This window comes from Staurois parvus, unplaced genomic scaffold (assembly GCF_062004578.1).
Source record: "Staurois parvus isolate SC_StPar_1 unplaced genomic scaffold, SC_StPar_1.0 ptg002237l, whole genome shotgun sequence".
NCBI classification, from domain to species: domain Eukaryota; kingdom Metazoa; phylum Chordata; class Amphibia; order Anura; family Ranidae; genus Staurois; species Staurois parvus.
This window is the reverse complement of record NW_028320033.1, coordinates 2,855-74,943: the sequence shown is the minus strand read 5'-3', so window position 1 is coordinate 74,943 and position 72,089 is coordinate 2,855. Positions and strand designations below refer to the sequence as shown.

The window sequence follows — 72,089 nt, the reverse complement described above, 5'->3', positions numbered from 1 at the left end:
GATATGATCACCATGTATAATACATAAGGGGGGGATATGATCTCCATGTATAATACATAAGGGGGGATATGATCTCCATGTATAATACATAAGGGGGGATATGATCTCCATGTATAAATACATCAGTGGTTCATATAGTGAACTCGGTATAGAGTTATTCCCCCTGAGGTCATCACAGAGGACAAGGGGACACTCTTTACGTCTGGAGGAAAAGAGAATTAATTTCCAAATACGGAAAGGTTTCTTCACAGTAAGAGCTGTGAAAATGTGGAATAGACTCCCTGAAGAGTTGGTTCTGGCCAGCTCAGTGGATTGCTGTAGGAAAGTCCTGGATTCTTTCTTGGATACGCAGAATATAACTGGATATAACATTTATAGGTAAAGTTGATCCAGGGAATATCTGATTGCCTCTCGGGGGATAAGGAAGGAATTTTTTCCCATGCAGGAGCTTATTGGATCATGCTTTGCTGGGGTTTTTTTTTGCCTTCCTCTGGATCAACTGTGGGTGTAGGATTATAACTTTTTTTTTGGTTGAACTGGATGGACTTTTTTCTTTTTTCAGCCAGACTAACTATGTAACTATGTCATGGGTCCTTGGTGCAGTCCCTATTCCTTATCAGTACTGCTCATAATGTGTAATGAAACACTCCAAAGGAGTGTGTCCATGACAGCCTGGGTCCACAGGAAGTGAGTTAGACGACGCTGGCTGTCATTCTACCTGGAAGATGAGCGGTACTGGACCTCGGAGGGGAATTTCTGCACTGAAGAGGTGAGTGTTATGAGAGCTACATTTTTTTTAAACATGCTTACCCACTGTATATGATTTTTTATTTGAACTGGAGTTCTCCTTTAAGTGGTTTACCTGATCTATAACACAGTAATATTATTTTGGGGCATTTTTACATATTTAGAGGTGAGCTTGGTCTGCTGTTCTGGACAGATTCTCACTCCAACCCCCAAATCCCCCCCCCCCCCCCCCGGGTGGTGGTGTATTAAGTCCGTTTCCATGTTTGTAGTGATGTGTCGATGTGACTGGGAGCACACCCCCCTCTCACAAGCGTTTTCTATCTATATACCCTGACATGTAAATAATCCTCCGTGACTGGCATACACACATTCCATATCCTGTCCTGCATTTACCTCCTGATTCCTGATTAGGTCAGCACAGATCGGTTTTCTGGAGGGGAAATATCATGGGTAGCTTCCAGAGAGCATTACTTTTCTCTATTTCACCGCTGTTCTTCAATGAACATGAACAGCAAACAACAAGAATATAATACATAAATGACAGTGATCCATTCAGTTACTGTATATATTAATTAAAAAAAAAAAGTGGTAATAAATCCAAAAGCAAACATTTATTATATTAAAGCTCACCAATTCTTAGATGGCTGCATTACGTTTTTAAGGCTTTCTTTTCCTTAATTTTCATCTGGTGATCTGGGCAGTAAGTCTGTTGTTTTTAAACAGAACACGCTATCCTGCAGATGTAACAGTTACAGGGTAGAGACAAACCATTTCCTACTGACAGGGGTGCGTACAATGATCAGCTTTTATTTATTTATGTAAAAGCTTGATCCCAAAAGGAAAAACAATGTTCGTGCTGTAACTGATGATAAGTGGTAACTGGAGTTCAGCTTTAGTTTGTTAGTGTATCTAAATCTGCTAGTGCCTCTAACACTCCCCTCCCCCCAGATTAACAGTGCTACTGTCCAAAGGTGCCCCTGTGCTTCTTCATCCAGAGTGGTGGCGCTCTAATACAGGATGCATGTTACTGGCCAGATTACCAGTTGAAAACAGAGGGAAAAATCCTAAGAAAAGAAAACTAATGCAGCCACCACATCTAGTGACTGGTAAACTGTAATATAACACATTTTTGGGTTTAAAGGAGAAGTTTAGGATTTTTTAAAAAATTATTTTTACCTGGGTGGATGCAGCATCGATTCTATACTCAATCTGTCCCCCACCGCCTCGAAGTGTGAGAGCTGAGCGTGATCAGACACCGCTGATCGCTGAGTTCTCACAACTGCTCTGAGCAAAGAGAGTGACTGTCACCATTGTCTGCTCTGCCCCCTGCCAGGGCACACTGGTTCCTGGTTTCCCTACTCTCTGCCATGCCTGGCTCTAGGGGGGTGCTGGGGTCCGGATTTCGGTTGTTCAGTTGTTCCCCCAGGCCGATGTTTCCATGGATGCTGAGCCTGATCGCTGTGTACAGCCCAATCAAAGAGCGATCCTGTATCACCTCCTGTATGGAGGATTGCTCCTCTGACAGGAGAGAGAGCACAACCAGCACCTCTACCTGATTTTCCACCTGGAAGTTCGGGGGGGGGGGGGGGATTGTTGCAGGCTGGGGAAACTGTATACAAGGAAAGGGGGGGGGTAGCAATCATTTGTACTGAGGTGAGAGGTTTGTACAGGAGGGGGGATGGGGGCTATTTGTGCTGGGAAGGGTACGTTGCAATGATGGGGGTGGATTTGTACTAGAAGAAGGAATAGGGGGACATGGGCTGGGAGAAGAAAGAAGGTTTGGGGGGGTTGAGTGGGATTTATGCTAAAAGGGGGGGGGGAATTTAGGTAAGGTGGGAGGATTTTATGCTGGGAAGGGTAATTTGGAGGGGTTTTAGCTAGAGGAGGGATTTGGGGTAATTCATCCTAGGTGGGGGGATTGAAGGAAGAGGATTGGTACTGGGAGGGGAGATTTGTGTCAGCAGGGGGGATTGGGGGGGATTTGTACTAGGAGGGGTTATTTGGGGAGGTTGTGCTAGGTGGGAGGATTGGGGTGGAATTTGGGTTAGGAGGGGGGATTGGGAGGTTATGCTAGGAGCAGGGGATTGGGGGAAATTTGTGTTAGGAGGGGGTTTGGGGGGGATTGTGGTAGCAGGGAGGGGTTGTGCTACGAGAGGGATTTGTGCTAGAAGGGGGATTTGTGCTAGGAGGGGGGATTTGGGTAAGGAGGACGGATTAGTGCTGGGAAGGGTAATTTGGAGGGGGTTGTGCTAGGAGGAGGGAGATTTAGAGGGATTTGTGCTAGAAGGTGGGATTGGGGGGGAGAATTTGTGCTAGGGTGCAAATTTTGAGGGGAAAGTGGATGTATGCTAGGAAGGGTGAAGTAGAACTACAGGGGAAGTTTTATTATTTGTTCACAGGTACTTATATAGGGCTGTCAATATACGCAGCACTTTACATATACATTGTACATTCACATCAGTCCCTAACCCTCAAGGGGCGTACAATCTAAGGTCCCTAACCCTCAAGGGGCGTACAATCTAAGGTCCCTAACTCACATTCATATACTAGGGCCAATTTAGAGACAAGTCAATTAACCTACCAGCATGTCTTTGGAGTGTGAGAGGAAACCGGAGTACCCGGAGGAAACCCACGCAGGCACAGGGAGAACATGCAAACTCCAGGCAGGTGGTGTCGTGGTTGGGATTCGAAGCAACAACCCTAGTACTCTACATAGTCATCTGCAACTAGGCAGCCTCCAGTGGCACCAGTCCAGCCCTGTCTTCCACCCAAACTTGAGTTCATCCCTAGTCATAAATCCTTCTGCCTGCCTCCCTGTCAGATTTTCTTTACTTTACACTGAGCCACGCATGTGCAGCGCAGTGCAGTGTACATAACCTGCAGGATTCTATGCAAGGACAAAGTAACTCTACAATTTACATCATCAACCTGGCTGAAGACTCCAGACCCAGAAGACCAGGTAAAGATGAAAGTTCCCATGACATGGGGGGGGGGGGGGGGTTGCTGGAGAAAGGCATTTACAAGGGAAGCATGCCATGATATACAGATATGCTAAGCATGCTTTACAGCAAATAGTCCGGGAGGCCCCAGCCTTCCTAAGTAGTTTAGTTCTGCTTTATTGCTACATTTTCCACCTTTATGGTGCCAATGTCACATCCTGACCTGTTGTCACCTGATGTACTATCTTTTCACGTCATCTGGACCATTGACCAGCTATTGACATTGGAGCCACTTCAGATATGGCCACTCTACTTGGCATTATGCTCTGTGTGGCTGACGCAGACAGCTTCCACCCCTGTTGTAATCTCTGCTGCAATACGGGGGGGGGGGGCATTTCATCAAATCGCTGTTGTTCAATTCGCTTTATTAATGCCGGAGAATCGGGCTGAGCTAGCAGTAAATCAGACTATGCTGGGCAGTGTTTCTGAACTGCATTAACCTATCTACCAGGGGCGGACTGACCATTTGGAAACTCGGGCACTGCCTGAGGGCCCAAGGTCAGTAGGGGGCCCCATGAGATGCCCCTGGTACCTTTTTCATAGGCTTTTTTGAGTTTGGGCAAGGATACAGGGGCCCCATGATCCCCTATTGCCCGGGGGCCCCATGAGTTGTCAGTCCGCCCCTGCTATCTACTCTGCATTCCAAGCCGATATTTACCCTGTACCCCCTTGGCATGGGTCACATTGGCTCAGGTACCACTAACTCTAAACCAATCACTAAAATCTCATATTTAAAGGATAAGTTCACCTTTTGTAACATTTTACATCCATATTCAGGGAGTGACATGTTATGAAGGAATCAGCCCCCGCACCCCCACCCCCAATCCCCCATTGTGACAGCTAGTGGGGGATCTTCTCCTCTCGCTAGCTGTCAAATGGTTGTGCAGGGTTCCACCCATCTGACCACGTCACCCATTTACAGTATTCTGTGAATGAAAAAACTACAAGTCCCCGCATCCTTTGCCTCTGTCGGCTTGTAGTTCTCAATGTACTATCACAGGGCTGTGAGCACCATGGTAGTTCATTATTATTATACAGAATTTATATAGCGCCAACAGTTTGCTCAGCGCTTTACAATATAAAGGGAGACAATACAGCAACAATACAGTTCGATACAAGAGGGTTAGGAGGGCCCTGATCCTGGGAGCTTACAATCTAAGAGGGAGGGGCTGGTGGTACAATAGGTAATAACTGTGGGGGATGGACTGGTAGGAGTCTTCCTGTCAGTAAGTATCGGATTCCCCGTATGAGGTAAGAAGAAATTACACTGACAGTTCTGCAGGAGACCTGCATGGCACCAGCAATCTGCTGATCACTGTTGCAATGCTTTCCAGGCTCCCAAAACAAACATTAATAAATGCACATTTTTTTTACCTGCAAAAACCTACCTTTTTACCTTACCTTTTACCAGCATGTGCATTTATTATTTTTTGTTGAAAGGTGAATTTATCCTTTAACAGGTTAATGTAATTTTAATAAGTTATTTTCAAGAGGTCTCAGAAATTTGCTCCTGCGTTGTCATCCAGGCTTCTGATGTAGACGATAAGTGGCCATTTTCAAACACAGTACACAGGTGTGTTCCACTGTTGTCACCGTCAGGAAACCTGTCCTTAGAAATGCTATGCAGCTATTGCGAAAGGGCATTTATACCAGAAGTGGCTGCAAAAAGACTGCAAGAGATCAGCAGCACTGACAAAGGAACATCAAAAGGTGAAAACAAATTTTGTATTAGAAAAGGGCAATAGTTAAAGTGTTACTAAACCCCGGACCCCGCAGTCACTATATCCGGTCTCCCCGGACCCTGCATTCACTATATCTGGTCTCCCCGCACCCTGCATTCACTATATCTGGTCTCCCAGGACCCTGAATTCACTATATCTGGTCTCCCAGGACCCTGCATTCACTATATCCGGTCTCCCGGGACCCCGCATTCACTATATCTGGTCTCCCGGGACCCCACATTCACTATATCCGGTCTCCCCGGACCCTGCATTCACTATATCCGGTCACCCCGGACCCTGCATTCACTATATCTGGTCTCCCCGGACCTGGCATTCAATATATCTGGTCTCCCCGGACCCTGCATTCACTATATCCGGTCTCCCAGGACCCTACATTCATTATATTCGGTCTCCCCGGACCCTGCATTCACTATATCCGGTCTCCTAGGACCCTGCATTCACTATATCTGGCTTCCCCGGACCCTGCATTCACTATATCCGCTCTCCCTGGACCCTGCATTCGCTATATCTGGTCTCCCCGGACCCTGCATTCACTATATCTGGTCTCCCAGGACCCCGCATTCACTATATCCGGTCTCCTAGGACCCTGCATTCACTATATCTGGCTTCCCCGGACCCTGCATTCACTATATCCGCTCTCCCTGGACCCTGCATTCACTATATCTGGTCTCCCCGGACCCTGCATTCACTATATCTGGTCTCCCCGGACCCTGCATTCACTATATCTGGTCTCCCAGGACCCTGCATTCACTATATCCGCTCTCCCCGGACCCTGCATTCACTATATCCGCTCTCCCCGGACCCTGCATTCACTATATCCACTCTCCCTGGAGCCTGCATTCACTATATCTGGTCTCCCACAGTACACACAACATGGAAATGCAATTATTTTAGTAAATATAAACTGCTAAATACCTTTTCTCATCAGCAGTTAGGGCGGTCTTGTGACTTCTATCAGTGTTCAGCAGAGCACTGGTTAATGCATGTAAGAGGAGATTTCATTCTCCCCTGATTGTCCTATGAGGCTGCATAACCCCTGACCTCTGTCTGGACCGTGCTGGTTGGCCCTGTGCTGATCACATGCACTCTCCCAACAAAAAAAAAACCTTTCTAGCAATACACACTAAGCTGAGCATGTGCAGAATGGCTACGGCTCAGTCTGTCTTATCAGGAGACAAGACGTAGACATTTCAAAAAGAGGAAGAGCAGAGAAGACAGGATCAAACAGCCTTTTTACACAATGCGGAGGAATAACCCATTAGGTTCCACAGTGAGTATAACAAGCATGCTTTACTGCAGATACAGACTGATTGTACTGTTGTGGGTTTAGTAACACTTTAATGATCTCCTCTGCCTTAGCAAACTGGAAAGGATGAATTTTGGGGAGCATAGAACTTCCACCCTAATGCTGGCCCCTACTGCCTGCTTCCTCGCTGTAATTGCAGGCTTATAAGAAATGCTGGATCTTGTGTAATAATGGTGACAAATTCACATGAAAAAAGGAGAAACGTAAATTCCACAAATGTCATGAGGCCCAATCTCTGCTGGCTTTGGGGAAGTGGTACGTAACACGACGTGCACCAGGAGTTTCAGCTGAAGGGAGGAATATTCTGTGAATTTTTATTTAGATCCCAGATGTGGTTTATCTTTACTGCAGGAATACAGGCAGAGCTGAGGGTGTCAAAGCAGAGCCGCACTAACTGCCTGTATATAATAAAAGGCTTTCATAGGAAAACCTGCCATGACACTCCAGTGACTTCATCCTGCTGCAGGATTATCACAGCTATGACTTTATGTGACAGTTCACACAGGTCAGAGGTATTATGAAACAATTATAATAAATGAGAGCACCGGTAATATATACCACAGGCCTGCCCAGGTCTAAACTGCAGGCCAACTCTCAGCAAGACTCTACAGTGTCCATCACACCTTCACAGCCACATGCTAGAACAGCATTCTCTACTAGGCTTCCTTCAGAGATTGCTAGAGGTTCCTCCAGCAAGAACAATTTCTCAGGTATGTGACCATTGACACCAATAATATTTTTCACTGATCACCAATTTAAAGGACATTCTTCACACTGATCACCAATGTAAGTAGAATTTTTCCCACTGACCACCAATATAACAGATATTCTTCCCACTAACCACCAATAGAAGGAGCATTCTTCCCACTGACCACCAATGTAAGAGACATTCTTCTAACTGATTGTCAATGTGAGGAGTATTGTTCCAACTTGTCCTTAATGTACGGAAAATTCTTCCTATTGATCACCAATGTAAGGAGCATTCTTCCCACTGACCACCAATGTAAGGGGCATTCTTCCCACTGATCACCAATGTAAGGGGCATTCTTCCCACTGACCACCAATGTAAGGGGCATTCTTCCCACTGATCACCAATGTAAGGGGCATTCTTCCCACTGACCACCAATGTAAGGGACATTCTTCCCACTGATCACCAATGTAAGGGGCATTCTTCCCACTGAGCACCAATGTAAGGGGCATTCTTCCCACTGACCACCAATGCAAGGAACATTCTTGCCACTGACCACCAATGCAAGGAGCATTCTTCCCACTGACCACCAATGTAAGGGGCATTCTTCCCACTGAGCACCAATGTAAGGGGCATTCTTCCCACTGAGCACCAATGTAAGGGGCATTCTTCCCACTGACCACCAATGCAAGGAACATTCTTTCCACTGACCACCAATGCAAGGAGCATTCTTCCCACTGACCACCAAAGTAATGTGCATTCTTCCCACTGACCACCAAAGTAATGTGCATTCTTCCCACTGACCACCAATGCAAGGAACATTCTTCCCATTGACCACCAATGCAAGGAACATTCTTCCAATTGACCACCAATGCAAGGAACATTCTTCCCAAAGACCACCAATGCAAGGAGCATTCTTCCCACTGACCACCAAAGTAATGTGCATTCTTCCTACTGACCACCAATGCAAGGAGCATTCTTCCCACTGACCACCAATGCAAGGAACATTCTTGCCACTGACCACCAATGCAAGGAGCATTCTTCCCACTGACCACTAATGTAATGTGCATTCTTCCCACTGATCACCAATGTAGGGAGCATTCTTCCCACTGACCACCAATGCAAGGAGCATTCTTCCCATTGACCACCAATGCTAGGAGCATTCTTCCCACTGACCACCAATGCAAGGAACATTCTTGCCACTGACCACCAATGTAAGAAGCATTCTTCCCACTGACAACCAATGTAAGAAGCATTCTTTCCACTGACCACCAATGTAATGAACATTCTTCTCACTGACCACCAATGTAATGAACATTCTTCTCACTGACCACCAATGTAAGAAGCCTTTTTCCCACTGACCACCAGTGTAAGGTGTATTCTTCCCACTGATCACCAATGTAAGGGGCATTCTTCCCACTGACCACCAATGTAAGAAGCATTCTTCTCACTGACCACCAATGTAAAGAACATTCTTCCTGTGACCACCAATGACGTCTTCACTATCTATAACTCAAAAACAGAAGACTAGGCTGGTGTTTACCCTAATACTCATATAGGAGGCCTTCTCATTCTCCATGCTCTGGCTTTTTTCGTCCCAAAAAATAATGTAATACAATCGGTCCTCTCCAACCCAAACCCCCTCATCCATTCCTTTGTGAGTCAGTGTGTAAAGCAGCCTGCACTCTTATCTTCTAACACATAGCAAATCTATTTGTCAGAACTGTGCTGATCAGCAGTTTCTCGAAATAACCCTTCAGGGTGGAGCAGTCTGTAGATTTCGTGTCTCGGGATAATGTCACATGCAGGCGGATGGCTTTTTAGTGACATGTTGTCATGTATAAAATTAAAGTGCACACTTACCTACAACATACTGGAAATGTATTGGAAAATTAGGACATGCTCATTTTGACTGCCTCTCCTATGAAGAGTACAATTCAAATTTTATTGAACAAACCTCCTAATGATAACAGGATTTTTGTTCCAAATTATTCCGCACAGTAAGTTTCAAAAAACTTTATAGGTTGCAAAGAGCTGAAAATTGTCATTTGTTGTGTTTTCAGCATATTTACTGAAATCAAAAGCGATTTCAATCAAACTTTAACAACATTTTAACTTTTTAAACATTTTAACAGGTCACGTTACATTGTAGCATAGGACCCCTTATTTGATAGCAGCTTCACAAGTCTTGCATCCATTGAACTTGTGAGTTTTTGGACAGTTTCTGCTTGAATTTGTTCGCAAGATGTCAGAATAGCCTCCCAGAGCTGCTGTTTGGATGTAAACTGCCTCCCACCCTCATAGATCTTTTTCTTGAGGATGCTCCAAAGGTTCTCAATAGGATTGAGGTCAGGGGAGGATGGAGGCCACACCATGACTTTCTCTCCTTTTATCCCCATAGCAGCCATTGATGCAGAGGTATTCTTTGCAGCATGAGATGGTGCATTGTCATGCATGAAGATGATTTTATTACGGAAAGCATAGTTCTTCCTTCTGTACCAGGGAAGAAAGTGGTCAGTCATAAACTCCACATACTTTGCAGAGGTCATCTTTACACCTTCGGGGACCCTAAAGGGGCCGACCAGCTCTGTTCCCATGATTCCGGCCCAAAACATGACTCCACCACCGCCTTGCTGACATCGCAGCCTTGTTGGAACAGGGTGGCCGTCCACCAACCATCCACTACTCCATCCATCTGAACCATCCAGGGTTGCACGGCACTCATCAGTGAACAGGACTGTTTGAAAATTAGTCTTCATGTATTTTTCTGTCCAATGCAGCCGTTTCTGCTTGTGAGCATTGGTTAGTGGTGCCGAATAGAAGGTTTATGCACAGTTGCAAGACTCTGGAGGACTCTACACCTTGATGTCCGTGGGACTCCAGAGGCACCAGCAGCTTCAAATATCTGTTTGCTGCTATGTAATGGTATTTTAGCAGCTGCTCACTTGATCCGATGCATGGATCCGGCGGAAATCTTCCTCAATGTGCCTTTATCTGCACGGACCCGTCCGTGCTCTGAATCAGCCACAAATCTCTTAATAGTGCGATGATCACGCTTAAGTTTTCGTGAAATATGGAATGTTTTTATACCTCGTCCAAGGCATCGAACTATTTCACTCTTTTCGGCAGCAGAGAGATCCTTTTTCTTCCCCATATTGCTTGAAAATGGTGCTCTGCTTAATAATGTGGAACACCCTCCTTTAGTAGTTTTTCCTTAAATTGGGCTCCCCGGCCAATCTAATTGTCACAGGTGTGAGATTGTTTTCAGTGATCAAAAGAGCCCTGACACACAATGCCATCCATGAGTTACACTGAAAAACAAAATATTTAATCTTTGTGACACTTGAATAGAATTTGCATAATAATTTGGAATGCGGTGTACAGGTATCATTAGAGGGAACAAGAGGTATGAATTGGGTTTGATAGAAATGCTGCTCTACAGCTACAAGTCCCAAAAGTGCTATGCCAGGCCTGCTGAGATTAGTAGTTCACTAACACCTGGATGATCATTATCCATATCTGCAAAAGGAAGCCCAACTGGTGTGACTTGCTGGGATTTGTAGTTCCTCAATGTCCAATACAGGGCTTTTTTCAGCGGGAACGCGGGAGAATGCAGTACTGGCTCCTCCAGCACTGAATGCATGCAATGGCAATGGGTGCTGAGGTGTGCTGGAGGATCTATTGTTTCTGGGAGGGAGTCAGTTGTTGCTGGGAGGGATCTACTGTTGAAGGAGGGGTCGACTGTTGTTTGCAGCTGGATGGTCTATCTATGCTGGTTGCTGGGAGATCTATTGTTGCTGATGGGAGCAGAGGCGGACAGACAACTCATGTGGCCCATAGGCAATAGGGGATCATGGGGCCCCTGTGTCCTTGCCCACACTCAAACCACACCCAAAAAAGCCTATGAAAGGTACCAGGGGCATCTCATGGGGCCCCCTACTGACCCCAGGCCATCGGGCAGTGCCCGAGTTCTCGAATAGTCAGTCTGCCCCTGGACGGGAGTCTATTGCTGGGGTGGATCTATTTTTGCTGTGGGGCATTTTGATGTGGTGAGGGTCTACTGTTGCTGGGGAGACAATTGTTGAAAGGGGGTTGAAAGGGGGATCTATTATCATTAACAAATTACTTAGCATCACAAAATGATACTTGGTCCTGTATTCTCTAAAAGGGGTGGTTCTGGAAGGTGGGTAGGGGGTGCAACCAAGGGATGGTGCTTGGTTGTGGGTAGGGGGCAGAGACAAGGGGTGACGAAAAAGGGAGTGTTCCGGCACCTATTCTCTGAGAAAAAAAACCTTGGTCCAATATACCTTAAAGGTTAGTTCACCTTTGCCAAAAAAACTGGCTATGCAGATAGGCAAAGCCTGACTAGAATACTTCTAGGACGTTGTTAGGACTTCACATCCACCATCACCCGAGGGACATCTTTCTCTGATTAAAACCCCCTCACATGCTCTTTTTCTCCCCTGAAGCAGTAGCTCTGAGCTCAGAATTTGAGAGCTCACTCCTGTAATGGTGAAGATGAGCAGAAAACACTAGGCTTCACCTAGCAACGTCCTAGCAACGTCCTGGGAGTATTCCAGTCAGACTTCAGGAGGTACTTAAATGGCCTAAACCTATAGCGAGGGCATTATTCAACTTTAAATAGGAAGTCTTTTGGTAGAGGTGAACTAACCCTTTAAATGTTTTGCTCTGCCTCAATAGGTAAGCTGTACAAATGTGCCCATGTAAGCAGAGCCCCCTGCAACTAGAGCACTGCTGGGGGCATCAATGTAATATTAGGAAAAGATAATGAAATGACTGCAGTAACTAGACACAATTATTGTATTTCTACCAGAAATGGAGATGTGAGGAGCAACTCTGTGCTTACATTTTATTACATTGTTTTATTACTATAACACTTTATTAATTCATAATTACATTGTAACTATAACTTATTTATTTATTTATCGAGTTTATATAGCGCCAAAGGGTTTGCTCAGCGCTGTATAATAGAGGGGGGGACAATACATGAAACAGAACAGTAACATCAAACAGTACACAAGGGGTAAGAGGGCCCTACTCTTTCGAGCTTACAATCTAGGATGGAGGGGGTAGAGGCACAGGAGGAAACGGCTGTGGGGGATGGAGTGGTAGGAGGAGGAAAGGGCTAACTTCATAATAACTTCATAATTATTCATAGCTACATTGCATCATGTCGTTTAAATGTCCCCCAAACGGAGATGTTCTGCTTTAAGTCCTCCTGCCCCCTCCTCTACCACATTTGGCATAGTCATTTTCTGGGTGGGGAGCAGGCACCTAGTTTTAACAGGCACTCGCTCCCACTTCCGATGGGATCATCTAGGCCAGTGGTGGGCAACCTTTTTTTTCAACTGAGCCAAATCTCGCCAAAACCACGATTGAAATTTATTTTGAGAGCCACATTTTTAAAACTGAAAATACATCCCCCATATAGTAATTCATCCCCCACAGTAATTCATCCCCCATATAGTAATTCATCCCCCATAGTAATTCATCCCCCATATAGTAATTCATCCCCCATATAGTAATTCATCCCCCATAGTAATTCATCCCCCATATAGTAATTCATCCCCCATAGTAATTCATTCCCCATATTGTGTCAATTCACTTACCTTTGCTCCGCGCATTCCTCTCGCCATGTTCTCGCGCCGTTCCGGTCTTCAGGGCGGACTGTGAGAGGAGAGGAGTTTGTCACGCTGCCCCGCCTACATCCTGGCTGCCCCGCCTACATCCTGGCAGCCAATGTTTGCCACGCTCCGCGGGCTGGATTAAAAGGTCCGCGGGCCGCCCGAGAGGAGGGAGGGGAGCGGGCGCCCGGCACACAGAAGAGCCGCATTGAAGTGTGTAAAGAGCCGCATGTGGCTCGCGAGCCGCGGCTTGCCGACCACTGATCTAGGCAAACCGGGAGAAAGTTCGCCCCCCCTTTGCTGTTCATTGTGAATGGTCCGGCAGCCAGACCTTTGATGTGTCCCAGAAAGCTGTGGGGCCATTCACAAAGTACAGAGTGGCTCATGCATGCGCAGTAGGAAGCCAGCTGCCAAGCTGCAAGCTGTCACAGCTGACTTTCCACACTCAGCCCGGTTCACACTGATGCGGTGCGGAATTCACAGCGTTTACGGTGCAAATCCCGCACCACAACAGAATCGCACCCTGTCCATGCGAACCTCTGCGGGTGTGTATGTTAACAACACCCCAAAAGCGGTCAGCAAAACGCGGTGCGATGTGTAGAATCGGATCACATAGATCTGATTCTAGTGCGGGCACAAAAAAGGGTCCTGCACATTTTTGCTGCGGGTTTGGTGCAATTAGAGCCATACAAAATGTATGGCTCCAATCGCACCGCATACAAATCGCATGTGATTTTCACAGGAATGCGGTGCGGTTCCTGTGCGAATCACATGCAATATCCCGCACCGCATACAAGTGAACCCGGGCTCAAGATGCCGGAGACCCAAAGATCAGCAAAGAACTTTTCATTAAAGGCAGCAGATACAGGATTTGTATCTGCTGAACACCTGATGGGCCAAAGGTATTTGTGGGATCTCATCAATGATGATACAGGATTAGAATAGAATAGAATAATAATAATAGTGTTTTGTTACATGACACAATATACAAAAATAATACACAACATACATAATATAATGTAATACACAATGGACATAATATTGTATAATATACAGTGTATATAATATGATATATAATACTCAATATACATAAAATATAACACACAGTATAAAAAATATGATATAACATAGGATGGGCAGCACAGTGGCTAAAGGGTTAGCACTTCTGCCTGGCAGTACTAGGGTCGTTGGTTCAAATCCCAGCCACAGCACCACCTGCCTGGAGTTTGCATGTTCTCCCTGTGCCTGTGTGGGTTTCCTCCAGGTACTCCAAAGACATGCCAGTAGGTAAATTGTCTCCTGTCTAAATTGTCCCTAGTATGTGTATGTATGAATGTAAGTTAGGGACCTTAGATTGTACACCCCTTGAGGGTTAGGGACTGATGTGAATGTACAATATATGTAAAGTGCTGCGTAAATTGATGGCGCTATATAAGCACCTGAAATAACACTCAGTATATATAATATAATACACAATGTCAGGGGCGGACTGACCATTTGTAAACTTGTGCACTGCCCGAGGGCCCGGGGTCAGTAGGGGGCCCCATGAGATGCCCCTGGTACCTTTTTCATAGGCTTTTTTTAGTTTGGGCAAGGATACAGGGGCCCCATGATCCCTTATTGCCCGGGGACCCCATGAGTTGTCTGTCCTCCCCTGTCACAATGTACATAATATAACACACAATGGACATAATATGGTATAATACACAGTATACATAATATGATATATATTATCAGGGGCGGACTGACAACTCATGGGGCCCCCGGGCAATAGGGGATCATGGGGCCCCTGTGTCCTTGCCCAAACTCAAAAAAGCCAATGAAAAAGGTACCAGGGGCATCTCATGGGGCCCCCTACTGACCCCGAGCCCTCAGGCAGTGCCCGAGTTTCCAAATGGTCAGTCTGCCCCTGTATATTATACAATATAACACACAGTAGACATAATATGAATATAACACCCAAGTATATATACTGTACATAATGTGATCTATATTACACAGTATACATAATATAATCCACAATGTACAATACAGTATATAACACTCAGTATATATAATATGACATACAATGTACATAATATGATATTTGATTTTATATACAGTATACATAACATGCAATATGCATAATATGGTATAACACTCAGTATATACAGGCGTACCTCGGTTTACGAATTTAATGCATTCTCCGGGATGTTTCGTATTGCAAAAAATTCATAAACCGAAATGCGGTTTCCTATAGAAATGCATTGAAAACCAATTAATCTGTTCCGGAGGTCAGAAAAACATTTAAAAAAAGTCTTTTATCTGTTCAAAACTCTTTATAAAATGCACTTTAAAGGCATAAATACTGTACAGGGACATGATTAAAAATTTCCAGAATGGGTCCAAGACTTGACGCAAAAAAAGCTCCATCACCTCCACACTCAACGCCACGTGCTACCCACAGACTCCAGCATGTATGGAGGTGGCACTATAAACCTCCCAGGCGCAATTCATCCTGGGGAAACTTGCTTCGTATTGTGAAAAAAATTTGTAAATGTATTGGAAACCAATTAATCCGATCCGGAGGTCAGAAAAAAGTAACAAAAAAAGTGTTATCTGTTCAGAACTCTTTATAAAGTGCACTTTAAAGGCCCGGGGCCGGCGCTATAAACCTCTCAGGCACAATGCATGCTGGGGAAACTTGCTTTGTATTGTAAAAAAAAATTAACCGAGGCGTTCGTAAACCGAGGTATGCCTGTATACATATATATATATAATGTAAATATGATGATATATAGTACACAATATATACCACACAGTATACATAACATGGTATATAATATAACCTGCAGTATACATAATATAACACGCAATGTACATAGTATGACATATAACACACAGATAATATAATAGAACATAACACACAATGCACATAGTATGACATATAACACACAATGTACATAGTATGACACATAACACGCAATGTACATAGTATGACACATAACACGCAATGTACATAGTATGACACATAACATGCAATGTACATAGTATGACATATAACACGCAGTGTACAGAATATGACACATAACAAGCAATGTACATAGTATGACATATAGCACACAATGTACAGAATATGACATATAACATGCAATGTACATAGTATGACATATAACACGCAATGCACATAATATGACATATAACACGCAATGTACAGAATATGACATATAACACGCAATGCACATAATATGACATATAACACGCAATGTACAGAATATGACATATAACACACAATGCACATAGTATGTCATATAACAAACAATGCACATAGTATGACACATAACACACAATGTACAGAATATGACATACAACACGCAATGTACATAGTATGACCAGGGGCGGACTGACAACTCATGGGGCCCCCGGGCAATAGGGGATCATGGGGCTCCTGTGTCCTTGCCCAAACTCAAAAAAGCCTATGAAAAAGGTACCAGGGGCATGTCATGGGGCCCCCTACTGACCCCGGGCCCTCGGGCAGTGCCTGAGTTTCCAAATGGTCAGCCCACCCCTGAGTATGACACATAACACGCAATGTACAGAATATGACACATAACACGCAATGTACATAGTATGACACATAACACGCAATGCACAGAATATGACACATAACACGCAATGCACATAGTATAACACATAACACGCAATGCACATAGTATGACATGTAACACACAATGCATAGTATGACATATAACACAGATAATATAATAGAACATAACACACAATGCACAGAATATGACATATAACACGCAATGTACAGAGTATGACATATAACACGCAATGTACAGAGTATGACATAAAACACGCAATGCACAGAATATGACATATAACACACAATGTACATAGTATGACATATAACACACATACTAGGATGAGGATAGAGGAATACAATGTATGGGGTGTATACAGTAGATGGATATGGCAGGCAGTGGCTCCTTCTATGACAGTGACATGTGACCACCCCTCCCCCCTCCCCCATCCTCTGACTGTAATTGGACCCCACACCTTGCAACCTCGCGCAACTTTCAGTAAGCCCGGCCCTGACGTCACGGACAACGCCCCCACCGCGCCCCCCTCTCTTCTCTATGGCTCGGCCCGCCAGTACCCCCTTTGGCCCCGCCCCTCCAGAGCTGTCACGGCAAGCACACCCCCTCCCGGCTCGGATGACGCGAGATCACCAGCCGGCTGCGGAGAGAAAACCGGCTTCTGCCGGCCAGAGGAGAGACAGCGCGGGGAGCGAAGAGAGCATGAGCGCCTGAGAGAGACATCCGTCCAGGAGAGCGGCCGGGGACATGGCACCGAGCAAGGACACCCTGATACACCTCCTGGCTGGAGGGTAAGAGGACCGGCGTGACCGTTATCACCGGACTGTGTCCTTCCTACACCCCGCGTCCTGTCCGTGTATATACACCACACTGCGGGGCGCACGATCTCCTCTGCCGGTCACAGAGGATTACCCGCGACTACCCGCATCATTCACCCTGCGATCACTTCCATCTATTCATACATTGTGTCCCGGTGCTTCGTCACTATCGCCGCCATTCATTCATAACTACATTGTAACATTGTTTTATTACTATCACCGCTATTCATTCATAGTCCCACCCTAACACGCCCGTGTATTGCGGGGAGCATTCCGGTTTACGGTGTACCCCCTGGATTTACTGCTACTACTTCCATGGAGTCAGAGTTCCCTTGTAACACATTGTTTTATCACTACTATTGATCCATGGTTACATTGTATTTCTAGGATTCCTTACTATACCCTCTATTGATTCATGGTTACATTGTATTTCTAGGATTCCTTACTATACCCTCTATTGATTCATGGTTACATTGTATTTCCAGGATTCCTTACCATAACCCCTATTGATTCATGGTTACATTGTATTTCTAGGATTCCTTACCATAACCCCTATTGATCCATGGTTACATTGTATTTCTAGGATTCCTTACTATACCCTCTATTGATTCATGGTTACATTGTATTTCTAGGATTCCTTACTATACCCTCTATTGATTCATGGTTACATTGTATTTCCAGGATTCCTTACCATAACCCCTATTGATTCATGGTTACATTGTATTTCCAGGATTCCTTACCATAACCCCTATTGATTCATGGTTACATTGTATTTCCAGGATTCCTTACCATAACCCCTATTGATTCATGGTTACATTGTATTTCTAGGATTCCTTACCATAACCCCTATTGATCCATGGTTACATTGTATTTCCAGGATTCCTTACTATACCCTCTATTGATACATGGTTACATTGTATTTCTAGGATTCCTTACTAAGCTCCTATTGATCCATGGTTACATTGTATTTCTAGGATTCCTTACTATACCCTCTATTGATTCATGGTTACATTGTATTTCCAGGATTCCTTACTATTGATCCATGGTTACATTGTATTTCCAGGATTCCGTATTATTGATTCATGGTTACATTGTATTTCTAGGATTCCTTACTATAACCCCTGTTGATTCATGGTTACATTGTATTTCCAGAATTCCTTACTATAACCCCTGTTGATTCATGGTTACATTGTATTTCCAGAATTCCTTACTATAACCCCTGTTGATTCATGGTTACATTGTATTTCCAGGATTGCTTGCTACAACCCCTGTTGATTCATGGTTACATTGTACTTTCAGGATTCCTTACTATAACCCCTGTTGATTCATGGTTACATTGTATTTCCAGGATTTTTTTTTACTGTAACCCCTGTTGATTTATGGTTACATTGAACTTCCAGGATTCCTTACTGTAACCCCTGTTGATTCATGGTTACATTGTATTTCCAGGATTTTTTACTACACCTCCTATTAATTAATTATGGAAATACCATATAACTCCTATTGGTTCATAGTTACATTGTGTTTCCATGATTGCTTACTGTAACTATGAATTAATAGGAGTTCTAGTAAGGAATGATGGAAATACAATGTAGCCATGGATCAATAGAGGGTATAGTAAGAAATCCTGGAAATACAATGTAACCATGAACCAATAAGAGTTATAGTAAGGAATCCTGGAAATACAATGTAACCATGGACCAATAGGGGGTATAGTAAGGAATCCTGGAAATACAATGTGACCATGAGTTATTATTTATTATACAGGATTTGTATCGTGCCAACAGTTTACACAGTACACCGTGAGGGCAAACCGTACAGTTTTAATACAGGAGAAGTGAGAGGACCCTGCTCATTAGAGCTTACAATCTAAAAGGGGAGGGTCAAGTGATACAAAGGGTAATAACTGTGGGGGCTGAGCTGATGGAGAAAGCACATGCACAGTTGTTAGCTGAGGCTGGATAGGCTTCTCTGAAGAGAAAATTATTCAGGGATCGCCTAAAAGTGGACAGAGTAGGAGATGGTTAGATTGGGGTAGGGAATATCATAGGATGGGGGAAGCTTGGGAGAAGGCCTGTTAGCATGGGAGGAAGTAAGGAATCATGGAAATACCATATCTTGCCTGTTGGTCCATAGTTACATTGTATTGCCATAATTCCTTACTGTAATTTATTAATTCACGGTTACATTGTTTTTATACCATAACTTCTCATACTTTATAGTTCTATTATATTGTGTTTTTATACTGTAGCTACTTATTACATTTATATCTATTATCTATTCATAGTTACATTGTATCATATTGTATACCTCCTTCATAATGATATTGTATTACAGTACAGCTGGTAGCCTGGTATTAGCAGAGGTGAAGAACTACAAGTAGCAGAATGCCATTAAGTCTATAACGACCTCTAAGCCTTTGGCTTTGTCATGGCTTGCTGTGACTTGTAGTACCACTGTATTGTAGAGTGTAGACATTGGTATGGTATTCTGAGATCTATAGTTCTGGGTGTGATGGGACCTGCATTGTCACATCAGTGGAGAAGGCAGTAGTGTTCTCCCCATTTTGTTTCTGAGACTTGTAGTCCTACATTGTATAAAGCTCTTCGTTTTTCAGTATGTCAGGGATTTCAGCATGCTGATCTTTGTAGTTCTACATTGGCTGATACTTTGCCATCCTGAACCACATTTCATGTAATTGTATACTGGGTGTTGTGATTCTATAACACAAGACAGACCTCTAGATTGCTGCACCTTTAATTTTTTGGGTTGCTGGTACTTGCAGTGTTGCAGCAACTGAGAATCACCTAGATGAGGGTATAGTCACTTCAATGAGGTACTGGGATCGCCTAGATGGGGGTATGGTCACTTCAATGAGTTACTGGGATCACCTAGATGAGGGTATAGTCCCTTTATGGTATACTGGGATCACCTAGATGGGGGTATAGTCCCTTTATACTGGGATCACCTAGATGGGGGTATAGTCCCTTTATACTGGGATCACCTAGATGGGGGTATGGTCACTTCAATGAGTTACTGGGATCACCTAGATGAGGGTATAGTCCCTTTATGGTATACTGGGATCACCTAGATGGGTGTATAGTCCCTTTATACTGGGATCACCTAGATGGGGGTATAGTCACTTCAATGAGGTATTGGGATCACCTAGATGGGGGGTATAATTCATTTTATGGTATACTGTGATCGCCTAGATGAGGGTATAGTCCCTGTATGGTATACTGGGATCACCTAGATGGGGGTATAATCCCTTTATGGTATACTGGGATCACCTAGATGAGGGTATAGTCCCTGTATGGTATACTGGGATCACCTATATTGGGGTATAGTCCCTTTTATGGTATACTGGGATCACCTAGATGAGGGTATAGTCCCTTTATGGTATACTGGGATCACCTAGATGGGGGTATAGTCCCTTTATGGTATACTGGGATCACCTAGATGGGGGTATAGTCCCTTTTATGGTATATTGGGATCACCTAGATGGGGGGTATAGTCCCTTTAATGGTATATTGGGATCACCTAGATGGGGGGTATAGTCCCTTTAATGGTATATTGGGATCACCTAGATGGGGGTATAGTCCCTCTATGGTATACTGGGATCACCTAGATGGGGGGTATAGTCCCTTTTATGGTATATTGGGATCACCTAGATGGGGGTATGGTATACTGGGATCACCTAGATGGGGGTATAGTCCCTTTATGGTATACTGGGATCACCTAGATGGGGGTATAGTCCCTTTATGGTATACTGGGATCACCTAGATGGGGGTATAGTCCCTGTATGGTATACTGGGATCACCTAGATGAGGCTATAGTCCCTTTTATAGCATGCTGGGACTTGTAGTTCTTGGAGACTAAAGCATGCCCAGTGTTATGTTATTATGGGCAGGGAGGCAGCCATGTGATCTGGTAGCACCGCAGTCCTGGGATCAGATTTTCCTCCTCTCTGTGTGTCTATGTTGAATTCCTTCCACAATTCACAGGCAGACCAGCCCTACGGTGTATGTCTGCAGGACTGTATTGAGCCTATAGATTGTAAGCTCCTTTGGTCTAGGGCCAAGGGGTACTTGTTAGAAGGACTATGCTGGTTCTTTGTAAACAGGAAATCAAAGTAAAAACCAATCCAGTGGAAGCCCCCGATGGAACATTGGCAGAACATGTTATTTGTGTGATCATCTGTTTAGTAAATCGCGTGCACACCATCCCTCCTGACGTGTCACCCGGCTGTGGCAGGTGCTGGGCCATCATTTCTATGTATATGTCATGACCTACACCGGATACACCGCACCATGCATTGGGGACAATGTCCTTGTGTGGCACCTTGTTCATGATTGAGGTGATCGGGGGCCACAGGCTGGCATGTTGGGTCAGTTATCCCCGTCTGTGCTGGCTGGATTCTAGTTAGCTTGGAATCTGGGGCTGTAATATGGGACTTTTTTTTTTTTTTTTTTTTTTTTTTTTTTCTGTCCCCATGGTAGTGTGAACTTCCTGGAGGACCAGAATTTAAAGGTCCTTTAGGGTCCCTGAGAAGGTCACATGAAGAGTTTTTGGCCACATGGCTGTGACATGGCCTTTACATGGACCTCTGCTGGCCATGATTGGTCATTGCAGGGGACAGAACAAGCCACATGCTGTGTCTGTCTAGCACATGGCTGAGTATTTTATTATTTTATTAAAGGTACTTCTATAGCACCAGCAGTTAAAAAAAAAAAAAAGTCCCCCAAGTAGATCCATCATCAATCACGATGCCCGCCGCCACCGTCGACCCAAAAAAGAGAAGAAAAAACACCTGCTCCACTCTCGGCCATCATACAGCTATGCCGGGATGATGGTTTTAAAATACTGAGATGATGCCACAAAGGGGTGGGGTCACACCTTCCCCCTTGTGACGTCATCATGCGTTGGGATTAGCCACAGCAGGTCAGGTGCCGATCACAATGCCCTGTCAGGTTGCAGTGCATTGTGGGGCACGGTGGACGAACAACCCGCCAAATGCCCTTACTGTTTGTATGTTCACCATACACACAAGCGGCTGATGTTTGAACATCTAGCCCATCTCTACATACACATACGAGGGCCAATTTAGACAGGATCCAATTAACCTACCAGCATGTCTTTGGAGTGTCGGAGGAAACCGGAGTACCCAGAGGAAACCCGCACAGGGAGAACATGTAAACTCCAGGCAGGTGGTGCCGTGGTTGGGATTCGAACCAACGACCCGAGTACTGCCAGGCGGAAGTGCTAACTACTAAGCCACTGTGCCTGCGGGGATGATTGGTTGTATAGCACCCCTGCTGGAAGGATGGGGGTCCTGATGGTTAGTACAGGCTGGAACAGAAACCGAGGTGCCCACAGGCAATTGGGGCCCGGGAGTAATTCCACCAGGAACGCCAGAGGGGCCCAGTTCCTCCTGGTTTGAACCTTGTCTGGCCAGGAGCCGGGGAGGCAGAAAGTCCGTGGAACAGTGCCCCCTGAGTGGTCGCCCCAGGGGTGCTCTTAGTAGCACATGGAAAAGTGCTAACCACTTAGCCACTGTGTTGCCCAGCAGAGTGGATTTGTTGCCCGTGCTGAGCATGCGGCAGTTTAGACGTGTTAGGTTCATGCCATGTGAGGTGGCCTGTGTTCATTTGCACAGATTAGCCCGGACTTGATAAAAGGCGATAGAAAACAATGTGACAAAAGGGAACATAAAAAACAATCAGTTTCCTAGGGCACTATTCTCACCATCCCACTGCATAGAGGTAGGTTGTGGTGTGTCGCATAAAAATGCAGACATGCTGCATTTTTTTTTTTTTTTTCATGCTGCACCACACCTCCATTCATGTCGGCACATCCTGCCCCATTGTGGTGCATAGAATTGTATGAAATGTCATGTTCTGTTAATGGAATAAAGCTATAAAAACAGTAAACAGTGACCAGCATTGCAACAATACAAGGTACTTCCCTCAGTACCGCTCCACATTGGACATCAGCCTGTGTGCTAAAACCGCCTGTTATAGTGTGCAGGATGGTGTGAATGCCCCCCCCCCCCCCCCCATTCAACTTGCTAATATTTTTTTTTTAACAATTAAAATAACATTTTTAACATAAAACCTTTTTCCTTTTTTTTTTTTTTTTTTTTAAGCTTGCTTTATTTTACACCTAGGTGATCTCATCACTGGGCCTCTGTGCATTCCTATGCAATACAGGCAGATCATGGCTGGTAAAAGGAGCCGGCAGTGCACTGTACATAGCTTCCGGAAAACATCACAGCACCCTGCCTCAGTACCAGCAGTGAGCTGGCTTTTGGGAGGAAGTTGTGCAAATATCAAAACACCTTGATGAGTGGATGTGACCCTGGATGTGTAGGTAGGCTGTATTTAGTCTAATGCCCACCTGTGATGCTGGGCCTTCGTTACTGAAAGGAATGAAGTCCTTTGAATGGAAGGGGCAGGTCGGGGAGAGTCAAGCTGAGGAGGAATTGGTTTGATGATGCTGCATGTCCTCCAGCCAGGAAATGAGGCTGGTTCTCTCTGACTTCCTGCAGCTTGTAATGCACATTGGGAGTTCGCAGTGGGCATCCAAAAGCGATCCCACACGTTTACTGGGCATCACTTAGGATTATGGTGAGCTAACAGTTGGGCATCCCAAAGCCATGCTGTACTCCTGTTGGGCATCTTTCAGGATTAAGGGGAGCTGATGGTGGGTATCCTAGAGCCACGCCATACTTTTACTCGGAGTCTCTCAGGACTGCAGTGAGCTCCGTATCCCAGAGACAGGCCACAAGTTTGCTGACATTTAAGTAAATAAAAAAAAAATCAATGCAGCTCTGTAATCATGAAAGTGTTACTAAACCCACAACAGTGCAATCAGTCTGTAGATGCAGCAAAGCATGCTTGTTATACTCACTGTGGAGCCTAAGGGGTTAATCCTCTGCATTGTGTAAAAAGGCTGTTTGATTCTGTCTTCTCTGATCCTCCCCTTCTTTTATTGTCTCCAATCCATCTGCTGATAGAACAGAGCCTTGGGGGCAAGCTTCACATGCTCAGTTTGGTAGGTATTGCTAGAGCCTTTTTTTGTGTAAAAATGCTGTTTGATTCTGTCTTCTCTGATCCTCCCCTTCTTCTACTGTCTCTCAAATCAATCTTCCAATAGAACAGAGCCTTGGGGGCAAGTTACACATGCTCCGTTTGCTGTGTATTGCTAGAGAGTTTGTTTTTTGGTGGGTTTTTTTTTTTTTTCTTGGGAGGGTGCATGTGATCAGTACAGGGCCAAGTAGCACTGTCCAGACAGAGGGACAGGGGTCCTGCAACCTCATAGGACAGTCCGAGGAGAATGAAAGCTCCTCCCGCAAGATTGAATAGTGCTCTGCTGGACACTGATAGAGCACTCTTGTGACTTTTAACTGCTGATGAGAAAAGGTAGTTAGCAGTTTATATTTAATAAAATAATTACATTTCCATGTTCTGTGCACTGTGGGAGACCAAATACAGTGAATGCAGGGTCCTGGAAGACCAGATATAGTGAATGCAGGGTCCTGGAAGACCAGATATAGTGAATGCAGGGTCCAGGGAGAGCGGATATAGTGAATGCAGGGTCCAGGGAGACCAGATATAGTGAATGCAGGGTCCGAGGAGAGCGGATATAGTGAATGCGGGGTCCGGGGAGAGCGGATATAGTGAATGCAGGGTCCGGGGAGACCAGATATAGTGAATGCAGGGTCCGGGGAGACCAGATATAGTGAATGCAGGGTCCGGGGAGAGCGGATATAGTGAATGCGGGGTCCGGGGAGAGCGGATATAGTGAATGCGGGGTCCGGGGAGAGCGGATATAGTGAATGCGGGGTCCGGGGAGAGCGGATATAGTGAATGCGGGGTCCGGGGAGAGCGGATATAGTGAATGCGGGGTCCGGGGAGAGCGGATATAGTGAATGCGGGGTCCGGGGAGAGCGGATATAGTGAATGCGGGGTCCGGGGAGAGCGGATATAGTGAATGCGGGGTCCGGGGAGAGCGGATATAGTGAATGCGGGGTCCGGGGAGAGCGGATATAGTGAATGCGGGGTCCGGGGAGAGCGGATATAGTGAATGCGGGGTCCGGGGAGAGCGGATATAGTGAATGCGGGGTCCGGGGAGAGCGGATATAGTGAATGCGGGGTCCGGGGAGAGCGGATATAGTGAATGCGGGGTCCGGGGAGAGCGGATATAGTGAATGCGGGGTCCGGGGAGAGCGGATATAGTGAATGCGGGGTCCGGGGAGAGCGGATATAGTGAATGCGGGGTCCGGGGAGAGCGGATATAGTGAATGCGGGGTCCGGGGAGAGCGGATATAGTGAATGCGGGGTCCGGGGAGAGCGGATACAGTGAATGCGGGGTCTGGGGAGAGCGGATACAGTGAATGCGGGGTCCGGGGAGAGCGGATACAGTGAATGCGGGGTCTGGGGAGACCAAATACAGTGAATGCAGGGTCCTGGAAGACCAGATATAGTGAATGCAGGGTCCGGGGAGAGCGGATATAGTGAATGCGGGGTCCGGGGAGAGCGGATTTAGTGAATGCGGGGTCCGGGGAGAGCGGATTTAGCGAATGCAGAGTCCGAGGTTTAGTAACACTTGAAATGTACTTCTTCCTTCCTTTTTTTTAATCCAAGCAGTATAAATACATGATTGTGACCTGGTACCAGCCTCTTTCAGTCCCTATGTAGAATGTGAGAGGAAGAAGCAGCACCAGTCAGTTGATGTGCTGCCAAGAATCTTGCTGACAGGAGGAGAAAGCAGAGTGATAGAGAGGTGAGCTTATTGCTGTGCTGCTTCTCCTTTCACTGTCCAATTACGTACTTGTGGGGGGGGGAGGGTGTCCAGGATGACCTGGGCTTAGAGGAAGTGGGCTAATGATGCTGGACATCAGAACAATGCCACTTAGTGACAGAAATGAGTACTGCAGTATAAATCTCCAAAGCTCAATATTGCAGCAAAAGCTGTTTTTTATTACTTTTCTTTTAACTAGTTGCCGACCGCAGATAGCCGAATGACGGCTAAACTGCGGCCGGCCGGCGATCTCCGTGATAGCTGTGTCCTACGGACACAGCTGATCACGTGATGTGGTAAAAGGCCAATCATACCGGCCTTTTACCACGTGATCAGCGGTGTCCAATGACACGCTGATCACAGGGAAATGCAAGTGCCGGTTCTCGGCTGCACTTTCCTCACGCTGTCAGATCGTGAGGAAAGTACTGCCGAGAACCGGCAGTTGTCAGAGTGGGGATCGGCACCGATCATCAGGGCACTGATGATCAGTGCCCTGATGATCGGTGCCGAGCAATGCCACCCGCAAGTTCCGCCCACCTGTGCCCAGCAGTGCGCCCAATAGCTCCGCCCACCTGTGCCCAGCAGATCACCCACCTGTGCCCAGCAGATCACCCACCTGTGCCACTCTGCAGTGTCACACACCTGTGCCCAGAAGTGCCACCTACCTGTGCCCACCCACCAGTGCCACCCACCAGTGCCGCCCACCAGTGCCGCCCACCAGTGCCGCCCACCAGTGCCACCCACCAGTGCCGCCCACCAGTGCAGCCAGTCAGTGCCGCCAGTCAGTGCCCAGCAGTGATGCCAGTCAGTGCCGTCTATCAGTACCCATCATCAGTGTCACCTATCAGTGCCGCCTATCAGTGCTGCATATTAGTGCCGCCTATCCGTGACACCTCATTAGTGCTGTCTCTCAGTGCCGCCTATCTGTGCCACCTCATTAGTGCTGCCTATCAGTGCCCTTTAGTGCTGCCTATCAGTGCCCATCAGTGCCGCCTATCAGTGCCCATCAGTGCTGCCTCATCAACGCACATCAGTGAAGGAGAAAAAATACCTGTTTGAAAAATTTTATAATAGAAACAAAGAAACTTTTTTTTTTTTTTTCAAATTTTTTGCACTTTTTTAATTTATAGTGCAAAAAGTAAAGCGCCCAGTGGCGATTAAATACCACCAAAAGAAAGCTCTATTTGTGAGAAAAAAATGATCAAAATTTCATATGGGTACAATGTTGCATGACCGCGCAATTGTCAATCAAAGTGCGGCAGCGCTGAAAGCTGAAAATTGGCCTGGTAAATAAGGGGGTATAAGTGCCTGGTAGGCAAGTGGTTAATGAGCTATTTTATTTATTTCAGGTACTTGTATAGCGCCGTCACTTTACGCAGTGCTTTACATATATATATATATTGTACATTCACATACTCATTTCTATCCTGCTATTTTTGGCTGTGGCTCCTGATCATGTTTGTAGTGAATGGTGCCTTCAGTGATGAAAGATCTATTGCGGCAGCACAGACAGCTGTGTATGGAAGGGGTCGGATCTTTCTAGAAGCCCTTTAGAAGAGCCTCCTGTAAATCAGAGCTGTATCTGAGGCTCCCGTGTTTGGTCTGCTCCTGTATTTTCTTTAATAACAGTCTATTTATTATATGTCATCTTGAGGATATTTATAGCAGTCGGCGCTCTCTGGACGGACACGTGTGTTCTCCGAGTTCTGGTGAGCGCCGAGCCGTGATTATTCTAGTGACCTAGAAGGAGCCTCTTGTGATGTGCCTATGGTGTGATGAGGGTGGCATGATAAACGCGTGTGTCACAATGAGCGTGGAGGAACTATTCACACATTTCTTTCAGTACATTCAGCTTTGTGTTGAGTCAGACGTGATTTCCGCCCAAGCTCAACATCGTATCTCTTAACCCTTTTCCTTGCCAGATGTCGCACAATGCGTTGCCGTAAGCCAGCTGTGGGCAAGATGTTGGAGCTGCAGATTGGGGAACTAATGTGGTCTACCAAGTTGCTGGCTAAAGGTTTCTTGTGTCATATCTGTCATTCTGAAAAGAACTGGTTGCTTGGCAGTCCTGCTCACCCTGAGGCTTCAACACAGCCCTTAGATTTATGGGGAGCCAACAGTGGGCATCCCGTAGCCGTTCTGTACTTTTATGGGGCATCTCTCAGGATTATGGGGAGCTAAACAGTGATATCCCAAAGATCAACCGCACCTTTAATGGGTGTCTCTTAAGACTGGGCATCCCAAAGCCACTCTGCACTTCTATTGGGCATAGTTCAGGATTATGGGAGCTAAGGATGGGTATCCCAAAGCACTTTAATGGGCATCTCTGAAGCTTACTGGAATCCAACAGTGGGCATTCTGAAGCTGTTCTGTACTCTTGGGCAACTCTGGGAAGTTGACAGTGGGTATCTCAAAGACATGCCTTACTTTCGCTGGTCATCTCTCAGGATTACGAGGCGCTAACCGTGATCTCCCGAAGGCGAGCCGCACTTTTAATGGGAATCTCAAGATTATAGAGAGCCAATAGAAGACATTCCAAAGCCATGCTATACTCTTACTGGGCATCTCTTAGGTTTCTAGGGAGTTGAGAGTGCGTATCTCAAAGACGTGCTGTACTTTCGCTGGTCAACTTTCAGGATTACGAGGCGCTAACGGTGATCTCCCTTAAGCAAGCCACACTTTTATTGGGCGTCTCTCAAGATTGGACACCCCAAAGCCATTCCACACTCCTGTTGGGCGTATCTCAGAGTTGCAAGGTGCTACCATTAGGTATCCTAGGCATAAGCAGCACTTTTAAAGGGTGTCTCTCTCAAGACTGGGCACCCCAAAGCCATTCTGAACCTCTGTTGGGCATATGTTAGATTTATGGGATGCTACCAGTAGGTATATCAAAGGCAAGCAGCAGTTTTAATGGGCATCTCTCAAGATTATGGGAGTTGACAGTGGGTATCCCAAAGCCATGCTGTCATTTTAATGGGCATCTCTTAGGAGCTGGACAGTGGGCATCGCAGAACTTTGGCTGGGCATCTCTTAGAATTATGGAAGGCCTACAGTAGACATCCCAAAACCATGCTGTACTTTTATTGGGCATCTCTTAGGAGCTGAAAGTCGGTATCCTATAGCCTTGCCATACTTTTTTCTGGGCATCTCTTAGGAGCTGATAGTGGGTATCCTAGAACCATGCCATCCTGTTACTAGGGGTCTCTCAGGATTACAGTGGGTATCCTAGAGCCATGCCATCCTTTTACTAGGGGTCTCTCAGGATTACAGTGGGTATCCTAGAGCCATGCCATCCTTTTTACTAGGGGTCTCTCAGGATTACAGTGGGTATCCTAGAGCCATGACATCCTGTTACTAGGGGTCTCTCAGGATTACAGTGGGCATCCTAGAGCTATGCCTAACTGAAAGCTGTATTCGTCAAGTAACAGACCTGGAGGAAGTATGCAGATAAGGACTTCTGGCTCTTCCTTCTCTTCATACTGTTTAGTCCCAGACCTGGAACAAGTATAAAGTGCAGATTTTCTCGTTTACATGCTTCTAATAGCTAGGGGAGGGAAACGATGATGTGAAAAGTTTGTTTCCATAGTGCTAGGGTTGGGTGTCCCGGACTTCCACTTGCATGTCAATGGCTTAAAGGGTCAACTCCCCTCAAGACCATTACAGTTGTGTCCAAAATTATTCAACCCCCACTGAAATTGAGTGTTTTGGCCAGTTTGACATTGCTTTTGATCATTCAGTCATCTTGCTTACATTTACATTAAAGAGGCACTTGTAGGTCAGACAAATATAACATAACAGTTATAATGAAATAACCACAAATGTCTTTTCTGTGCTCACAGCATTATCAGTTTTATTCAACCCCCAAGTGACATTCAATCTTAGTACTTAGTACAGCATCCTTTTACAGTTATAACAGCTTTTAAACGTGAAGCATAGCTTGACACAAGTGTCTTGCAGCGATCTACGGGTATCTTCGCCCATTCTTCATGGGCAAAGGCCTCCAGTTCAGTCACATTCTTAGGCTTGCGCACTGCAACTGCTTTCTTTAAGTCCCACCAGAGGTTCTCAATCGGATTTAAGTCTGGTGACTGCGATGGCCACTCCAAAATGTTCCAGCCTTTCCTCTGCAACCATGCTCTAGTGGACTTGGAGGTATGCTTGGGATCATTGTCCTGTTGAAAGGTCCAACGTCTCCCAAGCCTCAGGTGTGTGACGGACTGCATCACGTTTCCATCCAATATCTCCTGGTACTGAAGAGAATTCATGGTACCTTGCACACGCTGAAGCTTCCCTGTACCTGCAGAAGCAAAACAGCCCCAAAGCATGATTGACCCTCCACCATGCTTCACAGTAGGCAAGGTGTTCTTTTCATCATAGGCCTTGTTCTTCCTCCTCCAAACATAGCGTTGATCCATGGGCCCAAACAGTTCTAATTTTGTTTCATCAGTCCACAGAACACTATCCCACAACTTTTGTGGTTTGTCCACATGGCTTTTGGCATACTGCAGTCGACTCTTCTTATTCTTTGGAGACAGCAAGGGGGTACGCCTGGGAGTTCTGGCACGGAGGCCTTCATTACGCAGTGTGCGTCTTATTGTCTGGGCTGAAACTTCTGTACCCACATCTGACAAATCTTTTCTCAGTTCCTCAGCAGTCACACGGGGACTTCTCTCCACTCTACGCTTCAGGTAGCGCACAGCAGTCGAAGTCAGCATCTTCTTTCTGCCACGACCAGGTAGCGTTTCAACAGTGCCCTTTGCCTTGAATTTGCGAATGATGCTTCCTAAGGTGTCTCTTGGTATGTTTAACATCTTTGCAATCTTCTTATAGCCATTGCCCTTCCTGTGAAGAGAAATCACCTCTTCTCTTGTCTTCCTGGACCATTCTCTTGCCTTCACCATGTTTGTAACCACACCAGTAAATGTCTAGAAGGAGCTGAGTATCACAGTCATTTTAAAGCTGCCTAATTGGTGCTTATTATGCTTGATTGCTGCTCGGTGACATCCACAGGTGTTTTCAATACCTGATGGAAAGCACCTGTATGAACCTCTGTTCTTCAGAGTGGTAGTCTTTAAGGGGTTGAATAATTGTGGCAATGAAGAAACCACATAAGAACCATTTACTACTGTATTACATAAACAATTGATGTCATTTTAGTTGCATTTGGGTAGTTACAACGTCCTTGTAGGATTTGATTCTGAATACAATTCCAAATGTACACTATAGTCCCTAAACCCCTTTACAGCATTGGGGGTTGAATAATTTTGGACACAACTGTATTTCTAGGATGGTTGCTAGCATTATTAAGGGGCTCCAGCAATGAGGTCTTTGAAGAGTTCCCAGCTCCGCCCACCTGCCACACCCACTTCAGAGAGGTCTTCCTTTCACTCCAGTATTTTTCATTTACCTTACATTACAGCTTATGCACCTGGAGTTGAGACTTGATGAAGGTGTGAACCTGGGGCGGACTGACCATTTGGAAACTCGGGCACTGCCCGAGGGCCCGGGGTCAGTAGGGGGCCCCATGAGATGCCCCTGGTACCTCTTTCATAGGCTTTTTTTGAGTTTGGGCAAAGACACAGGGGCCCCATGATCCCCTATTGCCTGGGGGCCCCATGTGTTGTTAGTCCACCTTTGGTGTGAACTATAGCAGAAGGATCTTTCCACCAGTGCCCTCAAATGTAAGAAGCCAACGGGTAAAAGAGCCAATCAGCACCTGCCTATAAATAAAAAAAGGGGACTAACCCTTTAAGAAATACATTATCTGGGAGGCCACAATCGCACCTGAGGTTTGCTTGGCGGCCTGTGACGGAACCTTTATAGCAGCATGATCTATTTTTAGATTGGAGTCTGAAAGGTTTTTCCGGGACGGTGTCGGTTCCTTGTTTCTAATTATCGTTCTAGCTGTTAAGTCGCCGGAAAATTCCACAAAATCCCCCGTATAGTGTTGTCACTCTCTGTATTACATAACTAGGTGGTCCATGTTGCTCAGCGATGCTCAGTGCAGACCTGGGGGGGAGGAGGCGTAATGTTCTGGATCCTTCTACAGTACATTGTGTCCCTGCAGATATATAACCCCCTCCTGTCCCATGTGATGGAGATTACATAACCCCTCTGCAGGCTTTTCTGCGGCATCGCTGTGCACCATTCAGTCTCTGCCCAGGACAGCAGGCTTGTGTTTAAGGAACTGAAGCCCTGGTCTGGGTCGGATGTCACGCACCATGACCATGGGATGACTATAATTCGCCTCATTTGTTAAACCTCTGAAATAAGGACTGTCAGTGCTGTACCATGGCCACCAAATGCACTATTTTTTTCAATATCTGAAAAATTTCATTTGGATCCTGGTTGGTGTGCTTGGGCAGCAGAGATGCCCATCACTCCATCCCTATTGTATGAGAACTTTGTAGACCCCGAAATGTGATGGTGCAGCTCAGGGGCATATTTACCACAAGGCAAACAAGGCATTTGCCTAGGGCAGCATTTTTCAGGGTGACAGTGCAGGGGCGGACTGACCATTTGGAAACTTGGGCATGGCCCGGGGTCAGTAGGGGGCCCCATGAGATGCCCCTGGTACCTTTTTTCATAGGCTTTTTTGAGTTTGGGCAAGGACACAGTGGCCCCATGATCCCCTATTGCCCGGGGGCCCCATGAGTTGTCAGTCTGCCCCTGGGACAGTGCCACCCTCTGAAAGAAGGGATGGAAGAAGGGACACACACAGCATGGGGACCAGGTTGGATCTGAGAGAGGCTGTGCTGGTGTATGCAGAGACTGATTCTTGTTCCCGGGGATGTTCAGAGCTGTGAAGGTGAGTGTCTTCTCTCTCACCGGGGCGGGGGGGGGTTGCCAGTGCATGGGGGGCAGTTGTAGTGGAAGGCTCTCTCGGTTGGGGGGCTGGGGGGTTGTTGGGCAATGTCAGCCTCTCTCTGTGGGGGAGAGGGGTGTTGGTCAGTGTCAGGGTATCTCGGGGGGGGGGGGGGGGGGATTTTTGTGTTGCCTAGGGCAGCACAAAACCTAAATACACCGCTGGTTCAGCTAAAGCTGTACTGAAGAAATATGTAGGCAACCATTGCTGACCTTTCCCTCTGAAAATACTTAATACCTGGCTGTCATGGTGATCCAGCAGCACCTGGGGACCCCCCCTGCCTTCAGTCGCAGCCAGCATGTTCTTGGTCAATGATTAGAAGAATTGAAGAGATAGAGGAGGGCTGGGCACTAAGGCTCCATGTACACTGCAGCTGATAAACTGACGTTTAGGAGCTTTTCTGCGTTTTTTTTCAGCAGCCCCTGAACTCTCCCTAATGTCTTCCTATGTGTCCATGTACACGTCTTCATTTACAGGCAGTTGCGTTTTACAGTCGTTTTTTTTTAACGCAGAAAACTTGCGTTCAGGAATAGATTTTATCGGGGTTTCAAACGTCAAACGCTTGTAAACGCGGCTAACCGCGGTTATAAGCGTTTGTGTTTAGAAGCGTTTTTTTAACTGTTCCGTATCCAGATGGTGTCCAGAGCCTTTTTTATCATCAGAAATGCATGCAAAGCGTTTTCCATGTATTCAAATGGACCCGGTACACCAGCGCAGTCAGTTCCAGGTTTTGTGTGAAGGAAACAATAGTAGAACGCGACGCATTATCCTCATGATGGGATCCATAGTGAATACAACCAGAAAAGACAGGTCATCTCAACACATACTGCTCTCTCTGCTTCTGCTCTCTCTATTTCTCTCAAAATGTCTGAAATAGTTAATTATTTACTGTTTTTCAGTGCATTCTGGGCATTTTGGAAGGTCTCCTGAGGTTATCTTAAAAAACCGCTTCTGAATATAAATGCGGTATGCAAACGCTGCTAAACTGACGTTTTTTAACCTACGTTTTCCAGCAGTCCGTTTCCGTCGTTCAGAAGAGTTTTCCAAACGTCCCGCGTACATGGAGCCTAAGGGGTTTATTTGCTAAAGCGAGAGAACACAAAGTCTGGTGCAGCTCTGCATCGAAACCAATCGGCTTCAAGGTTTTATTGAACAAGCTGAAGATAGAAGCTGATTGGCTGCCATCAGGGCCATGGATAAGGGGGTACCACCAGTCCTCCTGCACGGGGCCCAGGCTAGTAGGGGGGCCCAGGCAGCTGGATGAATCGGATATGGGCATGGAGGGTGATCGGCACAGCATGAGGGGCCAATTAGTGGAACCGATCCCCTGTACGGCTCCCTCTGCAGCAGCTGAAAGCCGGCTTCTTCTCCTCTCCCTCCAGATGGCTTTCAGCTCCTGCAGAGAGAACCATACAGGGGATCAGTTCCAGTAATTGACCCCCCCAAGCCCATTACCCTCACTGTGCAGCCTACATTTCCCCCCGCTGTCCAGGCCCCCCTGTGTGCCCCCACCCCTGCAGTGCTGCCGGCTTTCCTCCTCTCCTTCCCACCAGCAGCTGCAAGCACACAATAGGATCCTTCAGGATGGAGAGTGGGGGAGGGGGTCAGGTATATATGTCACATTTACCAGCCCCTTTCTTTCGTGCATGAACACAATGAGTGTTCTGTACCAATCGCTCACTGTGTTCATTCATAACTCAAGCATAGAAAACTGTATTTTCTTTTTTTTTGGGGGGGGGGGGGGGGGACTGTCGGGTTGACTGTATGGGACCCTGTGGTTTCTAACTGCAGCCCTGGCTGCCATGCACAGCTACACCAGATTCTGAGTACTCCAGTTCAACTTCAAACTTTCAGAGAAGTGAGAGAGGTCATTCCTTGGGCCTGGTCACTCAAGTTCGGCATCTCTCCACCAAAACAGGGAGGTCCTGGACAAACCAGGGTCACCCATGATTCACATGCAGTCGATCAATGAGAGCACCGAACATCATCCAATCAATTCAATTTCATAATTCAACTGGTTAAAGCAAACAAACCAAAGGCAACCAACATGTTTCAGGGGTCGGACACCTCTCCCTTCCTCAGGGCTGAAAACATTTTACTGGAGTGTTTGGTAGACTGAGAAAATGTTCCTGGATGGGTAAATCTGTTGCACAGATTCACAGGAGAATGATCGATCAGTGACTGTGCCAGGGTCAGGATGATAATAAAAAATGTTTATCATCGTGTCAGTTCTACTAGGAGAGTTTCCTTTATGTGTGAAAGAAAATAAGTTGTTATGCCAAAGATAAAGTATAATAAAAGCACAAAGTTTATAAGGAGCCGGATGTGTCATTTAATCTTTTACATGTTGTTGTTCCCTGCCGTGTACTTTGACCCCCTGGGATGAACCCTGTATACCATGTACACCGGAGCCCCGACCTCTTCCCTCCGGGCCAAATAGCCAGTGCGTGGTTTATATACTGTGTGTGTTTGGATGGTGCATAGCCTTCTCTTCCCTTTACTACTCCCCTCTTTCTCTCTACCCCCCCCCCCCCCCCCACCTTTCCCTTTCTTCATTTCCATTTGTCCCGCCTCCCCCCGCCTCTCCCTCTCCGCCCGCCTCTCTCTCTCCGCCCGCCTCTCTCTCTCCGCCCGCCTCTCTCTCTCCGCCCGCCTCTCTCTCTCCGCCCGCCTCTCTCTCTCCGCCCGCCTCTCTCTCTCCCCCGCCTTTCTCTCCCCCGCCTTTCTCTCCCCCGCCTCTCTCTCTCCCCCCGCCTCTCTCTCTCCCCCCGCCTCTCTCTCTCCCCCCGCCTCTCTCTCCCCCCGCCTCTCTCTCTCCCCCCGCCTCTCTCTCTCCCCCCCGCCTCTCTCTCTCTCCCCCCGCCTCTCTCTCTCTCCCCCCGCCTCTCTCTCTCTCCCCCCCGCCTCTCTCTCTCTCCCCCCCGCCTCTCTCTCTCTCCCCCCCGCCTCTCTCTCTCTCCCCCCGCCCGCCCCCCCTCTCTTTCTCTCCCCGCCCGCCCCCCCTCTCTTTCTCTCCCCGCCCGCCCCCCCTCTCTTTCTCTCCCCGCCCGCCCCCCCTCTCTTTCTCTCCCTCCCGCCTCTCTCTCTCTCCCCCCCCCGCCCCCCCTCCCCCCTCCTGCCCCCCCTCTTTCTCTCGCGCGCTCGCCCGCCTTTCTCTCCCCCCCCCCCCCCACCCCCACCTGATCTGTAAGGAATGGGTGTATGAGATTCCAGTAATCATTGTGAATTCTGGAGGAGACAAGCCTCACTGAGCTCCACGAAGAGTTTATCATACGGCCCCATTCAGTATTGAGTTGAACGTTACTGATTTTCATTGAATGTGAAGGATTTTCTCGTCCTCTGTGTGTAGAAGGCGGCTGAGTCGTCCTCTGTTCTCTGCTCATATCCTCTGTGATCTCAGCACTGCATAGTATTCTCTCTTCAGTACAAGTGAGGTTGGTGTCAGATGGGTGACGGGAAGGAAGGGTGGTGGGTCCATTACCCCAGGAAGTAGCTACAGATAAGGCGGCCTCTTTTCCAGGGTTGTTTTTTCTCTAATAATAGTATCTACCAGATGTTTCATTTGGTTGTCATATTTTGTACATTAAATTCCATATACATATTTAACATGCTTCCTGCCGGGGTCTGCTGTATGTCTGGCCATGTGATTGGCATCCCCGCTCAAAGCTGAACTCCAGGCAGATATAGAAGACATGCATTATTGTAGTTCTGCATTTGGTAATGCATCATTTAAAAGTATATTTTTTCAAATGTAAGCAGTGTAAATAATTTTTTTTCCTCGACCTGCTATCAACCTCTTGCAGCCCCTGTACAGCAGAGCTCACACTGGGAGAGGGAGATGCAGCGCAAGGAACCAGTCAGTTGCACTCATGTGCAAACAAGGAGCACACTGATAGGAGGATAGAGCAAAGACATGAGCTCATCGGTGTTTTTTCTTTCTTTTCAATGTGTAGTTGCAGGCTGGAGGGGGAACAAGACCTGTAAATATTCCTAAATGCAGCAGAGAAAAATCAGGTTTCATACATATATATATATATATATATATATATATATATATATATATAGGCAGCACAGTGGCTACATGGTTAGCACTTCCACCTGGCAGTACTTGGGTTGTTGCTTCGAATCCCAGCCACGGCACCACCTGCCTGGAGTTTGCATGTTCTCCCTGTGCCTGCGTGGGTTTCCTCTGAGTGCTGTGTAAATTGACGGCGCTATATAAGTACCTGAAATAAATATATATTGTGTGTGTGTGTAGAACGGTGTATATGTGTGTGTATAATATCTCTCATCTGTAATAAAACCCTCCCTAAGTATGCAGCTTCTTTAGCTTTCAATCCTTGCCCATTTTCCAGTTTAATCTGGTGTCCTGACTGCTGCCTCGGGTTTCCTGTTTCATTTTCCTTTTGGAGCCACTCTTCCATTCAGGGACTACAGTTGTGTCTCCGTACACTGCGAGCATCAATAGAAACACACAGCCCCATAGCCTAGATTGGCAAGGCAAAAAAAAAAAGAAGGTAAATGCACCTTTTTGAAAACATGGCTGCAGGGAAACTACATGGTCTTTTTGACCATGCGGTTTCCCTGCAGTTCCTGCACCTGAAATCATGCTGCAGGCTGAGATGCATTGGGGCGCCATTCAGAATGAGAGGGGAGTGCGATTCGGCTGTGTGTGGTTGCAATGCTTGAAACCAGCTTCCATAGTGTGAACTGAGGGTAAAAATAGTCACTGTTGACTGAGAGAATGAAGTTAAGCTTTAACTCCAGACTGCACTGTCCACTGTTCTCTCTTTCCCGAGACTGGAAGTTCAGGAAAGCAGCACTGACTGTTTTAGGAGCCAGCAGCATTGACATTTGTAAACTGCATTGCTGGGGTAAGCAGGTTAAATAGTTTACTGGGGAATGTTTTATTGTATTGTGCTCAATGTGTACTACTTTAGATACTTTTTAAGCTGTGCTTAGCTGACTGTATGGGGTCCATTGTTTTCAGGTCTGATAGGTCAGAGAGAGAAGCAGTACAGTGCAGTTCCTGTGTGCGGTCCTTCAAGCCCCCCTTATGTATATATGAGGGAGGAACATTGCGTTTTGTCATTTTACCCGGCAGTAACCTCCTGTTGTGCAGCAACCAGACCTGATGTGTTATTTTAGGCCTCGGCTGGTAAAGAAACCTTGTCAGATGACTTTCCAGACAGGACGTCTATAGCGTCATCTAATGATCCCACCGTTTCCACCAATGATCAAATATGATGGATAGCGATGTTTATGATGTAGATGTACACATGGGAAATCCTCGTCTGTTCCTCACATGGTAACATTTGTATCAATAGCTGGCGATGTGACAACGTGGGGCAGTTTCTGAAACCACATATACACTTGCCAGTAGCTGCGGTATTTCATACTTTGACATGTATTATAAAGGCGGTATATTCATGTAGTAAGAGCAGCCAGTGCATTTCAAAAGGCAGTATAGTGGGTAAGTGGTTAGCACTTCTGCCTGGCAGTACTCGTACAGGTCGTTGGTTCGAATCCCAACCACGGCACCACCTGCTTGGAGTTTGCATGTTCTCCCTGTGCCTGTGTGGGTTTCCACCAGGTACTCCAAAGACATGCCAGTAGGTAAATTGGCTCCTGTCTAAAATTGGCCCTAGTATGTGTATGTACAAATGTGAGTTAGGGACCCTAGATTGTACGCTCCTTGAGGGTTAGGGACTGATGTATGTATGTATGTATATATATGTATTTAGAATGTCCACCTGGCAGTACTTGGGTGATCGGTTCAAATCCCAAGCTTGGCACCACCTGCCTGGAGTTTGCATGTTCTCCCTGTGCTTCCGTGGGTTTCCTCCGGGTACTCCAGTTTCCTCCTACACTCCGAAGACATGCTGGTAGGTTAATTTCCTCCTGTCTAAATTGTCCCTGGTATGTGTATGTATGAATGTGAGTTAGGGACCTTAGATTGTACACCCCTTGAGGGTTAGGGACTGATGTGAATGTACAATATATATGTAAAGTGCTGCGTAAATTGACGGCGCTATATAAGTACCTGAAATAAATATTATTATACAGGATTTATGGCGCCAACACTTTGTCAGCACTTTACAATATAAAGGGAGACTATACAGTTCAATACAAGAGGGATAGGAGGGCCTGATCCTGGGAGCTTACAATCTAGGAGAAATAAATATTATTATACAGGTTCAGGGGCGGACTGACAACTCATGGGGCCCCCGGGCAATAGGGGATCATGGGGCCCCTGTGTCCTTGCCCAAACTCAAAAAAGCCTATGAAAAAGGTACCAGAGGCATCTCATGGGGCCCCCTACTGACCCCGGGCCCTCAGGCAGAGCTCAAGTTTCCAAATGGTCAGTCCGCCCCTGTACAGGATTTATATAACACCAACAGTTTGCACAGTGCTTTACAAAGGGAGACAATACAGCAACAATACAGTTCAATACAAGAGGGAAAGTAGGGCCCTGATCCTGGGAGCTTACAATCTAAGAGATAATAAATACATTTCTTGCGGCCAATGAGCTACCAAGTAGCATTTCTGCTCTGCAAAGTGGAAGATGAAACAAGAGTTCTGATTGGTCACTTTGCACATTTCTTACAGAAGCCATGTAACCCACCACCGTAGCAGCAGCATATTTCATCATTCAGTAAATGTGTTATCTGGCTCAGGAACTGTAAAAACAAATGTCTAAAATCCTGATCGCCGGAATGAAAGTTTCCATGGAGTACCGTTGCCTGTAGCCAGCTGGTGCAATGTTACATCATGTCCCGGTGGCAGCGTGCGTCCTGAACCCGCTGAACTTTGTGCACACTTGGCTTCTGCCTCCTAAAAGGGAGAGGAACGGTGGAAAGTGAGTCTGAGCTCAGGAGACTCATCTGGAAGAAAATGGTTTTCATCGGTGTATGATGGGGGGGGCGACTGGCACAGGCCCCGGTAATGAGAATTGCGCAGTCACATGGGCAGCGGCTGATGACGGACATATCGGTGTAGAAATGTCACCTTTTGTTATCGGGAAGTTAAATGGCTAAATGTGATTTCTAAGGGCGACCTCCCCTCCGATGTTCAGAACCCGCTGACAACCCATCAACCCTTTGTTGGGTGATATCTGGCTGCTACGGGTTATTGCTGAAACTAAACCCTCCTCTCCTTTACAGCCATCTCAGCCCTGCGTCTTCTGGCGCAACTCGCGGCAACCTGTGACACAAAATCGCAATCGCGTGAATACCCATGAGATCCAATTCTAGTGAGGACCAAAAAAAGGCTGTCATGGGTGGAGCCTGCCAAAGGGGACTGGTCTTGTCTCCGCGCCCTGCTGTTTCTGTAGGCAGCCCGTCGTGGGTGGAGCCTGCTAAGGGTGACCGGTCTTGTCTCCACCCCCTGCTGTTTCTGTAGGCAGCCCCTCGTGGGTGGAGCCTGCTAAGGGTGACTGGTCTTGTCTCTGCCCCCTGCTGTTTCTGTAGGCAGCCCCTCGTGGGTGGAGCCTGCTAAGGGTGACCGGTCTTGTTTCCACCCCCTGCTGTTTCTGTAGGCCAGGGGTGTCCAAACTTTTTTCAAAGAGGGCCAGATTGGATGAAGTGAACATGGTGGAGGGCCGAACATTTTTCCAAACATTCTTTGAACCATTACAATTAAATGCAAATAAATTATTTTATGCCAAGTTACCGTATTTTTCGCCGTATAAGACGCACCTGACCATAAAACGCACCTAGGTTATTAAAATCATGAAATAATGGACTGCAGACACAGTACAGGAGATGACCAGAGACTGCGGACAGCACAGGGATGACCAGAGACTGCGGACAGCACAGGAGATGACCAGAGACTGCGGACAGCACAGGAGATGACCAGAGACTGCGGACAGCACAGGAGATGACCAGAGACTGCGGACAGCACAGGAGATGACCAGAGACTGCGGACAGCACAGGAGATGACCAGAGACTGCGGACAGCACAGGAGATGACCAGAGACTGCGGACAGCACAGGAGATGACCAGAGACTGCGGACAGCACAGGAGATGACCAGAGACTGCGGACAGCACAGGGGATGACCAGAGACTGCGGACAGCACAGGGGATGACCAGAGACTGCGGACAGCACAGGGGATGACCAGAGACTGCGGACAGCACAGGGGATGACCAGAGACTGCGGACAGCACAGGGGATGACCAGAGACTGCGGACAGCACAGGGGATGACCAGAGACTGCGGACAGCACAGGGGATGACCAGAGACTGCGGACAGCACAGGGGATGACCAGAGACTGCGGACAGCACAGGGGATGACCAGAGACTGCGGACAGCACAGGGGATGACCAGAGACTGCGGACAGCACAGGGGATGACCAGAGACTGCGGACAGCACAGGGGATGACCAGAGACTGCGGACAGCACAGGGGATGACCAGAGACTGCGGACAGCACAGGGGATGACCAGAGACTGCGGACAGCACAGGGGATGACCAGAGACTGCGGACAGCACAGGGGATGACCAGAGACTGCGGACAGCACAGATGACTGCTGACCTTTGGGGAGGTGGGGAGCGGGTACCTGAATTTGACAGGTACCCGCTCTTACTTCCGCAGTTGTTCTTTGATCTTACCTGTTCCTTGATCCAGCCGCGCGCTGTCTTCCCGGCTTCTGTAATGGCGCTCGGCATGACAGCCGGGTGTCCAGTGCGCATGAGCGAGAAGCACTTGCGCTTTGTGATTGGTCCGGCGGCTTCTGGGATCTGTCATGTGTCCCAGGTACCGCCTTACCATTCACAAAAAGCACCGCTTCTTGCGCATGCGCACTTGGCACCTGGCTGTCATGCCCAGCGCCCACACTACAGAAGCCGGTAAGACAGCGCACCGCTGGATAGAGGAACAGGTAAGGTCCCGCTGCAGAGCTGAGCGGCCGGCCCGGTATTCTGACATGGCCGCGGTGGAAATACCGGACCGGCCGCTCCATATTCGCTCCATAAGACACACTGACATGGAGGGCCGTATTAAACCGACCCTCGGGCCGTAAATGGCCCGCGGGCTGGACTTTGGACATGCCTGCTGTAGGCAGCCCGTCGTGGGTGGAGCCTGCTAAGGGTGACTGGTCTTGTCTCTGCCCCCTGCTGTTTCTGTAGGCAGCCCGTCGTGGGTGGAGCCTGCTAAGGGTGACTGGTCTTGTTTCCGCCCCCTGCTGTTTCTGTAGGCAGCCCCTCGTGGGTGGAGCCTGCTGAGCCCCTCCCACAGCTCTGCTCTCTGCACAGTCCATGCCCAGCACAGTGGTGTCACTGCTACTTTTACAATGTACTTTCTGGGTTTGCAAAGACACAGATTTATATTCCTAATGGATATTTAGGAATATATTTAAATGAGAGTTTCTGTGCCTGGAGTTCAGATGTAATCTTCGGTCACGCCGAATCCGTCTTTGAAATCACGCGACTTCACTTGAATTCTCACGATTGCAAAGCCAGATGTCAGTGCGACTTGGAAGACGACTGTGCGACCTCATGCGCAGATGTCTATGCGAGTCACACCTGAACTTGCAAAAAAGCTGCGTGTGAAGTATTTTCAAGACCGGTGCGACTCCGGAGCCGGGAATCGCACCGGTCTGACCACTTCCATTGCGGACAGTAGGGTGTGACTATCCAATCACATGACAAGCCGCACCGGTGGGACCGGGAACTTCAATAAACTTTGCGGCGTATTTTAATTTGAGACTAATTAGGTCGCTGCACCGGCCGCCTTTTATTCCTTTTCAATGAAATCTGTATTATCCCGAGCCTAAGAGGATTGGGCCAAGCAGGCGGATCTGCTGGCCGGAGTAATAAGGTCACTGGCGGTGCGACTGGAGATAATAATACCACCCCCCCCCTCCTCCCCCGCATGGCTGCTAAATTAAGGATAGGTGGGGGGGGGGTGCTGTGTCATGTGATCAGACTGCGTCTCAGAATCATCCCCATCGCCGCTGGTCACATGCTGACCTGTAGTTGGCGTCACGTCAGACGTGTATGTGACGGCTGTCAGCTGTGACCCCCCCACAAGGTGTGTTTTTTTTTAGCCCCCCTCTGCTGGCTGAGTGTCGGGCATCCTTGTGTCAAGTATTAGTGCAGCTGGCAGGACATACTGGGAGTTGTAGTCCTTCAGCAGCTGGAGGAGTGTTGCTAGCCTATTGCAGCACTAAAGCTGCTGGTAATAGCGAATTATCGGGTAGAAACTCTTTTACAGTTGGCGGGGGGGGTAAAAACAAGCAGCTGAGCGTTTTTAATGTGTCGTTTTGATCTTCGAAGGTAGCAGTTGGGGGTGTACACATACACAGGCCAGTAGCCCTGCAAAAAATCCCTACTCTGCAGTACCACCTGCTGCACGTGCCCCATCCGACTGATCCCAGCATGCTGGTGCAGGTATTTAGGGGTCAGGGGCGGACTGACAACTCATGGGGCCCCCGGGCAATAGGGGATCATGGGGCCCCTGTGTCCTCGTCCACACTCAAACCGCACCCAAAAAAGCCTATGAAAGGTACCATCCTATGGGGCCCCCTACTGACCCTGGGCCCTCAGGCAATGCCCGAGTTTCCAAATGGTCAGTCCGCCCCTGTTAGGGGTTAAAACAGGTGCTAAGCGATCCACTGCGAATCTCTCTTCAGAGGGCAACACTAATAACTAAACTCTAAGGTATACCTAAAGGCAAATCCTTTGTTTCTTTTTAGTTTTGGGTAAAGTGGAGATGGATCAGTCACCGGTCACACTGCTGCGATTTATGAAGACTTAAGACCCCGGTCACACTTGGTGCGACTTGGCATACCATACGACTTGAAAATCGAATGGCAAGTCGCACCCTATTGTCTGCAATTACAGCGGTCATATCAGCGCGGTTCCGACTTGGCTGGAGCCGCACCGATTTCTAGGACCCTGGTCGCATTGGGTGCGACTTGGCATGCGATTTTGCATGCCATGTGACTTACAAATCGCAGGCCAAGTTGCCCCCTATTGTCTGCAATTACAGCAATCATATCGGCGTGGTTTGACAGGGGTTAGAACAAGAAGCGTCCCTAGTGTTGGTGTCACCGCAGGGGCGGACTGACCGTTTGGAAACTCAGGCACTGCCCGAGGGCCCGGGGTCAGTAGGGGGCCCCATGAGATGCCCCTGGTACCTTTTTCATAGGCTTTTTTGAGTTTGGGCAAGGACACAGGGGCCCCATGATCCCCTATTGCCTGGGGGCCCATGAGTTGTCAGTCCGGCCCTGTGTCAACCGCTGCGGTAACACTTGGTGACACCCCCTCCGACGATCCCCGCAGAATGGATCAGATCTGCAGATTGAGCATAATGGATTGGACCCAATCCACAGATCCGATCCATCCTGCGGGGATCGTCAGCTTTCTTTACAACTTACCTTTTCTTGGAGTGGGTCCCGGTGTAGCAAGAAGATATATAATATCGAATAGAATATAATAAATTGCAGGTTACCAATCATTAGATGTGATGGCTGCATTAGTTTTCATTTTTAGGCTTTTTTTTTTCTTTTCACCTGGTGATCCAGCCAGTAATGCACCTTCTGATATAGGGTGTCACACGGGCGGACTGACCATTTGGAAACTCGGGCACTGCCCAAGGGCCTGGGGGCAGTAGGGGGCCCCACGAGATGCCCCTGGTACCTTTTTTGTAGGCTTTTCTGAGTTTGGGCAAGGACACAGGGGCCCCATGATCCCGTATTGCCCGGGGGCCCCATGAGTTGTCAGTCCGCCCCTGGTGTCACCACTCTGGGTGGAGGAGTAGTGGAGACACCTTTTAGACGGCAGCATTGTCAGTTTGGGGGGAGGGGGACTGTTAGATGTACTAGCAGATTTAGCTACACTAACAAACTGAAGCCAAACTCCACCTTACACTCTAAAAACAGTTACAGCCAACCGTGTTTTTTTTTTTTTTTCTCCTTTTCGGGATAAATAAAGCTGTAAATAAAAGTTGACCATTGTAAGCACCCCTGTCCGTGGTAAATGGTTTGGCCCATCTCTCTAACTACCACTTTTGCTGGACAGCTTGGTCTGGTAAAGGAAGTTGGAAAACAGACTTACTGGCCAGATCACCAGGTGAATATAAAAGGGGGAAAAAAGCAAAAAAAAAAAAACTAATGCAGCCGCCACATTGCAGCAATATAATAAATCTTTCTTTTTAGGTTTAATAATTAATGTTGAGGATAACTATGTTCCTGTGAAATGCCTCCATCAGTGAACCTGGAAGAAGCCGCCACGCCTCAGTGAGTCACCATTGCGGAGGAAGCGTGTTTCCTTAGAAAGGTGGATCTCGTGCTGTAAAGGTGCTCCTCTATACCGAGGACATGGTGACATCATCACTGTCATGTCTGCACTAGAAGATATGGATCTATGGTGTCCTGGTGACCTATTTCTTCCTATGAAGATACAGGCTGGGCGTCTTCTGTCAATACTAACAGATTTTATTTTAGTCTTTTGTACAGGTGGTTTTATTATTTACTGGGGGGTTTCTGGTTGGTTGTTTTTTTTTTTTTTTTGTGTGTTTTTCTTGTTTTTTTGGAGGGGGGGTTCTTTTTGTGTTTTTGCTTGATCATTTCCTATATTAAATACTTTTAGTCCATGGAAAACTAGTTACAAGGGGAGGAAAAACACGATATGTGCATTTTATGGGCACTCCCATTGAAGTCTATTGGTGCCTAACACTTGTCGCTCAACATATGTAATTTGTGTGAACAGGCATGATTGAAAGCCATGGGATTTTTGACGTTGAGCATTTTGGAGCTTCAGACTACGAAACGCTCAAGTGGGAATGGGGGTCCTTGGATGGGAATGGGGGTCCTTGGATGGGAATGGGGGAGCCTCGGATGGGAATGGGGGGCCTCTGATGGGAATGGGGCAACAAGTTAAAGTGCTTCTAAAGGGAAAACATTTTTTACCTTAATGCATTCCCTGCAATAAAGTGCTTCTAAAGGCTGATGATGTTTTGTTTTTTTTTTTTTACATTTATGCATCCTATGTGTGAATGTAAAAACCCTTCAGCATGCAGCTCCCCCCCCCCCCCCCCCCCAATACTTACCTGAGCCTCATCTCTATCCAGCGATGTGCAAGGGAGCAGCAGCTCTCTCTCTCTTTCCTGATTGGCTCAGAGACTGCATTGGCTCCCATGGCAGTCTAATCCTAGCCAGTGAGGAGGGGCGGGGCTGAGCCGTGCTCTGTGTGTCTATGGAGACACAGACCCAACTTGGGAGTGGGTGAGAAGGGGGCGGGGCTGAGCCGTGCTCTGTGTGTCTATGGAGACATAGAGCAAATTTGGGAGGTAGCATGCAGGATCACCCCCTCATAGCAAGTGGCTTGAAATGGAGGACTCATGGGGGAAAGCCAGAAGGAGGATCGGGGCTTCTCCAGCAGATCTCTCCTCTCCCCTCTCTCTCGCTAGCCCAGTGTTTCTCAACTCCAGTCCTCATGGACCCCCAACAGGTCATGTTTTCAGGATTTCCATTATTTTGCACAGGTGATTTGATCAGTTTCACTGCCTTAGTAATTACCACAGCTGTTTCATCTGAGGGAAATCCTGAAAACATGACCTGTTGGGGGTCCATGAGGACTGGAGTTGAGAAATACTGCGCTACCCCGAGAGGCATTGGCTCCTGCTGCCATCAGTTAAATCCTGTGAGCAGAAAACGGGGGGGCAGGGCTGAGCTCTGTGTGTCTATAGATGCACACAGCCTAGCTCAGAAGCAAGCCTGCGCATCTGCCCATAGAAAACTGCTTCCTACGGTGGCACACGGAGAAGGGGAGGAGCCAAGAGCACTGGCGTGGGACCCAAGAAGAGAAGGTTCGGGGCCACTCTGTGCAAAACCATTTCATAGAGCAGGAAAGTATAACCCGGTTTTATTATTTTTTTTATTTATTTTTTTTTTAAAAAAAGATCCTTCACAAGCTATTTCACCAGCTGGTTGTTGCAGCAATCCAGGAAGGAGTGTGATGGGAATATTCCTAGTGATCCTTTATTTGTGGTTTTCCCATCATCCTGACCATGGCAGGACCAGGCGGGGTGTGGAGACGTCATGGCGCACTGGCAGCGCAGAGACCCGCACACAGCACTTTCTGCAGAGTAGGGAACACTCTGAGCCTGGCTGGTTTTGTTTGCACAGCACACAAGTCACGTTGGGAGCTCGGGCCACGGCCAGGAAATTCTGTCGATGCGGAGCCGTGTCCCGGGTGATGGAATCATTCTAGAGAACGCTCCCAGGCCTGACAGGCTCTGCTGGGCATTTCACTTGCAAATATGGGAACACCGGTGGCCATGGCGATAATGGAACTTTTATTATTGCTTTTAACTGTATCATTGCCAGATTCAAGTAAAAAAACAACCTGAGCTGGAAGAATCCTTGTAAAAATCACAACTCATGGGGCAGATCTATACAGCTGGTATTAAATGTTACTAAACCCACAACAGTACAATCAGTCTGTATATGCAGTAAAGCATGCTTGTTATACTCACTGTGGAACCTAAGGGGTTAATCCTCTGCATTGTGTAAAAAGACCATTTGATCCTGTCTTCTCTGTTCCTACCCTTTTTCAAGTGACCACCTCTTTATAGCATGATAAAACAGACTGAACTGTAGGCATTTTGCACATGCTCAAATTGGTGTGTATTACTAGGTTTTTTTTTTTTCTTGGGAGAGTGCATGTGATCAGCACAGGGCCAATCAGCACTGTCCAGACAGAGGTCAGGGGTTATGCAGCCTCATAGGACAATTAGGGGAGAATGGAAACTCCTCCTACATGCTTTAACCAGTGCTCTGCTGAACACTGATAGAAGTCAGAAGACTGCCCTAACTGCTGATGAGAAAAGGTAGTTAGCAGTTTATATTTACTAAAATAATTGCATTTCCATGTTCTGTGTACTGTGGGAGACCAGATATAGTGAATGCAGGGTCCTGGGAGACCAGATATAGTGAATGCAGGGTCCTGGGAGACCGGATATAGTGAATGCAGGGTCCGGGGAGACCAGATATAGTGAATGCAGGGTCCGGGGAGAGAGGATATAGTGAATGCAGGGTCCGGGGAGAGAGGATATAGTGAATGCAGGGTCCGGGGAGAGCGGATACAGTGAATGCGGGGTCCCGGGAGAGCGGATACAGTGAATGCGGGGTCCGGGGAGAGCGGATACAGTGAATGCGGGGTCCGGGGAGAGCGGATACAGTGAATGCGGGGTCCGGGGAGAGCGGATACAGTGAATGCGGGGTCCGGGGAGAGCGGATACAGTGAATGCGGGGTCCGGGGAGAGCGGATACAGTGAATGCGGGGTCCGGGGAGAGCGGATACAGTGAATGCGGGGTCCGGGGAGAGCGGATACAGTGAATGCGGGGTCCAATTTAGACAGGAGCCAATTAACCTACCAGCATGTCTTTGGAGTGTGAGAGGAAACTATAGTACCCACAGGAAACCCACACAGGCACAGGGAGAACATGCAAACTCCAGACAGGTGGTGCCATGGTAGGGATTCGAACCAATGACCCCAGGCGGAAGTGCTAACCAATTAGCCACTGTGCTGCCCATGTATATGTAATTAAGACCGCTCACTGCTGCTCTTTTTGCAGGGTGACTGGTCTTGTCTCCGCCCCCTCCTGTAGTTTTCTGCAGGCAGCCTGTAGTGGGTGGAACCTGCTGGGTCCCTCCCACAGTTATGCTTTCCGCACAGGCTATTCACAGTACAGTGATGATGTCACTGCTACTTTTACAATATAATATCTGGGTTTTAAAAAGAACACAAAGTGGCATTATGTTCTTTGTGGCTATTGAGGAACATACTTACATGAGAGTTTTTGTGCCCAGGGTTCAGCTTTAAAAATCTACACAACCTCCATTTTAGTCTACATAAATTCCAGCCACTTGAGTGGTCTATTGATATACGGGTTCCATCCTGAAGCCCACATGACTTAAGATGTTTTTTTAGGCTGGTTGTCTTTTCTTATTTTTTTTTCTTTGTGTCCTGTAAAGATTTGGGCTGAATTGAGTTTGCACGTGTCTTCGTCACCTTCCAAATTGTTGTAGACATTCGGGTGTGCTGTTCTCGCTGTTCTTCCTTCCAGGAATGCGTATTGTTGGCAGACACCCTGGTGTAAGAAATTGTGAAATCCTCCTCAGGTGAACAACAATCTTTTTCTTGGAAGGGAGGCCAAACGATAAAGCAAAAACATAAAGGGATTAAATTGGTATTAAACCGAAAAGCAAACCATTTATCAGGGTGGACTGACAACTCATGGGGCCCCTGGGCAATAGGGGATCATGGGGCCCGTGTCCTTGCCCAAACTCAAAAAAGCCTATGATAAAGGTACCAGGGGCATCTCATGGGGCCCCCTACTGACTCCGGGCCCTCGGGCAGTGCCCCAGTTTCCAAATGTTCAGTCCACCCGTGCCATTTATTATATCACAGCTTACCAGTTCATGTGTCATCTGGTGATCCGGCCAGTAAAGTTTTGTTTGTTTTATTTATTTATATTTTTTTACATTTTTGCTTTTGAGTTTAATACTGCTTTAACTGCATTTTTTGATCTGCTCTGAGTTCCGCTTTAACTTTTTAATATTTCCGATCTGGATTTGGCTCTGGTAGGCAACGGGCATCACATCTGTGTCGCTGCTAGATGTAATATGTTACTATATGCTGTAGTCTGCGCTGGTGTTGATTAGGAAGAACACATGGTGGTTCTTTCCCAGAGGAACAACTAACTCAACAGGGACGAATATTCCAAAACATTCAGTCCCCGATTTTGTTTCTTGTTCAGCCTCTTGGCAGGCTTTTAGGTACATTTTATACGTCGTCTTGTCTCTTCCCACCGCAGAGAGTAAACAGTGTTCACGACCTTGTCCCCAATTCCTTATCGACCTTTTCATGGCTGCTGGAATTATCTCTCATTAGAGCATTCCTACCTCATATTCACAATAATAGGTGTAGAGCGCTGTTTACTTCTAGTGAATTATACACTATATTTCCAGAAGTATTGGTCACCTGCCTTTCCACGCACATGAATTTCATGTCCTCCCAGTCTTAGTCCGTAGGGTTCAATATTGAGTTGGCCCCGCCCTTTGCAGCTATAACAGCTTCAACTCTTCTGGGAAGGCCGTCCACAAGGTTTAGGAGGGTGTCTATGGGAAGGTTGGACCATTCTTCCAGAAGCGCATTTGTCAGGTCAGGCACTGATGTCGGGGGGAGGAGGCCTGGATCACAGTCTCCACTCTACTTCATCCCAAAGGTGTTCTATGGGGTTCAGGTCAGGACTCTGTGCAGGCCAGTCAAGTTCCTCCACCCCAAACTGGCTCCTCCATGTCTTTATGGACCTTGCTTTGTGCACTGGTGCGCAGTCTTGTTGGGACAGGAAGGGGCCATCCCCAAACTCTTCCCACAAAGTTGAGAGCATGAAATTGTCCAAAATGTCTTGGTATGCTGACGCCTTAAGAGTTCCCTTCACTGGAACTAGGGGGCCAAGCCCAGCCCCTGAAAAACAACCCCGCACCATAATCCCCCCCTCCACCAAACTTTACACTTGGCACAATGCAGTCAGGCAAGTACCGTTCTCCTGGCAACTGCCAAACCCGGACATGTCCATTGGATTGCCAGACAGAGAAGCATGATTGGTCACTCCAGAGAACACGTCTCCACTGCTCTAGAGTCCAGTGGCGGCATTCTTTACACCACGGCATCCGACGCTTTGCATTGCACTTGGTGATGTAAGGCTTGGATGCAGCTGCTCGGCCATGGAAACCCATTCCATGAAGCTCTCTACGCACTGTTGTTGGGCTCATCTGAAGGCCACACCAAGTTTGGAGGTCTTTAGCTATTGACTCTGCAGACAGTTGGCGACTTCTGCACACTGTGCGCTTCAGCATGCGCTGACCCCGCTCTGTCATGTGACGTGGCCTACCACTTGGTGGCTGAGTTGCTGTTGTTCCCAGTTGCTTCCACTTTGTTATAATCCCACTAACAGTTGGTTGTGGAATATTTAGTAGCCAGGAAATGTCACGGATGGACTTATTGCACAGGTGACAACCTATCACGGGACCACGCTTGGAGTCACTGAGCTCCTGAGAGCGACCCATTCTTTCACCAATGTTTGTAGAAGCAGTCTGCATGCCTAGGGGCTTGATTGTATACACCTGTGGCCATGGAGATGATTGGAACACCTGAATCACATGATTTGGAGGGCTGGCCCAATACTTTTGGCAATATATTGTATATGCAAGTATTCTCCATTATGATCTTGTGTAAGTAGGCACAGGTGGGTCAACCAAATGTTCTTTTTATAATGTGTATAAATGTAATAGAGCACGCATCCTTTTATTAAAGTGGTTGTAAACCTCAGACATGAAATATGAACAAAGCATATCCCTCTATAGTGTGTACTTTGTCTCAATCCAGAGCACTAAGTGTCATTTCTGTTTGCTGCCTCCTTCCTCTGCTATTTGCATGAGTCACTTCTGACAAGTTTTCTTGATACCAAGCGAAAAAGGGTGACAGGGGATGGATAGCCAATTGACAGCCTCAGCTCTGTTTCTGTGCGCTGGGGGAGGGGGGTTCTCTTCCCTCCAGTAGGGGCTCAGAGCTGTTTAGTGATGTAACTTCAGCTCCCCGTCCCCTGGTTTTCAAAGCTGAGCGATCCTGTGTAAAATCTGTACTTTGAATGGATGTAGAGAAGAGAAGACTGCAGATAAACAGGTACAACATATGTAGGAGGATTTGTTCCATCTCTGTGCATCACCTGAGGCCAGTCGCTTCACAGGGTATATGGAAGGGTTTACAACCACATTAATGTGACTAAAGCAAGAGCAGCTGTGTTATGCACAGCAACCAATAGGATTCCTCCTTAGGTTAAGTATGAGAGCGTGAAAGGAAGAAACTGATTGGTTGCTTTGTGTAATACACACTTGTTGATGACAACTGGCAAATAATGATCATTTATGTCCCATGATATTTTGTTCATACATGGCGGCAGCCAATTCTACAGATATACTGTACAGAAAGCATGGACCGTTTTATAGCAGTCCCTGTCTACCCAGAGGGGTTGATATGTAGTCACCTGGGACAGTTTACATAAAAGTGCTTAATGGACCAATATATGTTTAAGATTTTGGATGGAAACCAAAGTATTCAGAAACACAGGCAGGATTAAACTCTTCGCAGATAATGCGCTTGGCAACTGAGATCAGGGCATCTGGGCTGCGATGCGAGTGTAAAGAAACACAAAAAACGAATCTAATATTCCATATCTTCATATGTGGTCATCTGGAAACCTTGGAATACCAAAGTTAGAAAGTATATGGAGAAAATTTAACCTAAACATTTTTCTCAGGGTAGCTATGCTGACTCATGGTCATGGGAAGTAGCCACCCTCCTCAGTACAGTGGCTACACTGGCTCTATAGGGTCCTACTTTATATGAAATGTAGCCACCCTCCTTGGCACAATGGTTACACTGGCTCTATAGGGTGCTGCTCTATGTGGAATGTAGCCACCATCCTCAGCAGTGCGTTCGTGCCAGTATGTAAAAGCTGAATTTGGAGGTAAAAACTTTTCTCAGGGTGGCTACGCTGATACACGGTCCCCACTATATGTAGGATGTAGCCACCTTCCTCTGCACAGTGACTACACTGACTCTATAGGGTCCTACTCTGTGGAATGTAGCCATCCTTATTGGTACAGTGGCTACACTGGCCCTTTAGGGTTCTACTCTGTGGAATGTAGCCACCCTCCTCAGTACAGTGACTACACTGGCTCTATAGGGTCCTACTCTGTGGAATGTAGCCACCCTCCGTGGCCCAGTGACTACAATGGCTCTATAGGGTCCTACTCTGTGGAATGTAGCCACCCTCCTTGGTACAGTGACTACAATGGCCCTATAGGGTCCTACTCTGTGGAATGTAGCCACCCTCCTTGGTACAGTGACTACACTGGCTCTATAGGGTCCTACTCTGTGGAATGTAGCCACCCTCCTCAGTGCAGTGACTACACTGGCTCTATAGGGTCCAGCTTTATATGGAATATATCCACGCTCGTCGGCACAGTGGCTACACTGGCTCTGTAGGGTCCTACTCTATGTAATGTAGCCACCCACCTTAGCACAGTGACTACACTGGGTCTATACAGTCCTACTCTGTGGAATGTAGCCACCCTCCTCAGCAGTGCGTTCCTGATGTGAGCTATATTCTTACATATTTGTGCATTAAGTGCCAGTATGTAAGAGCTGTTCCCCTTTTTTTTTTTTTTTTTTTTTTTTTATGTGAACACAGCCCTGCCTATGGGGTACGTGATTGACACGGAGACCAGAAAAAGAGCTCGCGCTATTCATCCCGTATGGGAGGTACCAGCACTGCAAATGAATTACCATGGGCATGCTTTGCTGTATGCAGGAGCAATGGATCTTGAGAAATGCAGTCTGTGTAGAACCGTGCATGTGACCATGATAGACCTCCTCTACCCGTACCCCAAAACTGGAAATTTGTAAAAAGCTCTTCCTTGGATAGCATGGTGAGAACGCAAAAAGGAAGCAAACATTGTTTTTAATTAAAATCACAGGGTGTTGCTTTATTGATCATGCTGAAAAGTTTATTTTAGCTGTAGGGTCCAGTAACACTTCCAGTAACCACCTAACCATGATAATCCCCATATTGGTTACCACTCTGTTCTCTATAAACAGCAACTGGGATTTGGGGTTTTCTGGACAAGGATGGGCTTTCTTTTCCCCTTCACACAGGTATAAAATCAGATCACGTGATAATTGGCCATTTTGCTCAGTGTCTGCAAGCAAGCTTCTCCGTAATATAATTGTGTATCATCGGGATAACATGTGCTATTTAGGGTGTTTGATAGACTTGGAAACAAGCTGTTGGTGAGATATGTAATCGCTGGTCTGCTTGGCGCCAGATTGCTGCAGCTCCTGTGAGGTCGAAGGTTATTTGGCGTACAGTGTGATATACTTTCTCTTTAACATATGGTGTGATATACCTCTTTGGTGTATTGTGTGATATATATCTCTCCTCAGTGTATTGTGTGATATACCTTTCTTTTGGCTTATGGCGTGATCTGTCTCTTTTAGGCATACGGCGGGATATAGTAAGTCACCAAATGATAATGCTCAAACCTTCTTATTCCATCACCAAGGGACACCTGTGCTCCTGCAGGCTAAGCAATAATCCACACTGAAGAAAGTCTGCATATGGTGGCTGATTTGCAATACTTGTTTTCTTCTATCTTCAGCTTACAGTTTAGGCATGAACTAATGCATTTCATCCACTGTAGCCTTATGCATAGCTATCAGCCGAAACGCGTTAGCACCTCTGTCTTGACTTGACTGTACAATGAAGGTATCATTAAAAAAAAAAATAAGTAGGGAGGATCAGTCATTGTGTGCCGACTTTCTATTTAGCATGATATAACTTCTCTTTAGTCTACAGCGAGATCTTCTTACTTTTTCCTCCTTCTACTCCTTCTGTTCTCCTTTCTTCTTCCATCTTTTACTCCTCCCATCTTTCTTTCCACTTCCTCCTTTCCTTCCTCTTCCTCCTTTCCTTCCTCTTCCTCCTTTCCTTCCTCTTCCTCCTTTCCTTCCTCTTCCTCTTCCTCTTTTCCTTTCCTCTTTCCTTTCCTTTTTCCTTTTTTCCTTTCCTCTTTCTCTTCTTTCTTTTTCTTAGCTTTGTGGTAACATTCCGTTTTTTTGTTTGGTATCCCCAGGTGTGCTGGCACACCTTCCTCTTTTCCTTCCTCTTCCTCTTTTCCTTCCTCTTTTCCTTTCCTCTTTTCCTTTCCTCTTTTCCTTTCCTCTTTTCCTTTCCTCTTTTCCTTTCCTCTTTTCCTTTCCTCTTTTCCTTTCCTCCTTTCCTTTCCTCCTTTCCTTTCCTCCTTTCCTTTCCTCCTTTCCTTTCCTCCTTTTCCTCCTTTCCTTTCCTCCTTTTCCTCCTTTCCTTTCCTCCTTTTCCTCCTTTCCTTTCCTCCTTTTCCTCCTTTCCTTTCCTCCTTTTCCTCCTTTCCTTTCCTCCTTTTCCTCCTTTCCTTTTCCTCCTTTTCCTCTTTCCTTTCCTCCTTTTTCCTCTTTCCTTTCCTCCTTTTTCCTCTTTCCTTTCCTCCCTTTTCCTCTTTCCTTTCCTCCCTTTTCCTCTTTCCTTTCCTCCCTTTTCCTCTTTCCTTTCCTCCCTTTTCCTCTTTCCTTTCCTCCCTTTTCCTCTTTCCTTTCCTCCCTTTTCCTCTTTCCTTTCCTCCCTTTTCCTCTTTCCTTTCCTCCTTTTTCCTCTTTCCTTTCCTCCTTTTTCCTCTTTCCTTTCCTCCTTTTTCCTCTTTCCTTTCCTCCTTTTTCCTCTTTCCTCCTTTTTCCTCTTTCCTCCTTTTCCTCTTTCCTTTTCTTAGCTTTGTGGTAACATTCCGTTTTTTTGTTTGTTCTCCCCAGATGTGCTGGCACAGTCGGAGCCATTGTCACATGTCCCCTGGAGGTGATAAAGACACGGTTACAGTCCTCAGGAATCTCCCTACAACCAGTTTACTACTCTCAGGTACAGCTTGGGACACTCAGCGGAGGAGGAGTTGTACGACCGACCACTTCCGTCTCCCCTACTGTTCTCCAAGTTCTCAAGTAAGTACTTACCAGAGCCCTTCAGGACCTCACAGGGTGTACTTGGGGTAATGGGTGTGAGAGGGGTTGTTGCTTAACCACTTAAATATCAGCCTGTAGTATCTCTTCATTATAGCAATCACTGGGTTTTTACATTTTTGACTACTTAAAGGGAAAAAAAAGCCCAAAAATGTTGGAGGGGGAAATAACTGCTTCCCATACTTACTGTTATAAAGCACACCAAAAAGACCAAGACAAATGAAATGACCCCTTTTTGCTAAGTAGTGTAGATATTTGCCAACACAGATGTTCGGATTGAGTCCATACGACTTTATTGAAGTATAATCACATTACAAATGAGAGTGTAATGTTCCGGAGTCACGTAACACCCCTTTGTAACTGAACCGACCCCAGACTGCACTTGGGTACTTCCGTCAGAATACCGTTTCCTCGTGCGAACACCGACAACAGACACCACAGCTGACCATACAAGACTAGACGACACCAGTCTGTCTGAACATGGAACTCTTTATTTGAAACTCGAACTGGATTTTTATACACTCAGGGGACAATCCCCCCTTCCTCCATAATGACACAGGGTGGGGCAATCTGGACTTAGCAAAAAGAGACACACAGGCAGGGGCGGACTGACAACTCATGGAGCCCCCAGGCAATAGGGGATCATGGGGCCCCTGTGTCCTTGCCCACACTCAAAAAAGCCTATCAAAAAGGTACCAGGGGCATTTCATGGGGCCCCCTACTGACTCCGGGCAGTGTCCGAGTGCTCCAATGGTCAGTCCGCCCCTGCACACAGGTATTTAAACTTCACACCAGTAGACAGTCCCATCAGGAGGGAGGGCTGCTGGAGCCCCCCCTCATTAAGCTAATACACATAAACACATACATCCCATAATAGTTTGCTCCCAAGCAAGACAAACAATAGAACAATGGGATGCAACAACATGGCATTAAACAATCCACAACCCCCACCCCAGTATTAGGACAGATCACCCTTTACCCCTAACAGGCACAGGGTGACTTACACATAAGAGGGATATGGGGAGCTGAGACAGGGGTTTCCCCACCTCTCCAAAGTGGGCTGGGTTCCATGGGCACCCCACCCAAAGTGACTCCCGTCATACCCTTCATCAAGCATGTGATGAAAGTAAGAAAGTAGACAACGGAAGGTTACATTTTGCTGCAATATTTTGGGTATGAAGACCAATTTTGGTACTGAGAGGGTTAAAACATGGAGCTTGGTAATGGTGCACAGAGAGAGGGGGAGGTGAAGGGGTTAATTTACTGGTCTCACACACTGGGAGGATGGAGTTGAAGGGGTTAATGTGCAGAGGTGCAGGGTAAGGGAGGTGAGGGGTTAATATACAAATCATTGGAGACAGGAGGGAGCTAAGCTGTACAGAGGAGGAGGGGTAAATGGGATAAAAAATAAAAGACCCCAGAATCAACCCCCCCCCCTCCTACCCCAAGTCTGCCGCTGCTTGTGCCCTGGAACTAATGAATGACAATGCCTTTATTAGCAAGGGGCAGGGTCTCTGATGTAAACAGTACACTTATGATTACTGTGATTGGTCATTTTAATGATCACATGGCACAGAGGTGCTCAGATCGTCTCTGTACATTGACTCATCCAATGTTGGTTCAGTTCACAGCCTTTAACAGGCACACTGGACACGTGAAGGCCATTTCTAAAGCGCTGCATATAAACAGCGCTCCAAAAATAGACATCTACCTCCCTGTTGTTTAGTTTACAATATGGCGGTAGGGCGGCGGTTAAAGAAAATTGCCCTAAAGCTGGAGGTGACCTTTTAAATATCAGACTTGGCTGATTTGCTGTACATTCCATAGTATTATTGCTGTTCTGTAATGTCTGCATTATTCTGGCCTCTGATGTTTGAGATATGTGGTCCGGTGTGCAGAATCCGGTCTCTACAAGCAGCGGATCCACTTTTATACATAAAATAAAAACTGACTCTAACCGCTTTGATCCACTAAGTGCATTCTGCTTTCTTGTGTCAACACAGTAAATGTACATCCAGGACAGGATCTGACTATCAGCAAAACTAAGAATGATTGAACTGCTGCAGCTTAGGCTGGCCTTAAACTATACAATTTTCTGTTCAATTTCTTCCCAATTTCCTTTAGATTTACCTTCAACCAGGGGTGGACTGACCATTCGGGTACTCGGGCACTGCCCGAGGGTCAGTAGGGGGCCCCATGAGATGCCCCTAGTACCTTTCAAAGGCTTTTTTGGGTGTGGTTTTAAGTGTGGGTGAGGACACGGGCCCCATGATCTTCTTCTTCCTCTTCCTCCTCTTCCTCCTCCTCCTCCTCCTCTTCCTCCTCCTCTTCCTCTTCCTCCTCTTCCTCCTCCTCCTTCTTCCTCCTCCTCCTCTTCTTCTTCTTCCTCTTCCTCCTCTTCTTCTTCCTCTTCTTCCTCCTCCTCTTCTTCCTCCTCCTCTTCTTCCTCCTCCTCCTCTTCCTCCTCCTCCTCTTCCTCCTCCTCCTCTTCTTCCTCCTCCTCTTCTTCCTCCTCCTCTTCTTCCTCCTCCTCTTCTTCCTCCTCCTCTTCTTCCTCCTTCCTCTTCTTCCTCCTTCCTCTTCTTCTTCCTCCTTCCTCTTCTTCCTCCTCCTTCCTCTTCTTCCTCCTCCTCCTCCTCTTCCTCCTTCTTCCTCCTTCTTCCTCCTCTTCCTCCTTCCTCCTCCACCTCCTCCTCTTCCTCTTCCTCCTCCACCTCCTCCTCTTCCTCTTCCTCCTCCGATAGCTGTGGGTATCGCCTGCTCAACACCTGTTTTAACCCTTAAAAGCCTACACAAGTGTGGCAACTGTGTGCATTGTACATGGTTGCATGGCAGTGTGGCTCCATTCACTTGAATGGGTGGTTTCAGGGTAGAATTGTTGCCACAGCCATTGCAGCCATGGCATGTGTACAGAGTTGGGGGTCATCTGTCCAATTTGTACCACCTAACAGCCCTTCCTGGTATACAGCTTTAAAGTGATTCTAAAGGATAAATTACTAAAATGAAAAAAAAAGGTATCTGCTCTGCACAGTAGTTTTACACAACGCAGCCCCTATCCTCCTCTTCTGGGGTCCCCCGCCAGTGCTCCTGGCACATTTCGTGCAGGCTTGATCCTAAGTTGTGCTCTGTGTTTCTATTGACACACAAGGTGGCTCAGTGACCGCCCCCCTCCGATCAATTCTAGCTGACTGTGATTGACAGCAGCAGCTGAAGCCAGTGGCTTCCATTGCTGTCTGTGAGCCAGTGAGGAGGGAGAGAGCAGATCTGAGCCAATGACAAGGGAGAGAGCAGAGGGGGACACTGCTCTCAAGCACAGCAATGGATCGAGATCGGTGGGGGGGGGGGGCTTAACACAGAAGGTTTTTTACCTTAATGCAAGGGTCCAAGCTTTCAAAGCAAAGGGCCAGTTTACTGTCCTTCAGGCTTTGGGGGGCTAGACTGTGACCAATGGGAGTAGAAAGTGCCCCAACGTCATTGGTTTTAATGGGAGAAATGATGCCCCATTGTTGATCATTTCTCCCATTTAAAACCAATGATGGGATTGATATCAACAATGGGACACCATTTCTCTCATTTAAAACCAATGATGGGATTGATAGTGTCCCATTGTTGATATCAATCCCATCATTGATTCTATTGGGAGAAATGGTGCCCCATTGTTGATTATCAATCCCATCATTGGTTTTAAATGGGAGAAATGGTGCCCCATTGTTCATATCAATCCCATTATTGATTTTAATGGGAGAAATGGTGCCCCATTGTTGATATCAATCCCATCATTGGTTTTATTGGGTGAAATGGTGCCCCATTGTTGATATCAATCCCATCATTGGTTTTAATGGGAGAAATGGTGCCCCATTGTTGATATCAATCCCATGTTTGGTTTTAATTGGAGAAATGGCGCCCCATTGTTGATTATCAATCCCATCATTGGTTTTAATGGGAGAAATGGTGCCCCATTGTTGATATCAATCCCATCATTGGTTTTATTGGGAGAACTGGTGCCCCATTGTTGATATCAATAACATGAATAGTGCCCCATTGATGGTGTCAATAGGGGGGAATAGTTCCCCAAGGGCCAGATAAGGGCAAGCAAAGGGCCACATCCGGCCCCCAGTTTGGAGACCACTACCTTAATGGATAGAATGCATTAAGGTAAAAAAAAAACCTTTTAACTTTCGAACCCCTTTAAGGTATGCAAGGTGAAAAAAATGTTTGTGTGTATGAAGTGTTTTTGTTTTGTAGAGCCCTTGAACGGCCTTTTATAGAATGTTTGTTTTTTTTGCTGACTCACTGGGACCGGCTGATTCCGGTTTGTCCTGAGTTCAGTACCGCAGACGTCGTTTTACGATAGAAAGTATCTGAAAGGTCATTTTTTTCTCCTCCTGTAACTGAAGGCGTAGCTCTGAACACATAAAGGTCTGTTGTATAGCAATTCATCTCTGCTTGTATGGGACTTCTAATTACTAAGGTGTGTGGCACGCCACTGCTAATTACCCAGAATCCCCTGCAACCTGTCACTGGTCTAAAACGGAGGCACCTGTAAGCACTGCTGGAGGAGTTTGGGACAGAAGTGAAAATTGTTTCCAACTGTCTGATGTTTTCAAACGATTGCAGTAATGTAAGAGCTACCTACCCAAAGCCTGGGTTCACATACATGCGGTGCGGTATATCGTATGTGATTCTCACAGGAACCGCACCGCATTCCTGTGCGAATCGCATGCGATTTGTGTGCGGTGCGATCGGAGCCGTACATTTTGTCACGTGTGTCCCTGGGCTTCTCCAGGCACACCTGCCCTTAACCTATCCATTTATACATAGGGCAGCACAGTGGCTAAGTGGTTAGCACTTCTGCCTGGCAGTACTAGGGTCGTTGGTTCGAATCCCAATCATGGCACCACCTGCCTGGAGTTTGCATGTTCTCCCTGTGCCTGCGTGGGTTTTCTCTGGGTACTCTGGTTTCCTCCCACAATCCAAAGACATGCTGGTAGGCTAATTGGATCCTGTCTAAATTGTCCCTAGTATGTGTGTGTATGAATGTGAGTTAGGGACCTTAGATTGTTCGCCCCGTACGCCGGTATAAATTGAGTATGACAATCTGTTCTGAAATTGTAACATGCAATTAACCCTTGTGGGGGAAGAGGGGCCTGCAAGCGTGGATTTTTCATTGGAATTGGGCTTTAAAGCGTTAGTAAAGTTTGCCTTAGAAAAAAGATATGGCCTCCTGCAAGTCAGTGTTAATGTGCTAATATGTACGGCAGAATGGATCCCTCCAGCAGCGCGCTGTCACTGCTACCAGGGCTTCCATCTTCACGCGGTCTTCCTGCTGGGTTGGTGGACTTTGTCCGTTTTGAATGGCCAAGCTGCAATGAAGTCACTCCCATGCATGCGCACAGGAATCATGATCATGGCACAGCGCTATGCATGGATGGAGCACTCACTGTGCCATCCTTTCACAGTGCAGGGTGCATGCTCCGGTGACAGCACCGACCAGGGGCGGACTGACCATTTGGAAACTTGGGCACTGCCCAAGGGCCCGGGGTCAGTAGGGGGCCCCCTGAGATGCCTCTGGTACTTTTTTTCATAGGTTTTTTGAGTTTGGGCAATTTGCCATATTGCCCGGGGGCCCCATGAGTTGTCAGTCCGCCCCTGGCACCGACTGCAAGAATTGTGACGATCTCCTAAGCGATGCACATTTAGGAGATAGTCTTGGTACCTTATTATAGGCTAACCTGTAGGCACATGTAAAAAGTGGACTTTACTACCACTTCAAAGCTTTTACCTGGCCCAAAAATCCACTATGAATTCATCATCCCAAATTTATACCCCAAGAGCCGCACACTTGCATGGAAGGGATGAACCCATCAGAGGAGACTAAAAGATGTCCATTCATCTGTCTAGATTTTTTTTTTTTTTGTTTTCAAATGGTTGGCATTTTAATGCTTTATGTGCCATAAACAACTGTTGCACGGCTTTCATTTTTTAAAATCTAATCCAATCCTTGTTTATCTTTACAGATCCATCCTTGAAAAAGAAGGACCAAAATCTCTTTTCCGGGGGCTGGGTCCTAACCTAGTTGGTGTCGCTCCTTCCAGGTAATGATAAAGCCAATGCCATGGTTGTACCATCTCCTGTTGGACATAAAGAATCCCATAAAACAATCCCACAAATATATGAAACCACTAAACACAGACAACAGTGTCTACTCTCCAGTACTCCAGGAGTCAAATGCCAAAGGAAGGCCAGGGGAACCAGGACAAATGGGGGCCTATGGATAGCGTTTCGGAGATGCAGCCCTCCTCAGATGGGGAAATCAACAACTGGAAAAGAGCAAACAGGTGGCACAAATACCTAATACATTATACAAGGTTTATTAAAAAGTAAAAAAGACGAAAACGTATGAGTGTAAAGCTTTGTAAGACAATGGAGATGGCCACAGCAATGGGCAGGAGGTGCGACGATCAGTGTGGTCGGTTTTCGCGTTTCGGAGACGAGTCCCTTTCTGCAAAGCTTATGACCAGCCTGGATGTAGGTCATGCCCAAGGGGATGAGCATTGCTATTAATAGCATCAGCCATAGCTATTTATAGCATGACCTACATCCAGGCTTTACATACATGCTATGTTTGTGAGTATGTTTTCGCCTTTTTTACTTTTTAATCAACCTTGGAGGATGCACTAGATGTTTGCGCCACCTGTTTGCTCTCTTTCACACCCAGATATGCACACAGGATCATAGAACAGATATATATCCAATATTATCACAACCAGAATGATATGTTGAATCTTTTACCATAGGCCTAGGTTGCCTTTAGTGTAGCTTGTAGGCACAGACCCATTGGTACCCAAACACCAACCTCCTATGGAGAACATTTTCCGGTCTGCTTGTCCTAAGTGGGGATAACTTTGGGTCTGGACTGAAGCCATGCTTGTCCGAACCCAAAAGGAATCTTTCACTGCTGGGAAAATCCAATGTGTCATTCCCAGGGGCGGAGTGATAACTCATGGGCCCTCGGGCAATAGAGGATCATGGGGCCCCTGTGTCCTTGGCCAAACTCAAAAAAGCCTATGAAAAAGGTACCAGGGGCATCTCATGGGGCCCCCTACTGACCCCGGGCCCTCAGGCAGTGCCCGAGTTTCCAAATTCTCAGTCCGCCCCTGGTCATTCCCCACCCCATAGCTTAATGTACACAAAATAACGGAGGTTCATGATGTCATTGGGCCATTATGGTCATAATAGGTCATTGGCCTGATGTGGCCATACTGGAGTCAGGGATATCAGAAGCATCCCCGGCCCTTTGTGTATATGCAACTGCAGGGCTGGGAATGCCTAGGTTGCATCTAATTGGCCCGGCAGTGACCATATTCTTCCAGGTTTAGTCTAACATGGATTTGGAGCAAACCCCAGGTGAACCCAAACTCATCCCTAGTCCTGCTTGCTTTGCATATAGAAGCTTATGAGAGGACCGTATGTCTGCTATTATTGGGAAAAGCATTTGGGGCAAATAGTTATGCAGGGAAGAGCTGTCTCATGGCCTCTGGAGCCCATAGGCTGAGGCCTACAGTGCCTACTGGTAAAGACCAGGTCTATTCCAACCATGTGCCACTGACTGAGCTGGGAAGCAGAACTGGGACAGATACTCAGCCAAAAATAATGCATAGCAGAGATTCTGTCCTTTTTGGGTACAATACATACCTTTTTTGTAGGTTAGGACCAGGGTTTCAATGAATCGGTCCTTACCCTAGGTTCAAGCGTTTTCTGCAGCGTTTTGCAGAAACACAGTACAGGCCATTTAACATGATTTCCTATGAGACATGTTCACATTTCCGTGTTTTTTGGAAAGGGTCAGGGACTTTTTTTTTTTAATGCAAAACGTATTTTTGGTTCTATAGACTTCAATGGGAACGCTGCAGAAAAGCACGTATTGCGTTTTTGCCATGTTTTTTATGTGTTTTGCATTTAAAATCTGCCTAGCAACAAGAAAAATGAAAAAAACAAACACAAAATGCAATGCAGAAACACCTCAAACACAACCTGCATAGGTGTGACCCAAGACTTATAATGGGCCTTTTGTGAAAATGACTGGCACCCTCCTTCCCCCAATCCAAATAGTTCTATAAGGCATGTCACAAAATGTTTTTATCGAAAAAATTATAAACTCGACTCTGGCTTTAGATGCTTCAGGGAGGCGCGTGTGACATCACCGATACTCACTACTGGTAGAAAGCTGGCCACACAAAATCCGTGAAAATGTACTTCTGCAGGAGGCAAGAGCTCATCCTTGCAGGATTTTGCACCTCTAGTTTTAAAGGCAAAGTTCACTTTTTAAATAGTTGTAAACCTCAGACATGAAATTTGACCAAAGCATATCCCTCTATAGTGTGTGCTTGTCTCAATTAAGAGCCCTTAGAGGAATGAGGCAGCAGACAGAAATGACACTATCAGCATGAATCACGTCTGACAAGTTTATATATGTGTGTGTATGTATGTATGTATGTATGTATGTATATATGTGTCTATATGTATGTATGTGTATATATTATATATATGTGTGTGTGTGTGTGTGTGTGTGTGTGTGTATGTATATATATATATATGTGTGTGTGTGTGTATATGTATATATATATGTGTGTGTGTGTGTGTGTGTGTGTGTGTGTGTGTGTGTGTGTGTATATATATATATATATATATATATATATATATATATATATATATATCTCTATCTCAACCATTTTTTAAAAAAGCATACAACTTTACAAAAAGGAATGTTTTTGGGTGAATGACCAGGGACAGATATGACTGACACTTTGAACCTAGAGTTGTTTTTGTCCTGTGGATTGGTTTGACCTCCCATGAATTGTGTTAGCAGACGGCTGGGTCCTTGAATCAGTGGCTGATAAGTGTGGCCATCACCCGGGGATGACTCTACAGGTCTCTCTGTGGTTTCCTCTGTAGCAGCAAACATGCTGTGGACTCTGACACCATTACCATTCAGGATGAGTTCCTTCTCCCCCGGGAGGCCTATGGGAAAGTAAATGAATGGCTGATGCAGTGAAAGTGATTGCCGTGTTCTTCCAGAAAAGGATGACTGCATGCAATTCCTCTAATGACTCATTGGAAACATCCATCTGCCATCTCTTAATTTTGCTGCTTTTAACTTTTTCTTCCTCTCCAGTTTACATAAAACAGGAAGCTGCATCATTGAGATCCTTCCAACATGAAGGCAAACGGATTGTTAACTTAGAGCAAAACTTAAAGTGTTACTAAACCCACAACAGTACAATCAGTCTGTATATACAGTAAAACATGCTTGTTATACTCACTGTGGAACCTAAGGGGTTAATCCTCTGCATTGTGTAAAAAGGTTGTTTTGATCCTGTCTTCTCTGATCCCCCCCCCCTTCCTTCTACTGTCCCCAATATATCTGATGATAGTACAGAGCTCTAGGAGACACTCTGCACATGCTCAGTTTAGTGTGTATTGCTAGAGAGGCTTTTTTTTACTTGAGAGGGTGCATGTGATCAGCACAGGGCCAATCAGCGCTGTCCAGACAGAGGGTCAGGGGTTTTGCATCCTCCTAGAGCAGAAAGAAAACTCCTACAAGCTTTAACCAGTGCTCTGCTGGACACTGATAGAAGTCACAAGACTGCTATATACTGTTGATGAGAAAAGGTATTTAGCAGTTTATATTTACTAAATTAATTGCACTTCCATGTTCTGTGTACTGTGGGAGACCAGATACAGTGAATGCAGGGTCCCGGGAGAGCGGATATAGTGAATGCAGGGTCCGGGGAGAGTGGATGTAGTGAATGCAAGGTCCGGGGAGAGCGGATATAGTGAATGCAGGGTCTGGGGAGACCGGATATAGTGAATGCGGGGCTCGGGGAGACCAGATATAGTGAATGCAGGGTCCGGGGAGAGCGGATATAGTGAATGCCGGGTCCGGGGAGACCAGATATAGTGAATGCCGGGTCCGGGGAGAGCAGATACAGTGAGTGCAGGGTCCGGGGAGACCGGATATAGTGAATGCGGGGTCCGGGGAGAGCAGATATAGTGAATGCGGGGTCCAGGGAGAGCGGATATAGTGAATGCGGGGTCCGGGGAGAGCGGATATAGTGAGTGGCGGGGTCCGGGGAGAGCGGATATAGTGAATGCGGGGTCCGGGGAGAGCGGATACAGTGAGTGGCGGGGTCCGGGGAGAGCGGATACAGTGAGTGGCGGGGTCCGGGGAGAGCGGATACAGTGAGTGGCGCGGTCCGGGGAGAGCGGATACAGTGAGTGGCGCGGTCCGGGGAGAGCAGATACAGTGAGTGGCTGGGTCCGGGGAGAGCGGATACAGTGAGTGGCTGGGTCCGGGGAGAGCGGATACAGGGACCGCGGGGTCCGGGGAGAGCGGATACAGGGACCGCGGGGTCCGGGGAGAGCGGATACAGGGACCGCGGGGTCCGGGGAGAGCGGATACAGGGACCGCGGGGTCCGGGGAGAGCGGATACAGGGACCGCGGGGTCCGGGGAGAGCGGATACAGGGACCGCGGGGTCCGGGGAGAGCGGATACAGGGAACGCGGGGTCCGGGGTTTAGTAACACTTTAATGTGTGCGGCCAGCTTTACACAGCCCAATCACGACAGGCTATGCTATTTAGCAGCCTATGACTACACTATGTTGTAACCCACATTGACCAATCAGACTCCTTTCAGTAGACAGCGCAGCCATGGGGCGGTTGGAGCACGTCACTGCTCGCCATTATTTTTAGTTGTTTGATAACAGAGGAGGAAGTCGGTTTGCTGGAACTTGGCCGCGTCTGATTTTTGGCGTTGATCCCGTCTGGCTGCCGAGCAGATATCTGCGGCGTGTTTGTACACAGTCCCTGGCTTACATTAATGGCTGCTTGTCTCTCCTCCTCAGGGCCGTCTACTTTGCATCGTACTCAAAAGCCAAGGAGCAGTTCAATGCAATATTTGTTCCGAACAGTAACCTCGTGCACATGTGTTCTGCGGGATGTGCAGGTAAGACCACCTGAGAGTTCTACAAAATGATTCCTGTCCCTGATTAACCCTTCGCCCTCCAGAGGATTTACCCCCCCTTCCAGACCAGGCCATTTTTTTGCGTTACGGCGCTGCGTTACTTTAACTGACAATTGCGCGGTCATGCAACTTTGCACCCAAATTAAATTTGTCCTTTTTTTTTTTTTTTTTCACCACAAATAGAGCTTTCTTTCAGTGGTATTTGATCACCTCTGCGTTTTTTTTTAACATTTTTGCGCTATAAACAAAAAAGATCCGACCATTTTGAAAAAAACTATATTTTTTACTTTTTGCTATTAAATATGTCCAGTAAAAAAAAATTAAAAATCAAATTTCATCATAATTTTAGGCCAAAATGTATTCTGCTCCATGCCTTTGCTAAAAAAAAAATCCCGATACGTGGGAAATGAATTGGTTTACATGAACGTTATAGCGTCTACAAATGGCGGTATAGATAACAGATTTTTTATTTATTTTATACTAGTAATGGCGGCGATCAGCGACTTATAGCGGGACTGTGGCGGGCATTCTGACACTGGGGAGGGAACCAGGGGCGGACTGACAACTCATGTGGCCCCTGGGAAATAGGGGATCATGGGCCCCTGTGTCCTTGCCCAAACTCAAAAAAACCTATGAAAAAGGTACCAGGGGCATCTCATGGGGCCCCCTACTGACCCCGGGCCCTCGGGCAGTGCCTGAGTTTCCAAATGGTCAGTCCGCCCCTGGGGGAACTAACTGCCACTGACATCCCCAGTGACACTAATATAGTAATCCGTGTACTAAAAAGCACTGACGTTGGGCAGGAAGGGGTTTCACATCTGGGGTGATCAAAGGGTTAACTGTGCTGTATGTGTTTTTACTAGGGAGACATGCTGCTTTGTATTTTTCGTCTGTGCAGAGAAATACAAAGCAGCATGTCTTTGCTCGCAGGAGAGAGACCTGTGTTCTCTACACACAGGTCTCTCCCCTGTTAGCTTTCCCCGACTATCACCAGGTGCCGGCAAGGAATCTCCGGCTGGGACTCAGTGATTGGTAGCGCGGGTAGGGCGGCACGCACGCCCCCCACCCGAACATGCAAATCACGTGTGTGTATATATAAGTGATTTTGCGCAGCCCTGCCACCCTGTAGCAGTACTTCTACTATAGGGTGGCGGGCAAGCAGTTAAAGCAGAACTCCGGGACCAAAACTTTCATTTCAATATATCCCTCAATAGCCAGGGATAATTTAAACTCCACTTGTGTGCACCAAAATGTCTTTGCAAACCCAGATATTACCTTGTAAAAGTAGCCATGACCTTGTCACTGTGTTGTACATAGAATGTGCAGAGAACAGAGCTGTGGGAGGGGCCCAGAAGGTCCCACCCACTACAGAAAAACTACAGGAGGGGGGCGGAGACAAGGTCAGTCACCCTGCACGAGTAGAGAGGGCAGCAGTGAGCAGTCTTTATTCTAGGAAGTAAAAGTCTCACAATGGATTACTGCACAGATCTGCACACCAGGCTGAAAGGATGAATACACATGACAAATGTATGTAGAGAACATTTCATTATCCTGGGGTTCAGCTTTCAGGCAACTGTCTTTGAAGTTAAAATGTACAATTGTATCTCCTGAGAATTACACCTTTAAGCAGCTTCAGAATCCAACACTTCTGGGTGTTTTGCATTCTTAGTCCCCTGCTGTGTTCATTGGTTTAATCCGTTGACCCCTGCTTCCTGTAAAGGTGCAGGGCCAGAAGAAGCAACCACTGAACGCAGCGGGGACCAGAGGATCGGAGCTCCCGAACGTGTCAGATTCTGAAGTTTCTTCACACATGGGTGGCTGGAGGGGAATGGAACTTCTTAGCAGAGGTGCATTTCCTTCACTTTACAATTCTTTTTTTAACAAGTCACTTTAAAATGTCAGTCTGAAATGCTGAGGATGTAGGTCATTCTTAGGAGTCTTTCAGTTCAGATGCGAGGCAAGATTGTGCTGCCCCCCCACGCTCCTGGCTACTTGTGCTGCACTGCCCCCCCCCTGCTCCTGGCTGCTCACAGCGCACTGCCCCCCCCCTGCTCCTGGCTGCTCAGTGCACTGCCCCCCTACACCCCCCCCCCGCTCCTGGCTGCTCACCGTGCATTGCCCCCCCCCCTCCCCTGGCTGCTTAGTGCACTGCCCCCCTCCTCTCCCCCCCCCCCCCCCCCCCGCTCCTGGCTGCTCACCATGCATTCCCCCCTCCCCGCTCCTGGCTGCTCACCGTGCGCAATGCCCCCAGCGCTCCTGGCTGCTCACCGTGCATTGCCCCCCCCCCCCGCTCCTGGCTGCTCACTGTGCGCACTGCCCCCCCCCCCCCCGCGCTCCTGGCTGCTCACCGTGCACTGCCCCCCCCAGCTCCTGGCTGCTCAATGTGTCACCGTGCACTACCCCCCCCGCTCCTGGCTGCTCACCGTGCATTGCCCCCCCCGCTCCTGGCTGCTCACCGTGCATTGCCCCCCCCGCTCCTGGCTGCTCACCGTGCGCACTGCCCCCCGCGTTCCTGGCTGCTCACCATGCACTGCCCCCCCCCCCCCCCAGCACCTGGCTGCTCACTGTGTCACCGTGCACTACCCCCCCGCTCCTGGCTGCTCACCGTGCGCACTGCCCCCCGCGTTCCTGGCTGCTCACAGTGCACTGCCCCCCCCCCCCCCAGCACCTGGCTGCTCACTGTCACCGTGCACTACCCCCCCGCTCCTGGCTGCTCACCGTGCGCACTGCCCCCCGCGTTCCTGGCTACTCACCGTGCACTGCCCCCCCCCCCCCCCCAGCACCTGGCTGCTCACTGTGTCACCGTGCACTACCCCCCCGCTCCTGGCTGCTCACCGTGCGCACTGCCCCCCGCGTTCCTGGCTGCTCACAGTGCACTGGCCCCCCCCCCCAGCACCTGGCTGCTCACTGTCACCGTGCACTACCCCCCCGCTCCTGGCTGCTCACCGTGCGCACTGCCCCCCGCGTTCCTGGCTACTCACCGTGCACTGCCCCCCCCCCCCCCAGCACCTGGCTGCTCACTGTGTCACCGTGCACTACCCCCCCGCTCCTGGCTGCTCACCGTGTCACCGTGCACTACTACCCCCCCGCTCCTGGCTGCTCTGCTCACAGTGCACTGCCCCCCCCCGCTCAGAGTGCACTGCCCCCCGCTCTCCTCAAGCCCCGTGTGCTGCCCCATCTTTTATATGGTTACCCACAATGCACTGCCTCCCCTCTCCTGGTTATCAGTGCACTGCCTCCACCCTTGGCTACCCCATAGTGCACCTCCCCCCCTTTCTCTCTTGGCTACCCACAGTGTGCTGACTGCCCTATATGGCTATCCGTAGTGCACTGAACCCCAACACCTCCCCCAAATCCTTCCTTGGCCACCCACTGTGTGCTCTCCCTAAATGCCAGTTAGAAACCCGAAGGTTTACCCCCATAGCAGGTCGGGATTGGGTGGCCTGACGCTTTGATGCACCAGCCCCCAACCCTGGCCAGCTAATAACTGAAGTATGAAAAACCTCCTTCCCCTCCCCGCTACCAATCACCATTGTCGTCGTTCCCATTAGACGCTCAGACAGAGGATTCTGTACATGTATGGATTCCTTTTTATCAATTTCAATTAAAAACAGGTTTTTTGTTAGGGCCCGTTCACACAGATGCCTAGGGGACAGTAAAAGCAGATGGTTGAGCCAGGTGAATGGGGCTGCACTGCAGCTGTATGCAGTGGGTCACCATTCTGAGGGTTAAAACAGGTGGTAAGGAGCTAAAATATCGCCTTCTCACGGTCTGTCAAATATCCTCTGAAAAGTGATCCACCACAAAGCACTTTGCAGAGCAGCGGCATCAATAATAAACAAGCCCTTAGTATATAAAATGACTGAGAATTTTCCACTAATGACCCATTGGATGTTCTGCGTGCGGCTACAGGTTCCCCCCTTTACACCCTCCAACCCCCCCCAAATGTCCAGTTCTCAAGGGCAGAGAACAAGCTGCTCATTGTTCTTCTCTCATCAGCCTGACAACGTCTGTTAGGTGATGGGAATTGGCCTGCATTCCCTCCAGTGCTGGAAGAGAGAGAATGCAATGACTGGAGCCAGCCGGGTGCTTCACATGGCAAAGTGCACTGAATATGACAAATTCTGGACCCGGCTGGCTGGATTCATTATGGTACAGAGACGGGGGGAGCATAGACTGATATCCGAATCACAGAGACGGGGAGCATAGACTGATATCCGAATCACAGAGACGGGGGGAGCATAGACTGATATCCGAATCACAGAGACGGGGGGAGCATAGACTGATATCCGAATCACAGAGACGGGGGGAGCATAGACTGATATCCGAATCACAGAGACGGGGGGAGCATAGACTGATATCCGAATCACAGAGACGGGGGGAGCATAGACTGATATCCGAATCACAGAGACGGGGGGAGCATAGACTGATATCCGAATCACAGAGACGGGGGGAGCATAGACTGATATCCGAATCACAGAGACGGGGGGAGCATAGACTGATATCCGAATCACAGAGACGGGGGGAGCGTAGACTGATATCCGAATCACAGAGACGGGGGGAGCGTAGACTGATATTCTCCGAATCACAGAGACGGGGGGAGCGTAGACTGATATTCTCCGAATCACAGAGACGGGGGGAGCGTAGACTGATATTATCCGAATCACAGAGACGGGGGGAGCGTAGACTGATATTCTCCGAATCACAGAGACGGGGGGAGCGTAGACTGATATTCTCCGAATCACAGACGGGGGGAGTGTAGACTGATATTATCCGAATCACAGAGACGGGGGGAGCATAGACTGATATTATCCGAATCACAGAGACGGGGGGAGCATAGACTGATATCCGAATCACAGAGACGGGGGGAGCATAGACTGATATCCGAATCACAGAGACGGGGGGAGCATAGACTGATATCCGAATCACAGAGACGGGGGGAGCGTAGACGTGATATCCGTGTCTGTTGATGGAGAAGCACAGGCTCTGTGTTTGGCATTGCTGCTCCTCAGTGTTGGCCCTCAGGGCTCAGATACAACCAGATATATGGAGTTTACAGGTCTAAATTATTTTGCAAACTATAATTGCAGCATGTAGTTCAGCGATACTCTGCTCACCCCAGGTAATAATTATAGGCAAAGATCTCTGCCGTGTCTATATTGCCACATACATCAATCGGCCATAACATTGGGGTTCCAGAATGAACTGCGGATCGGTTTGACCCTCTTAGTCTCCTCTCACCGTAGATTATATGGGTATAAGGCC

The 72,089-nt window shown here is 47.4% G+C and overlaps 1 protein-coding gene across 1 annotated transcript; it reads left to right on the top strand.

Moving 5' to 3' along the window:
* Positions 1 to 17,305: 17,305 nt before the first annotated feature.
* LOC149431486 (solute carrier family 25 member 33-like) lies at positions 17,306 to 66,835 on the top strand. The gene is made up of 4 exons (XM_089665548.1): positions 17,306 to 17,499; positions 55,600 to 55,782; positions 61,818 to 61,895; positions 66,706 to 66,835. The coding sequence occupies exons 1-4, from the start codon at positions 17,456 to 17,458 to the stop codon at positions 66,818 to 66,820; spliced, it is 420 nt and encodes a 139-aa protein (XP_089521674.1). The 5' UTR covers positions 17,306 to 17,455; the 3' UTR covers positions 66,821 to 66,835.
* Positions 66,836 to 72,089: the final 5,254 nt, after the last annotated feature.

Bases quoted from the DNA above. Each gene is read 5' to 3' on its own strand.
- LOC149431486 (XM_089665548.1), top strand. From the start codon at position 17,456: ATGGCACCGAGCAAGGACACCCTGATACACCTCCTGGCTGGAGG. The intron at 17,500-55,599 runs GTAAGAGGACCG...TGTTCTCCCCAG, and splicing joins ATACACCTCCTGGCTGGAGG to ATGTGCTGGCACAGTCGGAG. The intron at 55,783-61,817 runs GTAAGTACTTAC...TTATCTTTACAG, and splicing joins ACTGTTCTCCAAGTTCTCAA to ATCCATCCTTGAAAAAGAAG.